At 33.2% G+C, this 61,584-nt stretch overlaps 5 protein-coding genes and 1 long non-coding RNA gene across 6 annotated transcripts; 4 read left to right on the top strand and 2 right to left on the bottom strand.

Moving 5' to 3' along the window:
• The first annotated feature begins 11,300 nt into the window (after positions 1-11,300).
• LOC111200646 (small polypeptide DEVIL 7-like) lies at positions 11,301-13,431 on the top strand. Its single transcript, XM_048738305.1, has one exon. It carries the CDS (start codon positions 13,027-13,029, stop codon positions 13,198-13,200), a length of 174 nt encoding a protein of 57 aa, XP_048594262.1. The 5' UTR covers positions 11,301-13,026; the 3' UTR covers positions 13,201-13,431.
• Positions 13,432-29,203: 15,772 nt separating this feature from the next.
• Positions 29,204-32,364, top strand: LOC125574876 (transcription factor TCP18-like). The gene is made up of 6 exons (XM_048738303.1): positions 29,204-29,894; positions 30,013-30,053; positions 30,156-30,885; positions 30,998-31,093; positions 31,410-31,843; positions 32,149-32,364. Exons 3-6 carry the CDS (start codon positions 30,192-30,194, stop codon positions 32,209-32,211), a joined length of 1,287 nt encoding a protein of 428 aa, XP_048594260.1. The 5' UTR covers positions 29,204-29,894; positions 30,013-30,053; positions 30,156-30,191; the 3' UTR covers positions 32,212-32,364.
• Positions 32,365-33,065: 701 nt separating this feature from the next.
• Positions 33,066-34,485, top strand: LOC111206540. The gene is made up of 2 exons (XR_002658819.2): positions 33,066-34,087; positions 34,212-34,485. It is a non-coding gene; the product is annotated as an uncharacterized LOC111206540 (long non-coding RNA).
• Positions 34,486-50,647: 16,162 nt separating this feature from the next.
• LOC106346984 lies at positions 50,648-51,525 on the top strand. Its single transcript, XM_013786469.3, has one exon. The coding sequence runs from the start codon at positions 50,735-50,737 to the stop codon at positions 51,317-51,319; it is 585 nt and encodes a 194-aa protein (XP_013641923.2). The 5' UTR covers positions 50,648-50,734; the 3' UTR covers positions 51,320-51,525.
• Positions 51,526-57,219: 5,694 nt separating this feature from the next.
• On the bottom strand, positions 57,220-59,653 carry LOC106366723 (oleosin). The gene has a single exon (XM_048738297.1). It carries the CDS (start codon positions 59,651-59,653, stop codon positions 59,021-59,023), a length of 633 nt encoding a protein of 210 aa, XP_048594254.1. The 3' UTR covers positions 57,220-59,020.
• Positions 59,654-59,687: 34 nt separating this feature from the next.
• LOC106379951 (single-stranded DNA-binding protein, mitochondrial) lies at positions 59,688-60,877 on the bottom strand. The gene is made up of 4 exons (XM_013819799.3): positions 60,531-60,877; positions 60,243-60,469; positions 60,000-60,100; positions 59,688-59,900 (listed from the first exon to the last, which is right to left on the bottom strand). The coding sequence occupies exons 1-4, from the start codon at positions 60,774-60,776 to the stop codon at positions 59,821-59,823; spliced, it is 654 nt and encodes a 217-aa protein (XP_013675253.1). The 5' UTR covers positions 60,777-60,877; the 3' UTR covers positions 59,688-59,820.
• Positions 60,878-61,584: the final 707 nt, after the last annotated feature.

The following is a 61,584-nucleotide window of genomic DNA, read 5'->3' as shown; positions in this document are numbered from 1 at the left end:
TAACTTTCTAAATATAATTTTATATTTATTATAATATTATGATTTTTGATATTTTTATAATTAATAAAATATAAATATTGTTAATTTATTATTTAATCAATGATGCATTTGGTAGTTAATCAGTTATAAGTATCTCACAAACGCACCAATTTCAAATCGTAGAATCAGTTTTATAAATCTTTGCTATAAATAGTAACTACCTCTGTAAACTCTCGTAACCGCAACTATAATCGCTGCGTTTGAACCGGTTAGCCTTTAGTTTCTTGCTGATTGCAACGAGCAGAAGAATGGAACTATTTCGGTATGGGCCTGATAATGGGCTATAGCAGCTTAAATAAATGGTTTTGTATGGGCCTAATATGGGCTACGGCCGAGATCTGCTATCCGAATCTTTTTTTTGTCAAGTATGTTTGATTATTAAACTGAGTCTGTTTAAAATTGGTTTTGTTGATAACGCAATTGGAAGCGTTCACTTGCCACTGGTTTCCGAAATTTTATTAGAACCGGATGGTTGAAGGCCTTTTAACCTAGCGTACTTTTAATCTATGTTACATGGAAACGGAAGCGGGTACGTGGAAGCGGAAGCGTAAAGAAGCGCAGAAGCGAGATTTTTTAAAATATTAGGAAGCGGGTACGTGTTGGAAGCGTATATATATATATAATTTTTTTTAAAAAATTAGGACTAAAATTATATTATTTAAATTTGAAATAAAACATTTATTCATTTATAATAATTTTGAAATGATTTTATATTAAAACTGTAAAAATACACATAATTTAGTTTACAAACAAATCTTATATTAATTATTTTTAATACTTCATAAAAAATTGACACAATATATTTCAATATGTGCTATATCTTTAATAAAAAATCCCAATGCATAAAGATAATTTATAGTATTATTTTTGATATTTGTATATTTATAACTTAATAATCATTACTATTAATTTTATTTTATTTTATATAGATTAAAAATATGGTTTTATATTTTATTGATATACATTGTATTTTTTTTTTAAAACGGAAGCGTGATTCCAAAACGGAATCGTAAGCTTCCAACAGGTTTTTAAAAAGAATATTTTAGAAACGTTTTGGAAGCGAGATTCCGCAAGCTTCCACAAGGTTCCGATTCCGATTCCGGTTCCGAAGCGGGAAGCGGACGTCCGATGAAGCTTCCGTGCAACGTAGCTTTTAATTACGGTTTACATTTATATACTAAAGCACAAGACCAACAAAATTTTGACACATAGCAAAGTTAAAAAAAAAAACAAAAAAAAAAATAAAACAGACAATTAACAAACAAAAGAAAACTTTTCATTCCACGTTCATTTGGTTCACGATTTCAAACTGTTTCTTTTAACCTTTTATAAATTTCTAATTACTAATTTATTCTCTCTTTGCTCTTTTTCACTCTCTCTTCATTGTCCTCCTTTTGTTTTTGTTACAATTTTGACTATACAAAAAAAAACTTACAGATTTATACTCTTTCTATTCCGTAAAGATCAATTTTTAGAAAAAAAATTGTTTCAAAAATATATATTTTCAATACATTAATTAATGAAAAATTGTACTTTTCAAAAAAAATACAATTGTGTTTAATAAAAGTTCATTGGTTAAAAGTTATTGGGAATAGTTAATTAAAAAACAATGTATTGAAAAATATAATTTTAAATGTTTTCTTAATAAGTGTGAAAAATACTATAACATGGATCTTTTAGGAACATATGAAGTAATTATTATTCTTTTTGTATCTTACAGATTGAAAATGACACTTGAATCAAAGCTTAATTCTTCAATATAAGAATGAGAAATAAGAACTTCATAAGCAACTAAGGTAACAAATTATGTTTTGAGAAAGATTAGGAGTTTAGTTATTTGGAAAGACAAAAAAATTATATAACCATAACTTCTTGCATTTAACCAAAAAAAAATACATGATTTCGTATTTCGTATGAAAAATACACATCAGCAAAGAAGGATTCATAATTCACGATCCCGTTCAGAAGGGCCCAACTTTCTATAAATTTGCGATTATTTTCTTCAATTCAGAAGCAAGATTATTAAATATTTACATATATGTTTTGTGGTTTATCTTTATGAAGTTACTTGTGTGACTTTGCATCAATTTTATTATTTCTAATCGAACATTCTTGATATTATATTGGATGCTCAAGATATTTGACAAAATTTATACCGTATTTTAACCTATAAAAGATTGAAAAGAACAAGTATTCACGTACCTGCCATAGACATGAAACCACAGCAACAATACTGGCATATCAAGTGTAACATTATTTAATTTTACATCAACTCAGTTTTATGACATGAATTTATTGATTTATAATGATTATATCAGATATAATTTTTATGTTTAAGTAGCTGACTACCCTAGAACATGTTATTTTCTTTTATTTGATAGGGGGGGGGGGGGGGGGGGGGTAATACTAGTATCCTTTATATATCAATTGAGAAACATTACAACATTATTTTGTAACCATGTATCACCATGAAAATGAAATTCAGAATTCTTAGAGAAATAAGTTGGTCCATCTTCTCAAACTTTCCTTAAATAGAAGCTACGGAATTACCAAATATGATTAATGTATATATGACAATTAATAATTATAAATAATAAATATTTGATAATAATTTTTGTATCTTAGCTTTGTTTAATTTTATATTATTAAAAGATATTAAATAACTACATTAACCATATAATAAAAAATTTAAAAACATTATATAGTATATTTTGAATTTTTCATGGTTTAATTTTTTTTGGTAATAACAAGATACAAATGATCATAATCGTATGAATACAAAGTCTCTTTACTAGACATTCATATTATATAATAATATAGTTTAAAATTAAACTGTATAACATAGAATAATACTTAAATATGATAATTTCTAAATTTGTATTAAAAAATATTGAAACTTTAATATTTTAATTTTGAAATTTGCATTAAATAAATCGCACATTAGAAATTTTGTGTATATCATATGAGTATGAATTCTCAATAATAAATATTTATATTAAAATATACTATATATCTATGTACATGTCATTGAAATTTAGTTATATACTATATAAAATAAATAAAATGATTATTTTGATTTATTTACCAAAAAGGTATCGTAAATAAACAAGATGTATTATTTTGATTTATGTATTTACTCTAATTTAATTATATACATAATACGTAAATGAATAAAAATAAATAATAATAGATAAAAATTAGTTTTACATATAACATTCATCTTAAGCTAGTTTGTCTATTAATTGTAAGAGCATTTCCAAACTCTATAATTTCTAATATAGAGTTTTTTGCTCTCTAATTTTTTTTTAAACTTCAAATTTAGAATTTCAGGGAGTGAAACTTCATATTTGAAGTTTCAATACTAAAAACTTCAAATTTGAAGTTTTATCTTTTAATTTTCATTTTGGTCTTTACAATTAATTACACGTCACATTTATGATTCTATAATATTTTTTCGTTTATCATTTTAATTCTTACAATTTATATATCTCATAAATATTTTCAAATTTATTTTTATAAACTCAAGATTGAAACATAAAAAAAAATTAAATAAGATTTATAATATTTTAAAAATAAAATTAGACAAAATGAATATTACAAAAAACTTTAAAAATTTTTTTTTTGAAAGATACATAAATATATAATTATTACACAAATTTAAATATTACAACAATAGTAATACTCTGGTAAATTTGTTCCGAAACTTCCAAAATCTCCAAAATATTTTCAACAATATTTTGTGTAATTAAAGATAGAGCATTACATAAATAATTTTATGAAATAATATGTTATATATCTTGTAGTTTAATATTTAATCATGTATTTTGATTTATAATTTTATATTTTACTGTAATAATTTATTAATTAATTTTACTGTAATATTTTTACATATGTGCTAGTTATTTTAAATTTTTTTATGGATTTACATTAATTATGAAAATGATAAGAACCATAGTGAAAAATATAATTAATTTTGAAATTAAGTTTCAAAATTATGATTTTGGAGAAAAATACCTTAAAACTTTAAATGTAGAATTTTGAAAACTTCAAAATAGAGAATCTTCTTGGATTTGGAGATGCTCTAAGAAGTACCGGCTCATGCTACGAAATGAAGCCGGCTCCTCGTCAATAACTGATTATAAAATAACCAGAATCATCTTTCATCTTCGTCGGTTATTATGATCCTGAATCAAAACCGAACCGGTTATGAGCTCGGTTTGAGACACCAAAAAAATGAAAATGCGATCTAAAGAGCTTCAAGATTGATAGCTGGGTGAAATATAATTCTAAGGAAGAAGAAGAAGAAAGCGAGGAAATGGCGTTGATCTCGCTGACATGGGGTTACACACGGACGATCTAAGAATTTAGGGTTTTTCGAGACATGTTCTTGGATCGATCAAGAGTTTCTTTTGATAGCTTCTTGAGACCAACTTCATGTTTTGATGAATTTAATCAAATCTAAACAAGGGATAAAAACAAAGCTCTTCTTATTATAAAATCAAACGTATCTAGTATCTCAGCCTTAGCTGCGTTTATATAGCTCTTCTATTAGACAAACCCTAATAGAAAAGGGAAACATAAGACTTACGTAAAAAGGAAGTTTATGAAAAAGGAAATAAAGCCAAAACCCAAAACATATAAGCTAAAGGAGTTATGATTCAAATGCCTCATGTTGGCGCTAATGATGATGATGATGCTGCATCAGGTCTCCCCGGGTGAGAAGGATTCGACCGCAAATCTGAACCAATGGTGTTGGAAAAAAAACGAGACAAATACTTGACATTAAACACATCAGAAGTGTTAATATCAGCAGGGAGGCGGAGACGGTAAGCATTGTCATTTATACGTTCCAGGACTTCGAGTGGACCTATCTTCTTGGCTTTGACCTTGTTGTAAGCATGAGCTGGCATCCTATCCTGTGTAAGATATGCCTAAACGAAATCTCCAACTTCAAATACAAGACGCCGTCGGTGCTTATCCACATGACGTTTGTAGTTTGCCGAAGAAGCTTCTAAATTCGTGATGGCTTGTTCATGGAGATGTGTGAATGAGTCGACAAACTTTTCTGCATCGCCATGAATGCGAGTATGATCCGGAAGAGTAGAAAGATCGACTGGAGCTCGAGGAACTGTTCCATATATCACCTGGAAAGGAGAGAAACCTAAACTCCGATTAAAAGCATGATTGTGGGCAAATTCTGTTTGAGGCAACTTCCCATCCCATGTTTTAATGCTATCACCAACTAAGCAACGCAAGAGATTCCCTAAAGATCGATTTGTCACTTCAGTGTGGCCATCGGTTTGTGGGTGATAGGCAGAGCTCATATCGAGAGAAGTTCTCAAAAGCTTCCAAAGAGAACGCCAAAAGTGCCCAAGAAAACGCGAATCTCTGTCGGAGACAATAGACATAGGTAATCCATGTAAACAGTATATCTCCCGAAAGAAAAAGTAGCTACCTGTGAAGCGTTGGTCGTCTTCTAACAAGGGATGAAGTGAACCATTTTTGTAAAACGGTCAATGACGACGAAGATGGAATTAAAACCTCGTTGAGTGCAAGGAAGGCCAACCACAAAGTCCATACTAATGTCCGTCTATGGTTGTGTCGGAACAGGTAGAGGCATATAAAGGCCAGCATTCGAAGAAGTTCCTTTAGATGTCTGGCACACGACACATCTCTCAATAAATCTTTCCACATCGCGGCAGAGAGAAGGCCAAAAGTAGGAAGTGGTGACGAGGTGTAAGGTTCGATCACGGCCAATATGACCTTCGCAATGGAGTTCCGTAATGAGCTGCAACCGGAGGCTACAGTCAGGAATGCAGAGTCGTGACCCGTAGAAAAGAAACCCTTCATGCAAGGTGTACTCCGCAAGTGGTGTGCCTGATGACAAAGTTGCAAAGATGTTACCAAAAATGGATCACTAGGATAAAGATCTGCAAATGTGGCGAAGCCGGGAACTAATGTGTGAAGAACCGTAAGAACAGAATGCATGCGACTTAAGGCGTCGGCAACTCTGTTTGAAGCCCCCGAAGTATGCTTGATGACGAATGTAAATTGCTGAAAGTATGCTATCCAATATGCGTGGCGCGACGAAACTTTCCCTTGGCTGCTTAGATGTTTCAATGCATCATGGTCGGTATAATTATCGAATTCTTTATGAAACAAATAGTGCCGCCAATGTTTGATGGCTTGGACGATTGCATAGAACTCGATGTCGTAGGTGCTGTAACGAAAACGTGAACCAGCTAATTTCTCGCTGTAGAAGGCAATGGGACGGCCTTTTTGACTCAAAACAGCGCCGATGCCGGTCTTTGAGGCATCGCAATGTAGCTCAAACACCAAGGAGAAGTCCGGGTGAGCAAGGACTGGGGCAGAGCAGAGTTTGTCTTTAATGACCAGAAAGGCTTCCGGAGTCCAGACAAGTGTCCATCGCGTATGCAGTCAGTAATAGGTGCCATATGACTACTAAACTGTGATACAAAGCGCCTATAGAAGGAGGTAAGACCGTGAAAGCTGCGAACCGCGGTGATCGTGGTCGGTGATGGCCATGACTGTATCGCAGAGATCTTAGCGGGATCAACAGCAAGTCCCTGGGCCGAAACAATATAGCCAAGGAAGTGTACTTTAGAGGAGCCAAACTCGCACTTCTTCAAGGTAGCATAGAGCTTGTCCCGACGTTATACTGTGAGAATGTCTAAAAGGTGGTGCACGTGTTCCTCCAGTGACGTGCTAAAGATCAAAATATCATCGAAGTAAACTACGACGAATTTCCCGATGAAAGGACGCAATGCTTGATTCATAACACGCATAAAACTACTGGGAGCATTAGAGAGGCCGAAAGGCATGACAAGCCATTCAAATAATCCTTCGCGAGTCTTGAACGTTGTTTTCCATTCATCACCAGGATTGATTCGTATCTGATGATATCCACTTTTCAAATCAAGCTTAGAGAATATAGTTGCTTTGTCGATCTGATCCAGTAGGTCGTCAAGACGTGGAATCGGAAATTGGTAACGGATTGTAATTTTGTTGATAGCTCTACTGTCAACACGCATTCTCCAAGAACCGTCCTTCTTAGGAATGAGCAAGGCAGGAACCGTACAGGGAGAGAGACTCACGAAGAAATTTTTTTGTCACGAGCTCCTCCACTTGCCTTCGCAGCTCTTCGTGTTTGCTTGGGCTCATACGGTAGTGGGAACGATTTGTAATGCTGCGTCCGGAAGAAGATCGATGCGATGCTGGATGTCCTGTAGTGGTGGAAGTCCTTCAGGTAGATCTTGTGGGAAAACATCGGCGAAGTCTAAGAGGACTGTTTTAAAGGCTTCCGGAACTTGCGGCAATTGCTGAGTGGCTACTGGTTTGGTAACAAGAACCAGAACCATGCATGTGTCATGCATGGCGTCGATAAATGGCTTTCTGCAGAGGAACATTACCGGCTTAAGTGAGGGGGAGGTAGTGGTTTCAGGTGTAGGTTTCAACACAAGTTTGTGGTTTGCAAAAGTAAAGGTGTATGTGTTGAGAAAGCCGTCATGAATAACGCGTCTGTCATATTCCCATGGTCGTCCGAGAAAGAGGTGACAAGCATCCATAGGCGCTATGTCACAGTAAACTTCATCTTGGTAAGTCGAGCCAACAGAGAATGATACGAGAACACGTAGAGTGATTATAAGGTCATGATCTTGTTGTAGCCAAGCAAGTTTATAAGGAGACGGGTGCGGTTCATATTTTAGGTCAAGCTTCTGAACAGCATCAGCAGCAATGACGTTCTCAGTACTCCCCGAGTCAATAACAAATGTGAAGACCTTACCATTAATCGTACATCAAGATTGGAACAACCTCTTGCGTTGTGGAAATTTCATGTCTGAGCGAGGTGCTAGACATGATCGTCGTAGAACAAGAAGCTGTCCATTATCAGGATAGACTTCTTCTTCTTCTTCAGTAGGTTCCTCATCGTAGATAGGAGCTGGATCATCATCTTCTTCTTCTTCAATGAGGAGACCGCGACGAGTTCGTGAAGGACAAGCATACTGACGATGGCCAAGTTCGCCACAAGAGAAGCAACATAGGCCGCCAGGGCGTTGTTGTTACGTGGTGGTTGCAGGCACAATCGCTGTTTCTGTTTTGTTGGAAGTGGTGTCCGGGGTAGGTGTGGTTGTTGAAGCTGCTGTTGTTCGGTTCTGTCGTGAAGTACCCCAAGGCTGAGAACCAGCACGAGACTGATTTTCTATAGTTATGGCATGTTGATGGGCTTCAGATATGGACTGTGGTCGGAATAGGTTCAGGGTAAACTGTATTTGTTGACGGAGTCCTCCAATAAAGCGCATGACATGTTGCTCTTCAGAATCTCGAACCTCCACCCTATTGATCATCTTGAAGAATTCTGTTGCGTATTCATCAACAGTGCGACTGCCATGTCGAAGATTCTGCAATTTCTGAAACATCAATTGATCATAGTTGTTGGGCAAAAATTTTTTTTGCATCTCGCGTTTAAGCTTGTCCCATGTGGAGATTTTTGGTTTGCCTAAGCGAGCGCGAGTTGTTTTGCTCTGTGTCCACCAGGCGGCTGCACGATCGCGAAAACATATTGCAAGTAGAGGGACACATTTGTCGAGCGGGACTTCCATGAACTCGAGGATTTCTTCGATGGTGACAAACCAGTCGAGTAATTCTTCTGCGTTTGTGGAGCCCTTAAACTCCGGAAACTCGATTTTAAAGCTATACTTCCATGATCTGTCGTCGTGTTCTTCATCGGAATCAGAGTTGTTATTGGTGTTGCGGTGACGACGAGCTTGTTGTAGCGGCGCAAAAGGATTGTCGTCCTCTTCCTCAGAGTCCGCATGGATACTGGTTCGGTTATTACGGCGAGGGCGAATCGCGGGGGTGGCGTTTTATGTTGTAAGGGCGGCTACAGCGTCCACGAGGGCCGTGACTTGAGCCTGAAGGTCGTTGACGGATTGTTGGGATGCGGGTAAATCGTCATCAGCGTATTGCTGAGAACAAGTTTTACGAACCATCGTAGTGGTTGAGAAAGTGTCGGAGCGTAGCAGAGCTCTAACACCAACCTGGCGCAGCGTACAAATGGGTGAACGGTCGATCTAAGAATTTAGGGTTCTTCGAAACCTATTCTTGGATCGATCAAGAGTTTCTTTCGATAGCTTATTGAAACCAACTTCCTGTCTTGATGAATTTAATCGAATCTAAACAAGGGATAAAAACAAAGCTCTTTTTATTATAAAATCAAACGTATCTAGTATCTCAGCTTTAGTTGCATTTATATAGCTCTTCTATTAGACAAACCCTAATAGAAAAGGGAAACATAAAAATTACGTAAAAAGGAAGTTTATGAAAAAGAAAATAAAGCCAAAACCCAAAACATATAAGCTAAAGGAGTTATGATTCAAATGCCTCATGTTGGCGCTAATGATGATGATGATGATGCTGCATCAAGAGGTTTCCTAAAGAATAAATTCATTAACTGAAGTGAATCGTATGATATATCTTCTGTGACTTTTTTCTGCTATTCTCCATGATGAATCCTCTAACAAGTCTGTCTTTTATAGCATTGCTACCGTTATTTTCGTATATAACATTTGCTAGCATGTGATGGATTAGACATTCTTTTTTTTTTGATTAGACATTTCACTTCCTATGCTTGATATATCGTGTTACCGTAAAAATACGAAAACGTGAAATAAATGGGTTTCTATAAGGCCAGTATGGCAAGAAAAAACAAATAGATAGGAAAAAGCCCCTCAGCCTCACAATTAAAGTTGTTTTTAATACTAATTTCAAATGAAAATAAAAATTTTGAGTGCAACAGCCAACACAACAGACAAGGTATGTCTTGTCTGCATGGACTTCACGTGCACGGTGCATCCCCTACACATTGCCCTTTCGTGTATTAATATAGGATCCTAAGCAAGTTTGTTTACTACATTCTCATTGATGATGAAAAAGATGTGATGGATTAGACATTCCACTTCCTACGTTTGGAAATATATAAAATTCTCCCATGTGATTTTCCACTTTTTCTGGAGAATGAAACCACTAATTTTGACTCTTTAGAAGTTTTTTAGTTGAACAAAACTTAGAAATCTGAATTCATAATCCCAATAGATGTAAAACTCGTTTTGGATTATTCTCTGTTAGATTAAAATTTTCATTATCCCCTATATATTAAAAGAGAAGCATTACGACATATTTTTGTAGCCACATGTCATCACCACAATCATTCTTAGAATCTTTAAAAAAATATGTTGGTCCATATAAATATATAATAAGATTTTTATTAAACTAAGCATAAATTAATCATAAATGTTCTTCGTTGTTTCCTTAAATAAAAATCACAAAATTACCTAATGTGACTAAAGTATATATGACAATTAATGATTTTGAATAATAAAGATTTGATAAAAATCAGTCGATTCTCTATCATTTTTAATTCATTTTAAAATAAATTAAACAACCACATTAACTATATAATAAAAATTTAGATTTTTTCGTATATGTTATTATTGAATTTTTAAAAATGAATATAAATGACTAAAGTTGTTAAAAATCTCACTGAATTTTTTGTGATCCATGGTTTAAAATTTATGTTATAACAAGATACAAATGATTACGAAATTACATAAGTAGGAAGTCTCATTTAATAAATATTATATATATGCATATTAATATATTTTTTAAAAATAAATTATATACCATATAAAATACATAAATATTTTAATTTTGAATTTGATTTGAATTTTTTTCATAAACATTTTGAACAATTATTGACAACTTAATATTTAGATTTTAAACTTTGCATTGAATGTTCTTAAAATTATAAATTACTAAAACTATTAAACATCCCATATTTTTTTTATTGTTATCAATGATTTAAAATTTTTGTTATAAAGAAATACAAACGATCAAAAATAATATGAGTATAAAATATTTTTTAACAGATGCCAATATTAAAAATGTACTATATATCTATGTTGATATCATTTAAACTTAATTTTATAACATATAAAATATAAAAATTGTTTGTCTGGATAAATAAAATTTATTTAAGTATATGTACCAATTTAATTATATACGTAATAGTTACTAAATTTTTAATTATTCAATATATATTTATTATTTCATAATATGTAAAAAATATATAATACTTAAAAATAATTTATATATAATATTCATCCCTCTTAACCTAGTTCAACATTAAAACCGAAACAATATTTTTTTTCACCGCGTGGCTATAGTGGTAGGCACAACACTTTTTTCAGGTCTAAATACTCTTGAAACAAAATCACAATCATATAGGAAATTTGAGCTTGTGTTTTAAATAACATTCCGATAACTGACAATTCGGCTATCTATTATCAATAATTAATCGGAAAGTTTTTTAAACTTGAGTGAATCAATGTGATAACTAATTTCTTCCAGTATTGATAAGATGATCATCTGATAGGACATATAAAAATATCAATGATTTAAGAAGTTTTTACTAATTTTTCAATTCAACTAAATTGAACATATACCAAAAGACAAAGAATAATATAACAAACAAGCTTACACATAAATATTTGGAATATATATTTAAATATGGTAATATGTTACGTACCAACGATTTGACTATCCGAATCTTCAAAGTAAGTTCTTGTTGTAGAAAAAAAAGAAATCTTTCGGTGGTGTTACTAGACACAAAATCATTTATTATAGGTATAACTCTCCCAAATTTGTGACAAGTTAAAGTACTAACAGGTAGATTACACAATCCGAAAACAGTATTTTGTGTGATCGTCCTCGTTTCTAATTTTAGAAAATCGTGAGGCTATGCAATTTTACAAGTCAATATACATATTCAACATTCTTTTCTGTTTTGTCGTCTTGTAAAAATTGATAAATCTTTTTCAAATCTCTCTCATTTCTCCTCTAGCTTCCATCAGTGGGTTCAGCTAAAACGTACGCGTTTAAAAAGAATCACCAACATCTTAATTTTAAAATACAAGATAGAATCACCAAATGCTTCATATGAAAAATAAAAGCACAATCATGATTACATAACATGTTTGTCTAGACTAAGCGGTATGGTAGTTGTAAACATTTTAGTCACTATACAATCATATAAACTAGTTGCCGTATATGAACATTTAACAAGTAGTTCGAGTTTCAGTCTAGTAGATTTGCACCGCCAAAATAGTAAGAAACGTGATTGGAAGCATTTTGATTAAGATCACACTTTCATCTGACCGTCGGCTATTCTCAAGTTAATATTCTTACGTACGCCACAAAAATTAATAACCCAATAACAATGTATACAATATACATAGTTTTGGCAAAAATATATAATATACATAGCCTATCCACATAGGTTATACGTACAATAATACTGCACGGCCAAAAAACTCGTGGAAAGAAAGTAGTCTCTACTGTATATATATATTCTACATTACTACTTTTCTATTAATTCTTTAGTGGCGTCTAGTACGATAGTTTAAAGATGAGAAGTATATGATTACGAGCAATTTGCTTTGAGAGGTCCCAGGTGATTGACTCAAAGTGAGCTGTCCACATTTGTAAGGAAGACTTACTTTACCTTAGTTCGCCGTGAATTAAATTATTAGATTACCTGCAGAGATTAAAAGCCAAGTTTCATAATAGCTGGAGTCAGCAGAGTGCGTACGTTTCTTTTGGAAATTATAGTATTCTTTCTTGATGAATCTTTGAACTAAAAGGAGACATGGAAACATTACATCAAGTATTTTCAACCACGATGGGAAGCTAGTCGGTCACACTCCACAAGTGGTCTTTGATTTTGGGGTGTTTCATTGAAGGGTCCCGAAGTAGTGGTGGGGAATAATACTTTCTCATCATCTCTTTCTCTAGCTCTCACTCCACTATAAATAACGAATCTTCACTTCCTTTTAAAATACCCATTAAACATCACACAAGCATCAATTATTTACACCATTAAACATATAATAACAAATTAAAACGTGTTATATGGAAACACAACAAAGAATGAGGGAGAAGTCGAAGGAGGAGGCAGTGAAGAAATGGGAGAAGAAGAAGGAGTGTTCTTCACCAAAAGGAGTTGGGAAGGTTCGGAACAAGAAGAAAGGAAAGTTCTACATTATTGGAAAATGTATTACTATGCTTCTTTGTTCACACGAGTGATATGATCGTTATCACCCACAGACCACAGTACGTAGTACATATATGTGTATCAGTGTATGCAGATAATGACAGAGGTATGAAAAGGAGAGAGAGCTCATATATTTACATCTTTACCTTTCTCTTCTTTGTAAAAGTTTGCATATTACCTCTTTCGGTGTTCTCTCATTTTATGGAGTTGTTGAGAGCCGGTTGTTCTATAGACAATTTCACAAAAAAATATATTTTATTTTTAACAATTAAAAATCTCTACGTACATTACTTATTAAATTTTTATTTTTAACAATTTAAAAGTCTATTTACATTACTTCTTAAATTTTTTTATAGGTAATAATATTTTACTTATCTATAGCTAGAAACCGGTCATGCGAGTGTGTCAATATTATTGTTGTTAATTATACAGATAAGAAACAAGATCCATCTAGAACCAAAGAAACATATAGAACAGCTACAAATCAATTAGAAATCCGTGTCAACGTTTCTCATATACCTATAAATATATTACATATACCTATCTAATTAGAGAGTATTATCAAAAACATGAGAAAGTGAGATTCAACGATTAATGATTATATAGAAACGAAAGATCAGCTACAAATCTGAATGATGTATCAGAAACATAAGCATCAAATCTTATCGATGCATGAAGAAACAAACAAACTAAGAAACTGGAAAAACCGTCTGCATTATTCTCCTAAGATTGACGTTACACTGTGGGCAAGAGCAATTACAAAAAGAAAGCTGCAGAAATGTTTTTGACTAAATCAAAGTTAAAAAAATGTTTTTGACCTTTTTTTCTTTCAAATTTTCAACTGCTAAATTTCTCACAAACCGAATGTGCATAAGCTAGTAATAGCGTCCATGAAAAATTGTTTCCGAAAGTGGTATTTGTAACAAACTGATGACAAATGGTGTCTAAACTGATAAAATTATCACCTCTCACATTTAATTAAAAAGAATTTTAATGATTTTTTTTAATGATTCACTTCTTCCGTAATTTTATAGTTTACCATTATTTCAAGTTCTACTTTTAATGAGGATAAACTTGCACATGGTAGTTCACTTTCTACTTATAATATGTTTTATGTTGATTTTGTATCACCTGTTTGCTTCTCTAGATTGGTGTCTGTTTCAAATCGGTTGAAAAAATGTAAAAGAATATGATTTAGCGGTAGTTGCCTCGTTATTCGGTAATGGATTTTGGGCCTTTCTTATTGGATCTTCATCGCTTAGTTTACTAAGTGAACAATAACTATTCAGCACAAATAATCTTAGATCACATTCGTCTTCGTCTCTCTCTTTTACTATGTTGCACCACTGTGGTAGCTCGTCATAGTCGTGAAGATTTTTCTTTACTTCTATTTATGCACAGTGAAGATTTTTTTCAGCTGGTTACTAGTTTCGGTGACTACTTAGGCCATCATTATCCCTAAACCATTTTTTTGGGTTTTTTTATTTATTTTTCTTTTATTTAAAATAAAAATTAAAAGGTATCTAACCGCGGGCCGCCACGTATCAGTGGGACCTGCAAACAGTACCAGAAACAGCAAAACTTCGATTCTTATTTGGCTACTTTTGTGACCGATTTTATCTTTTTGGTGGGGCCACCATCGTTACTTTTCTTAGAATCTTCATCCTAGAAACCGTGATGTTGATGCTCTTAGAGCATATATATCCCAAGATTATAAAAGGGGTTTTTGACAAAATGTGGGCCCCACTGACGCATGGGTCCCACAAAATTTTTTAAAACCATTCCCCAAAATCATCAAATAAGGATATGTTTTTGGGGAGTTTTTGCACTGTTTGCGGGCCTCACCGACACGTGGCGGCCCGCAATAAGTTTAATTTTTTTAAAAAAAAAATTTTTAAGAAAACAAAAAGAAATTTTTTTTAAGGATCCCATTTGGAGTTTTACCAATAATCATGGTCTTAGGTAACAATGGTTGTAGAAACCCTCGAGAACTCTTATGAAGGTTCAAAGTGAAAACATGGCAACAACACCTCGATGAGTTCAGCAATGGATACATAAACAATGCAGCTGGTGTTTCATCATCCGTAAGTCTTTAATGGATCTCCTCTCAATGTATTGTCCGCCATGGTGTTTTGGGGTTCAGTTCATGTGTTTGTCAATGAAGAAAAGAGTTAGGATTTCAAGAAGAGAGATGACGTTTTAAGATATTTACGGTGCATAGACATTGCTGAATGAAGAAGAAGACGAGGAGGATGATAGTGATTGGGAACATCTGCAGCAGAGGACGACGCCTATTGAGTTTGTGAAGTGGTGTTGTGTCAATTGCACTATGGCCAACCCTGGTGATATGCTCCATTGCTATGTACATTTTTTTTTACCTTTTCATGTTTCAGTACAATACGCATTAGCTATGAATCAGTAACTAAAGTTGATTCCTTTTTGCAGATATGTGGTGACCACAAGGAATCTGGCATCCTGAGGCATGGATGTTTTGCTTCTCCATTTTTCAAAGATACTGGTCTCACTGAAGTCCAAGAGAATTGTGGAGGTAGGGATAACTTGTTTTTAACATGCCTCAGTCACTGTAAGCATGCTCACTTTTTTTATTTTGATCTTAATCTTAGGAAGATCATCTGCAGCCAGGTCAACAGCTGTTGATTGTGGACTGGGTAAAACCGCTGATAAGCTTCTTAATGCATGTTCTCCGCATCATGTGTTTAGGCGAATTATGAATTGCTTCTCAACTGTTGCAGGATATCCATCATGAAAATGGAACTCAGGAGATATTCGAGCAAAACAAATCTTTAAGCTTGCCCAACTAGATGTATGTCTTCTCATGGAGTATAAGATTCAGTTCAGATTTTCAGGCTGCAACTTGTCTGAATGATTTGAATTGATTTTTTTATACACTAATTACTAGGAAACAATTGTATAGGTATTATACATTTCTTTGCACATACACGAAGGAGGAAACTTCTGCTGATGAGGTACCTTAGCATACTTAGTTGCCAAAATAAATCCATATATACTAGATTCTTGTCGATTTTGAATTACGTGGTGTTAGATTGTGCTTTTTATCTTTTCATCTATTGAGTTGAAAGTTTCTAATTTTTATTACGTTGCGCAGGTTGGGACAAATGGTGATGAGGGTTATTGTGTAAATGTTCCATGGAGTTGTGGTGGAGTTGGTGATAATGTATATATATATGCCTTTCAGCAGGTTGTTATTCCCATAGGTACATTACATAGTCGTGTTCTGTTTTTTCCTGACGAGTTTGTTTGAAATTTGAACTCTTGTTTTTTCAGATAGTTTGGTTTCCACAAACTAGTCTCTGGCGCAGTTGATGATTAATATGCTTAGGAAGTGAACCAATCTTCTGTATTTAGTCTAATGCTAACTGGAGCCGTTCCCTTGCAGCTTCTGCGTTCTCTCCTGATTTTATCATCGTATTAGTGGGATTTGATGCAGCTAGAGGAGACCCACTAGAATGCTGTGATGTAAGTTTTACACTGTTATTGACAACTTCTGGAGTCAGTATTGTCTTGTGCACTTCATCAGAGGATATTCTGTTCAATTTTGGTTTAAAGAAATCAAGTTTAGTCTTTACTTACAAGTAACTCCAGCTGGTTATTCTCGAATGACACAGATGCTAGGTGATCTGTGCGGCGGGAAGATGCTAGTTATTCTCGAGGGCGGGTACGTGTTCGTGCAGTTTTTGAATAATCTCTTGTTTTCAAGAGGCAGCTTTAAAAGCTTTTCCTTTGTCATTAATTCCAGTTACAATCTTTGATTAATATCTTCTTCTGCTATAGCAGTGATGAAGTTTAATCTGTTTTTTTAAATCTTCATATGTTTGAGGAGGAGATAAACGTTTATTTATGATCCCGCTTAATCTGTAAAAGTGCTTATGGATGATAATCCGGAGAACGAGTTGCCTATAGCGACTACGCCTTCAAGAGCTGGCCTGCAAACTGTTATTGATATAATGAATATCCAAATGAAGTTCTGTCCATTACTTGCTACCGCCTATTCTAAATTACTCTCAGAGTGGGAAACACATCTGATTAAAAACAAAAGTGAGTGATTCTTCCCAAGAAAAACAACTGCATCCTTCTTCGTTGCACTCTTCTCCTAATGGGATCTCACTGGTTTTACAGAAAATCAGGTGAAAAGGAAGCTTGTTCAGGTCCCTACATGGTGGAAATGGAGTCGAAAGAAGCTTTGTACAACGTTCTCTCTGCTCGTATGGATTCAAGATCAAATAGATGATATAAACACATCTTCCTAACCCCTCGTGGCAACTGTATTCTAATTCAAAATCTTTTGATACCACTAGAATACTACTTTGTCTCAGAACACTGATCTAGATATCTCGATTCTGTTCAGTATTTCTTTTGCGTGCTGACATAATAGTTTTCTATACCAACGGTGTTACATGTGAACTGAAGAGTTTGCTTGAGCCAAGGCAGTAAGTTCATGAAAGTGAGTAGCAAACAGAGTATGAGCTTTCTTCACTTGAACCAGATGCTCACATATTGCCCATTCTAGACCTGATATAGTCAACAAGATAATGTTAACAACATTATAAAGCATATTCACTAAAAATCAAATAAAGGAAGATAAACTGCAGTTAAACTACCAAAACCAACATAGGTTGATGTTCCACGCCCCCAGTTCGTCGATTATTATCAGTTTTCTATCAGTAGCTCCTTTCAGAATCTTGAGCTTTTATGCATGGATGTCTGCTTCCCTCTAGTACAATGTTTCCAACATTCTCTCAGTACAAGCTTTCATGCAACATCAGAAGTTCTTAATGATGATGTACCTGTGGTCGATACTGCCAATATCATTCAGCAAGAATAAAAAGGAAGCTTCCTATTCAGCAGCTACACATCAAAAGGAACTCATGGAGCAAGCAATCTGGTGTACAACAAGATATTGGAATGGACGAGTTGATTAATAAAAATAATGCTTCTGGTTCAGGGAATCAAATCAACAACGTTATGGTCATGACATTGCTTCTAAATCTGAAAGAACAGAGACTGGAAAAGTGTTGCCATGTGCACTATCTCATTCAAAAAAAAAAATGCTTTTCCACAGGTACTCTCTTTCCAAGTTGCTTCCGCAGAGTTCCAAGATAATTATGCGGTAACGTACATAACTCTATCTTCCTCTCATCTATCAGACTCTTTGGAAATATTTCCTCGTTAGTAGAGTTTGAGCCTAGTCCCAACCAAGTACACCTTATGGAATTTGTTCCATCACGCATTATCAAATACTGAGGACATACAGTCTTCAGCAGTTGATCTCTTAACCTATACATCACAAGCTAGTCTATTCGAAATTTATACTCGTTTCACCGTGCTAAATGATGTTGATGAAACGGGCAATGAGCCGATGATCTCTCTCAGTTTGACAAAGGGTGGAGAGCAGGGGTGAAGGTACATCGGCAAAGAGTGGGGCAGTTGCCCACCATGACTTTTAAAATTTCAATGTATTTAAAAAAAAATAAGTGAATGCCTCTTATGTATATACAATACTTTGTTAATAAATTTTGTGTCTAAATAATTTCTAGATTTTTCACTGGTGGAGAGTGACTAAACCTCTAATCAAATACCAGTGATTGGAATGGACAAAAGTTCAAGGGAGAAGAAAGCATGGTCGTCGTGGATGAAGTTGGTTCTTCTCACTAGCTACTCAGTCTACCATATCACAGCTTGGTTGTTTTAAAATGCTGCCTAGGTTCTATTGTAGGCTACAGGTAACAAAGATCATGAAAATGTTCATGCAAACTTTATTTCACATAAGGCTTTATGTCTTACCTTGTAAACTTATGCTTTTAAATTGAATGCATTTTTTAAAAGAAAGAAAAAACAACCCAAGGTTGTACTAACCGAAGAGGTGACTTCTGGCCTACAGTATGAGTAGGGAAACTTGTAGCCAAATCAACGCTTAACAAAACATCCATCTCAGAAGTCAGAAAGCAACCATGCATACATAAACTACGTCTAATTTGGCGGGAAACGGATTATGTGTGGATGTTGGTCCATTAAATAAAAGGCCCATAAACCAATATTGGGCTTTGGCTAAACAAACATTTATTATCATCACATATCCATAATTTTGAGTATATACGTTACGAGAAGAAGAGAAAAATATATTTTTTTTTTTTTTTTGGTAAAATGTTAAAATAAAAAGGTGTTTTCACCTCTTTGCCGGGAACCCAAGCATTGTAAATAGTCCCTCCCACCGTGAGTTGAACCCAAGTGGCGGAAGTTACAGCCGCAACCCCTTTACCACTAGGCCAACTCAACGTTGGTAAATATTTTATTTCTTTGTGGAAACATGATTAACGACAACATTGTTTGGATGAGGATAGATTTTCACAAAATCATTATCCAAATAATTTATGTGTTTAATATATATACGCATATAGAGATGATAAGTTATCTAGGAAAACTTTGGACAAAGGGAAGTGGAAGGTTTGTACTAGAAAGCACTATATTGGCTATCGAGGACGATGATGGCCCTTTGATGAGCCACAAAAGTCATATGAACTTATCTTTATGTCACTTATGATTCCAAATAGTCAGGTATATTCCCCGTTTTTATTGATTCCTTATTTATCTTCATCAGTTGCATTTTTCATTTTTGAAATATTCTGTTGATTATAATGATCTTTGATCCATATGTGATCTTCATGGATGTCTTTTTCTTTACTAAACACATACATTTTCTTTTCTTTTTTTCGGGGGGGGGGGGGGGGGGGAGAAACAAAGTTTGTTTATTGATGATACTGAAAAGCAAAAACTATAGTGGATAAGTGAGTATGTACACAAAAAAAGGGTCCAATTGTTTTCATTTTTACCATTTTCCAAAAATTTGAGTGCATCGTCTAATAATTTATGATTGTAGGTTTTTTTTTCTAAAAATGTCAATTCGATAAGAGTTTAGTACTGAAACACTACGAATGTTGACATTGTAATTACTGTTTGTCGCATCTTTATTCTCACATAGTCGAGACAAGAAAATGGATATCGGAAATTAACAGTAAATATTGTGTTATTTATTTTTATAAACTATAGAAATTGTTATTGACAGAACTACAGAAGATATTATCACAGAGTTTAAATGTCCCCAGTTTCTTGTCATGATGATATTTAAAAAAACTTTATAGAGTACAGCCAAGCCAATCTAACCAAGGCATGATATAACACACAAACACACATACACACACACACTTATCTATGAACATATAACTACATTTTTCACCCGCACATCCGTGCGGATAGATTTTCATTTTATAAATATATAACATATACTATCACAAAACTTTCAAAAATATAATTTACATTTAATATTAAATATTGTGTAAATCTATAATATTATTGGTTATGTTTCTTATCCGATATTATTAATGTATAATGATTTGTTTTATACATTTAAATTTATTATTAATTGTTATTATATATTAATATATTTTTGAGTTTGGTAAAATACATTCATAGTATGAAATAAACAAATTGAGAATCCTTTAATTTTTTTCAAATTTTTACAGACTGAATACAATACAATTTAAAATTTTATTTAGTTGTACTATAGAACTGATATTTTCTTAGCATAATTTATATTTCTATGTTATTTATTTTAGTATATTGTAGAATTTTATAATTAAATAGATTATAATAATACTATATTATTAATTATAAAATCAATTGCTGCATTAACTTAAAAATATTTTAAAATTTTATTAAAATTTTGTTAGATTTTTTCCAACATACTTTGTTATAAATAAAAATAAAATTTAAATTTACAGTTAAATTTTATTTATTAATATCTATATAATTTATAAGATTTTTTTAGAAATGTTATATATTAAATAGATTAACTTAAATAATCAAATAGACGTAATTGATGAAATAGACCTAATATGAATTTTTATGGTATTTCTTTTAATAAAGATAATATAGAATATAATTATAAAATTTGAAAAATAGCATACACTTTTATTTTATTTTGTTTTATAATAAAATCTTGTTTAAATTAATGTATAATAGTATATATTATTAATTACGAAATTAATTAATGGTATTAATTTAAATAAAATATTTTAAATTTTTAGAAACATTTTGTTATATTTTTTTCAATATTTTGTTATAACTAAAAATAAAATTTAAATTTACAGTTAAAATTGATTTATTATTAATATATTTATATATTTAATAGATTAATGTAAATAACTAAATAAATGTAATTAATGAAATGGACCTTATAAGGCTAATATGACTTTTTTTATGGTAAATAAAATTGGTATTTCTTTTTTAATAGAGAAGATAAATTTAATTTATAAATTTCTATAGTGTGTGTCAATTATAATCGAAAAAAACATATTTTGTTATGTCTTTTCCCACTTCGACATTGTGTGACATCAAACTTTAAGAACACTAAGGGCCTGACTGGTTTAAACGCAGCGGTTGCGGTTGCGGTTGTGGGAGTTTGTGGATGCGGGCGGTTGCGGTTTCTAGCGGTTTTAAGAGATTTGTACGACTGGTACTGCGGTTAAAAATTGGTGCGTTTGCGGGTGACTTATGACTGGTTAACTACCAAATGCGGTAACAGTCAAATAATAAATTAACAATATTTACATTTAATATAATTATAAAAATATCAAAAAACTCAGAAAATTATAATACATATAAAATTTATATTTAGAAAGTTATAATTTTAATTTTTAAAAATTTATTGAAATTGTTTTTATTATAAAATTTTATAATATTAATTAAAATATAATAGATATATTTTAATATTTTCATAATTTCAATTTTAAAATTTTTATTAAATATTTTTACTTTTGTATATATATTGTTTTAAAAAAAGAAAAAAATTTTACCCTCCCGCAACCGCCCGCAACCGCAAACGCTAGCTGGAGCCAGCTTTTGAATTTATGAGATTCGGAGCGGTTTGAAACGGTTTAGAGCGATTTGAGTGATTGTTGCAAACCGCCGACAACCGCTACCAACCGCAAAAGCTGCGTTTGCGGGTGGTAGCGGGAAAACCAATCGCCCCCTAAGTTCCAATTAGAACTCGTTTAAAAATTATCAAGCCCATCATCCAAAAGTAAAACCATCGATCCGTCATATTCAAGGGTTATGGAAAATTATCTAATTTCGATATTGTTATCTAAAATTATCTGTTTATAAAAAAATTTCAATAGTAAACTTTTATCATATGTATATACAAATTGATTCTTAGGTATAGATAAAACTACAACTAAATTTGGATATATTTGTAGAAGTAAGCTCTAGATTTGTGCGTCTTCGAGCAAGATCTAGTTTTATATGATCATGCATTCGATCTCTAACTTTACATCTATATTATTAAAACTGAAGTACTTTTTGGTATTGTTTGGAAATTTAGATAATAGATTAAATAAAAATTGTTTGGAAATAAGAATAGCAGATTAAATATTTTTTTTTATATATTTAATCACTGTATTTCTTTCTCATTTACAGATTATGTTGTTTGGAAATTTGGATAACAAATTAAATGCGAATTGTTTTGAAACACGGATAGCATATTAAATATTTTTTTTATTATACATTTAGCCATTGCATTTCTTTTTTATTTACAAATCAGCCACTTCACTTACAATAAAAATTTTAAATTAATTAATTACAATGAATTGTTATTTCTTTTTGCTGAAAATAAAAACACAAATTATAATATATAGTATATATTAATCTGCTACAATACAATTTTTAAGAATACCAAATATCATAAAATTAATAATAATTCATAAAAATCTATTGTAAAAAATTAAATCATTTTTAAATAAAAAAATCAATAGGTTAAGATATGAATATTATAATTACATCAAATTGCATCAAGTTATAAAATTATAAATATAATATTACATACAGATAAAAAATTATTATCAAACATCTATATTATAATATAATATATTCTATACTAAATATATTTTACAAAACATAATAATATAAATGGACATTTTATAAAATCAATGGTTTATAAATTTACATTGAACGCAAGTTAAATCCAACACCCACGCTCCCAAGACCTAGTATATATTAAGACATGACGTCTCATGATAATCCATACAAAATACATAAATAAGGATATATAAACAGGCTGTTACATCATAAACCAAATTTAGAGGTGAAGCATTGTGCAAAGATAAAGTAAGCAAACAAAAAAAGGATAAAGTAAGCAAATTGGATATTTGATTGTGGTTGAAGCCATTATAAAGGTTTGAAATGATTGAAATAAAAGGTCGGGTATCATGAGGTTACATCGCCAGGAGGAAATGAACAACAATTTCTTAAATTTAATAAGCCTGTTAATTTAAGATTAAAATGCAGACTCAATAATCTTCTTTTGGAATTAGACAAAAATAAATAAAGATAAACCACCATAAAATGAATTCGTTTGAGAATATACATATACTATATTCTACAAATAATGTAATTCAACATATACAGGATATGAGAAAGGCTAATTAGATTACATCACTGATATAAACACTAAACTCGAGATTTTTCTGTGGTTAAAATGTTGAACAAAACATAATTTGTTCTAAAAAGTATATACTCACACAATTTACCACATTAAACTTATAGTAAAAAAATATGCTTCTAATAACTATTAGGAATATTTTTAATGATCACATACGATATCTGATTATTATGGCATGCATCTTTAGATTGAAATTTTATACTCTCCATTCCTTGATTGAATTTTTAGAAAAAAAAACTGTTTTAGAAAGATGTATTTTCAATGAAAAATTGTAAACTTCAAGAAAATTAATTAACTTTATTGAATTACTATTAGCTAAAAGTTATTGAAAATTAAAAATTACAGAAAACAATATATTTATTATGTTAGTTTAATACTCCCTCCGTTTTTAATATAAGTCGTTTTACAGCTATGCACGTAGATTAAGAAAGCCATTAATTTCTTATATTTTCTAAACAAAAACATCATTAATTATTTACCTAACCACAATTCAACCAATAGAAAAATATAAGATATATTACCATTGGTCATACAACATTAATTATTAATAAATTTTACATAGAAAACTGAAAACGACATATAATTTAGAACAAAAAAATTTCTCTAAAACGACTTATAATAAAAAACGGAGGGAGTATGTTTTATTAATATGTGTGAAAATACTAAAAAAATGTATCTTTATGGAACATAGGGAGTATAATTTCTAAAAAGAACAATAATATGAAAATTTGGTGTTGTCAAATCCCCTGAACTTAAGCGTGAAAGTAGGAACATATTGTATAAGCCTATATATCTATCTTTTCGTCATCCCTAAACCTCGAAGAAGCACTACATCAACTTCTTACTCTCCCATTAAGTTTGTCACGATAATATGTTCTTTTCTCATTAAAACTCAAATACTTGAGATAATATCGTTTCTCTTTATTCATATGTAAACTAACATGACATAATCAACTTAGATAATCGTGATCTATATTTAAGAGGTGACTGTAATTAAAATACTATTATCTCTTCTTTTCTTTTGCAATTTTAATATTTATACTTGTTTAACAAACCAAAAATATTCTGAACCACATAGTGAGTTCAGACACTCTTCAGGAACCATTTTTTATAGCTAGTTCCTTTAAATTAATTGGATAGTTTTCCATTTAATTTATATGTTTTACTATTTTGTGTCTCAAAGTTCTATGAGTATTGATTCAAGAGTGACGGTTTAATTTAACTTTCTTATAGAACTTTATACATTTTTGTCATTGCAAGCAAGAAAATCTCTACAAATAAAAAGAAGTTTAAGAGTATGGAAGGAAGAAGTCAATACTGAGTTCTCCCATGAAGAAAAGTGGAGACAACCACACATTATTTCCAGAACATATTTCTTTCAAAGGAAACTGCGCAAAGGAACGATAATCAAAAAGAGCATTGACTCTCTTTGCTATAAATAGAAAATGATTCATTATCAATTCAAGAACCAAAACAACAAATATAGATGATATGTAAATAAAGTTGGAATTTGTACTTTTGATAGTGATAATGAGTGACTGAGATTTGTAACCAACAAAATTGGGAACAGAAGGTAGCTAATATAACACATAATGAAAGCACTCAGGGGAAAAGCAAAACCAATACCCACTTTGCCCAAAAAAAGTTTCAAAGATTAATCGAAGATTGAAACTTTAATTTGAGTTTCACTATAAATAAGTTAAACTGATTCACAAAGAAAAACTAAAATTGTGATATATGTTGATGTCTTCTTCATGGGCTATGAGAAAGAAAAATTGAAAGCAACCTTAGAAGAAGCCAGCGAGTCCTTCCATTATAGTCATGTGGTCCTCCTGATAATGGCAGGCCTAGGGAGATAAAGAGAGAAGAGAGAGAAAGAAGAGAAAGCATGGGATGCTTGATAATTAGGTACGAGAAGGCGGCATGTATAAATGGAAAGAGTGGATAACAATGGATGACTATAATAGGAGATTTTGTATTTTACAATGGCAGTGTTTTATCTTTGCACGTAACTCCATAATGTTCCAACAGTGTGTACGTATACGTGCATATATCATATATTGTATTTGCGTACGTACTTGTATAGGGCACTGGTGAGTAGCTTGTAACTATTGTGTTCGAAATTTAACATTTTACAAAAAAAAAAAAAAAAACTATTGTGTTCGGCATTTTACGAAAAAAAACTACTGTGTTCGGTTTTCACACATTAGCGAGGTTGGAATGACTCTTCTTTCGTTCTCTCAACTAATTCCTCAACATTTCTAAAAGTACTATTGTGTCATAATAACCTATTTAAAATGAATTATTTGTGAGTTATAGCCTTACAGATATACAATAAAAAGTTAACACATCACCAGCTACCATATATATACTCAGCTTTAAATGTTAGAATGATGTTCTTTTTAAAAAAAAAATGTTAGAAAAGATGTATCAAGTATATGTGTTTTCATATTTAAATGTGGAAAATAAGAGAAAATAGTGATGCAAAGCTTACAAGATAAGCACGAGAGAGAAAGAGGTTCTCTTTTTAGAGAAAGCGACATGTAATATATGTATGAGATATAATGTGTGTGAGATAGTCAAAAGAAAATAAAAGAGTGGTCGCTCGTGGCATACTGAACAGAGAACTAAAGCTTTTTATGTTCTCCTAATATTATTGCAGCTTCATTTTCTTAGGGTTTCACACTGCCACGTGCAGTCCTCCTATTTGAAAACGAAAACTTATAATTCTGTACCTCTTCTCCAATTTGACAAATTTTATTATTACTAGGCTACTAACTAATCATCTATAACTACAATTAACTTCATCCTCTTCATGAAAATTATTCTAAGCGCCTCGTTATCACGAATATTAAACAAACGCGTTATAGTAATTTTGTACTTTATTGGTTAGTCTCCCCAAAAAGTGTCAATGCTTTGGTCATTTTTCCAATTTGAACTCAATGGGATTTCAACAAGTCGACGTAAGCAAAAGGGGTTGCCCTTTTTCAAAAAACCACCTCATTTATCTTTTCTAGATTTAATTGCTAAAACTACCTGATGACCAAAAAAAAGATTTAATTGCTAACTTTTTTTTGCTAATTTTAATTGCTAAACTTTATAAAACAATATGTGTTTTTGAAAGATGTATAAAACAATATGTTGTTTAACCATTTGATTAGAATGATTCTAGAAATGCCAAACGAAAAAGATATTTACTTAATTAAGGTGTGTGTGTGTTAGATCTATCATTTGGATTTATTTTTTTAAAATTATTCATTCTATGAGATCATGATTTTTCTTCTAAGTTATCCCAGTATATAATATTATAAATATTTATTCAAATCCAAAATTATTGCACTGGTGATTCGAAGAAATACATGTAATTATGTAAGAAATCGTTTCGTAGTCAGCCGCTGTTAGAAATCCATTCTTTCTCTCTTCTTTAACTTCTCGCAAGGAGCTTCTCTACTCACATATAGTCATTTTCCGGTGCTGGTGGTTCATTTCTATCAAATGGCAGTTTTGCGGTTGTATTCTAGATTTTATTTTTCAACGCCTCAGTCTCTTTTCTTTGTTTCGTAGTGGTGTTGGTGGTCACCGTCGTTGGCGCTCGTGTGTGTTCGCTGGTATCGAATTCTATCCAAAGAGCGGCTGAGTTTTCGTCCAGGGTGTTGGACCTGTTTAATTAGATTGGTATATTTTTAGGCTTCTCTTTGCCAAGTCCATTAAGGATTTAATATTTTAGACCATAACTTTTTCTACTTTTGCTTTGTATTTTTCTTCTTCATGCATTTTGTTGTAGCAAAAAAACTTGTAAGCCTTTCAAAAAGAACATTTAATTAATTTAGTGCTATTGAAAACATTTTACATTACTGTTTTTATGATTGAAAGTTGTTTCAGAGAATTTTTAAATTTAATACTATAAGAAATTCTAAGTATAGTATATATTTTTTAAGTTGACAAAAAGTGTTTAAAAAATTATTTAAATAGAAAATTATCAAAATAATGATAAAAGTGAAAGTCACTTTAGTCTAGTGGTTTGACTAAATATTCATTAACAATTTTACACTATGAGGTAAAAGTTTTAAATTCTAGAAAAATCAGAATTATGCAAATTAATAGTGAAAAAACTTACAACATATATGCAGTATGGTACAAAGAGCACCATCAAAGGTGAAACCATATGACGAATCAGGTGATGCAGTCAAATAAAATTGTCAATAACATTTTTATATTTTATAATAATATAATCATCCAGCGTTAAAAATATAAATTGATCATATTTAATTATATACAGAATTCAAAATTTGTATTTGACGTGTATATAATATATATCATGTGTATATATATTCTGATGTTGGAATGCAAAAACTTTGTTCTTCCTTCCCTCTCATTTCCTTAAAACTAAATATTAAATTTCCTCATTTTCTTCTTAAATACTTAAAAGGCATATAACTTTATATACTAGATTCTAACCCACGCGGATGCGCAGATATTGTTATCATTTTATTACAAAATTTAAATTAATAGTAATGTAACTGATTTTATTATTATATATTATATAACTAAAATATATGTGAAATTTATTTTTTGTTACAATAATTTAAACCTCGATCATATTCTATTTTTTTTTTAAATCGTAATTTTTACTATTTTTACATTTTTATAACAATATTTTCTATTTCAAATAAAATACGGGATCCCAAAATATTATGTATATATATAGATGCGAAAATTTATGTAAAATGTTTTTTACAATAATTATATAATATATAGATATACCTACGATTATGTAAACCAAATACTCCTTCTGTTCCTACAAGATCCATGTTATATTTTTTCACATTTATTAAGAAAACATATAAAATTGTCATATAAAATTGTATTTTCCAATACATTGTTTTTATTAATTAACTATTTCCAATAACTTTTAACCAATGAGATTTTATTAAACATGATTGTATTTTTTGAAAAATACAATTTTTCATTAATTAATGTATTGAAAATGTAAAAAATGTATCTTTTTGAAACAATTTTTTTTCTCTAAAACATGGATCTTTTAGAGACGGAGGAAGTATATATTTGTCAAATAAATGTATTTACTATTTAAATATTTAAATATATAATATTTACCAAACTATTGTTAAGATCATGGTCACAAAAATCTACAATGTAGGAGAATAATATCCTTTCCATGTTTCTTTAAATATTAAGTAATATATATTGGATTTCTTGTGAATTGATCTAACCACATTTTACAGTAGATAAAAATAAGACTCTATTTTAATAGAGTAGATTCTCTGATTTGTGAATACTTTATTTTATTTATTTTGTATTCAAATTTTATAATTTTGATGATCTTCTTAATATGAAAATAAAACTTTATATCTAACTCTTTTTAATAGCTTTCATTTCCATTGAACTAAATTTCATTGCCTTCGTTTTGTCATTTTATTATAATTATCTTAATTAACTAAAATATGCTAAATGATATAATTAAGTTGATAGAGTTTATTTAACTAAACTCCATGGGTCACTTTTATTGGTACCAAAGATACTTTCAGTAAAACTGTAAGGTTAATATAATCATCAAATATATGATTTATCAACAAACACACATTTAACCCAAATTAGAAAAATATCCTATGAAGTTAATAGAAAATATTATTGTGATAGCTCAAAGATAAGTTTAGTAGATTAGATGATGTATATCTATATTTTGATTTCATATTAATTGTAAAGACATAAATATAGATATAAATCTCTAATTGTTTATTTTTGATAGATATCAAAGACTTATTTTTGAGTTCTTAGCTAATTTGTATTAATGAAATATCTCAAAGAAATCTAAGAAGATAAACAAAGATAGGGTCCTATCTATTCTCTTAAAACAATCCCCAGAACTAAATATAAAGGAGATTTATCATCATATTTCACAAAAACAAAACGAATATATACTTCTTTTCATGCCAATAAGAAGAAAATTAAGCAAAAGTAAAGAAAATAATTTCCTCTTCAAAAGCATACTCTCCTCTCAAATTGATGTTGTTCCTTCTCCATTATGATATCTCTCGGCCTCTCTCTCTATAGCTGTCTCTCTCTATAATTTATCTTTTTCTCTCTCTCCATTCTAGTTCATAGCACATAGACTTATTTAAGTACATTGCCTGTGTTGTCTTTCTCAACCATTAGTCCTTTACTTCGATAAAGGTACTCTCGTTCTCTCACTCCACACATTTAGACATAGATTCTCTTGAACAAAGACATATTGTACTATCTGCCTAATCACTATTACTGTTCCTTCTTTCATTTTTTCTTGATTTCGCAGGCTAAGGAAGAAAAGTTTTGATTGTCTTCGTCATTGGAACAGTAATCTTCTCTTTGATTTTATGCTTTCTCTCATTTTTTTCTCTTTTTGGTGCGTGTGAAGAAGGTTTTGGTACAAGTGTCATTCTCAAAATTTTGTTTTAGGTTTTAATTTTGTTGCTTCAAAACATCCAAAAGGACATGAACAACAACAAGACTTTCAGTACTACAAGCACCATCAATGAAGACTACATGTCATTCCCTTATAATGACAATTATTGCTCACAACCATTACTCCCTTTTAGCCCTTCCTCTTCCATTAACGACCTCTTGATTCACTCCAATTCCAACACATCAAACAATCATCTTGACCATCATCATCAATTCCTACAAGCAGCTTCTCCTTTTTCTCAATTCGAATTCGTCCAGGATTTTTCTCTCCTCCCCTCTTTCCTCCCACAAAACATTGCCCATAATGATAACCAAACCATAAGCATCAATGACCATCATCATCCATCCCTTCTTCCTTTGAACAACACCATTGATGAATCCCAACTCATTGAGCCGTCGGAGACCATAACCACACACAACGAAGACTCCCAGAGAATCTCAACTACTCAAGACCCGAAAATGAAAAATGCCAAGAAACCAAGCAGAACGGACCGGCACAGCAAGATCAAAACGGCTAAGGGGACAAGAGATCGTAGAATGAGACTCTCTCTAGATGTCGCCAAAGAATTGTTTGGCTTACAAGACATGCTTGGATTCGACAAAGCCAGCAAGACCGTTGAATGGTTGCTCACACAAGCCAAACCCGAGATCATAAAGATCGCCAACAGCCTTTCTAACCAGTTTAAACACGGCGGATTCAGCAGCGGAGATGACTCCCAAACCCGTACGTATACATTCTTTCTAGTTTTAAGTATACTAATGTTTTCATTTTCTTATGAAAAGATTTGATCTTCTTCATGCTTAATCTAAAACTCTGAGTTTCGAAATTAACCAAGGACCGGCGTTAGGATCAACGGAGACATCGTCTGATCTATGCGAATTTGCATCTGTGTGGACAGTCGAGGATAGAGGCAGCAATACTAGCATGACCGGTACGTACGTTAACCGTTGCCAACTTTTTATAGTTACAGTTTCAATTTTCTATCAAAGAGTTATAGTTTTATATATATTTTTCGAAAAAAGACAATTTGTATTGATATTAAAAATATTTTACTAGATACATAAACATGTTTTTACAATTATTGATACAAATAGAAGAAACTGAAACAATTTGATAAGGAAATGGAAATTGTAACAAATTTTCATGTCGAAACTCGTATAACATATGAAATATGAAATAAGCTAACATATAATATATGTTGTCTCTTCTTTGTGTTATTTTTCATATTTATATTCATCATTTCGTAGAAAATAAGGTGGATGGGAGAACAATGAGAGGGAAGAGAAAGATGTCGCAGCGAACGCCCATTTTGAAGGAGATGTCTAAAGATGCCAGAGCCAAAGCAAGAGAGAGAGCAAAGGATAGAACAATGGAGAAGATCATGAAGAGAAGACGACCACAAGTAAATGCCGTAGAAGAAGTAGAAGCTCATAATCAGCATGATGAGGTAGTAAAGAATAATAATTCTGGTGTTAATTGGACTACTTCTTTTGAGGTGACGCCCTGCGGAGAAAATATGGAAGAACTTTGCAAGAACAATCGTTTCGCAGTTTACAACGATTTTGTGGTGAATAAAAAAGATCACATTTCCGAAGAATCATATAATATGATCAGCCAATTGAATTCATCATTTCCAATGCTTACTCCCCATCGCAGCCAAGGTGCAGCTACTTCCATAGAGGTAACTTATTCTATATCTACAAGTCACATTTCATTACATATTTTTAAGAAATTTTTTTTTTGTTTGTTTCTATAGTAGATTCAATTTTTGTAGGCTACCTCAAATCCCTAAGTACCAAAAGTACTGATTAGTTAATACTATATAATGAGATTATCTGTTCATTTTATGTATTGTGGGTTGGTTATTTATAATTATCATCTAGTTCCATATAAAAAAATAATGGAAAGGCGCCGTTTTTCAGTTGATTATATTATCTCTTTGCAAAATTTCATCAATTTGTTTTTGTTTTGTTACGTTCCTTGCAGCAGCAGCAGCAGCAACAGGTTAGGGATGTTCATCACTTCTTGTACAACTATCATAATATGTAATAATGATATAAATTACCGTTAATTTCTCAAATTAATATATAATAATTTGTGTATATGTGAGTCTTATGAAGCTTTTTTACTTCACTTTCTTGTCATATATTAAATCGATGTAAAACAATCAATGCCTTTTATATAATATTTTGTTTAATTATAGTTCGTGTGGAACCTTATATGCATAGCATTAAACCCAATTTCGTTAATATATGTGCTTGTTCTTCATTCCAAAATAAAACTAAAGTAACAATATGTGTGTGTTTTACTTTGTGGGCAATCGTCTCTGTCTTCATGGATTCAGAAATTGTGTCAAGTGGTGAAGAAAGCTACTCTCTCCGTTTTCTTTAAGTAAATGAGATTTTAGACTTATTCACATAAATTAAAGAAAGCGTTTATTTATATTTTTATTAAGTATTCATCTATCCTCAAATTAATCAATAATAAAATAAATTTTATAATATAAATGGTCAAACAACATAAAACTAATATGTTTTATAAAACGTCATTTAATTTGAAGCAGTTTAAAAAATAATAATCAAGTATTAAAAATGGAGGGAATATTATTTATGGTTTAATTCGCTTTCACACTACTGATTCTCTTTATGAGACATCTACGTCAATTCTAGTATAGTCCATTAAACCCGAATCAAGAACTTCAAACCTTTCAAGGTTATTAACTTAGTTAAACAGAGCAACCTGTGATAACTATTATGTATAAGTGGGTTTAGGTTTACACACAAGTTCATATGTGTAAAAAAATCTAGATATATTATTCAGACACGTTATCACTTTCTAATTAGTTTTTATTTTAATGATGTGAAACTAGCTATTTACTTTGTCCTTTTACCAGTGATATATATACATACTAGGATCGGCCCGCCCTACGGGCGGGAAGTTATAATAAAAACTATTTTATTATGTTGAATAGTGTTTACTTTTTTGTTTAAAAACTAATTTTAAGTTAGCACTTAGTGATTTAGCCCAAAAATAGTACTTAGAGTTATGATATAACATAATTCTATTTGTAATAGTTTTCGAATGGTGTCGTCATTTTGTATTTAGTCATTTGATGATGTTGCGATTTGTTTAAAATGAGGAAGTTGTTATTAGAACAGTTGCAACACTTTTGAGAGTCACATATTTAATTACCATTAGGAAAACGCTCTTGGCTAACCAACTCGAGATTCGATTCCACAAATGAAAATAGTATGCAAAGATGAAATCGAATGAAAAGATATTAATGTCATAATTGAACAATTGTCATATTATCTATATGCAATATTATCCTTTCACGTGTATTGTTAAATTTTGGGATGGGCTTTGGATGCTTGGGCTGTTATCCACTCTCTGGACTTGTCCTCTTCGACTTTATAATCAATCAAACGAATGTTGACCCAAAAAAAAAGAAATAAAAAGTTTATATGTGTTTAATTGCATATACACGTGGAGTGCTTCTTTAGTTAGGTGAGACTGAATTCAAGAAGAAACAAAAGAGAAAGGACCAAACTGCAAATAGGTGTAACTTAAGTTGTTTATCAGATCTAGGGTCTTCCACATTTATATCTGCCGATCTCAAACTCTTCACGGGATGAGGCTCGTCGCCTGATGAAGGAAAAATCATGGCTTGAGGTCCTCTGCAGTTGGAGGTGAGAGCGATGATTTTGGGAGCTGAGATGGCCGTTGGTCGTGAGCTTAGAAGATCGCAGCGGTGAAAAAGATGAACGCCCTCACGCCACAGAGAAAGCTTAAACACGACAAAGGAGGGAGGTACTCACGGTTGGACCACCGGAGATCAATCGGAGCGGCAACAAAGATGACAGGAGAAGTCGCAGGAGAAGTCGCGGTGCCATGGCGAGGAGTCGAGGTTGCCGAGACAAATAAGGTAAGAGAAGCACTTTTGACTTTAGCCATTTCTCAGAGATTAAGTTTACTTTGCAAGTTAATCAGACTGATAAGTTGATTTTGAGAAGAGGATGTCTAACTTTTTTATAGTCGCATGTATACAGCTTCATATTAAATGATAAATCATGGTGAATGGAGTTATGAAGGGCTTTAAGGCGATGTATCTGTCAATGAAGAAGAAGATCAAACGACGTGAGAAAAATTTCTACCAACAGATTCATCCGCCGACTTTGTCGACTCAATCCCTAGAATTAGAATCACCGTGCTATCGGGATGGGTTTTAGCCTAAAGCCCACATAAAAACTGTAACCCATATCTCTTCAATTTTTTTGTAAATGAAACGCAGCGCATAAGCAAAAGTGGACAGGTGTTACGCTCTGGTTAAACGACTTAGTGACATGGAATCTGAGCTGGCAGCACAGGAGTGAAGCAAACATATTTATATATATATAGATATTATAAAAGGATTGCAGTTCAAAATCACAAAACGCATACTGAAGAGAGAAAGTAAGAAAGAGAAAGGGGATCTGTAATCGGGTCCGGTGACTGGCGGCGCGTGAGCGCGCGTGCCGTCACCGGAGCCCTCTAGCCACCAGCAAAGCTGTTGATTTCTGCTTCGGTCTTGTCTCCTTTCCCAACCGCCTTGCCCGAGCTCTGGAACAAGGCCATCCATGGCGGACCTGTCTCTGGCGTAAGGGCGCGGATGTGGTGAGGTAGGCGCGGTGAGGTTTTTCGTTCGGTTTCTTTGGTTTGTCTCCGGGAGGTGGAGGCTTCTTCAGCTCCGTCGACGCCGGTTCCTGTCCCCGCGAGGTGGAGGCTTCCGCAGCTCTGACGTCGTCGGTCTAGATCTCGGGGGGTGAAAGTGTTTCGTTGCTTTGCCTTGCCGTTTTTGGTCCCTAGGTTTCGTTTTAGGGTTTGTTTTCTCTCTTTTTAGTTTCACGGTTCTGGATTGGTTGGATGGGTGGAGATCTCGTAGGTGGGTGATCGAAGCTCGACCGCGGTTAAAGGTGTTGGGTCGCGCGAAGCTTCTATCTCGGTGATGGGGTTGAACGGTGTCGGATGAGATCTCGAATTTTCGATTGACGCTCTCCGAGTTTAGATTCACCTGAGTGGAAAGCGTTTGCGGCGGTGATGGTTCTGAGTGGGTGATTTCCGATTCCTAAGGGTGAATCGATGGTTGGTGTAACTGGTGGCGTTTCGAAGGGAGGCGTCGTCGGAGCCGCAGCGTTTGTCCGCGCGGCGGCGGAGCTCCTTCGGGATCATTGGGTCTCGCAGATGGGCCTTGGGCCATGCTTGTGATTTGTTTTCTTTGGGCCCGTTTCCTTGGGTTTTTTTGTAATATGTGTTATGGGCTTTTTGCCCTTTAATGGAAATTTCAATTGAGTAAAAAAAAAAAAGGATTGCAGTTTTAAAAGTTTCTGGATAACTACAGATAAAAACCTGATAAAAACATCCCAAAAGTACGATTATGAACCTGATGTTGAAACTGTTTTCTATTAACATAAGAAATTATATTTAGTTCAAAAAAAACATAAGAAATTATATATTCTGACAGAAACATATATATCCTACAATAAACTTGTTTCACTGAGAGCATCTACAGTGGTTGACTTCATTTTTATCTTCAAAAGTTCATTTTTTCCACACAAAAAAAATAAAGCAACATTCACTCCAACGGTTTGCTTCATTTTTTTCTTATAAAATGAATATTCCAAGTATATTCTATCTCCACTTTATCACTAATTATTAATAGACATCTTATACTTTTTTATATTTACTTATTAGACCTAACTATTTTGTTTTAACATTGATCCAACATAATTATTATTTCATATAAATTTAATATACTCATATTATTACATAACATGAGTAAACAAACATAAAACATCGTAATTTGTATGAAAAAACACCATATATATAAAAAAATTCTACAATTGATTAACAGACGTGTTTAGAGTAAGAAATGAGTTTGTTTATCTTTGATTCTTAAAAAGTTCTTAAAAACATATGAATTCGATATAAACATCTGACTAGATAAAAATAATAGTCAAAATTTTGAAATTAATTAGATTATATTACAGCATATAGTTAATTTTGCAAAAGATAAAAATAAATAAAAATTAAGGACCAATTTACAATGAAAAAGTTTATTTTCAAAAAAATGAAAATATGTACAATAGATCTTCAAATTTGAAACAATACTATTCATTGCTTTATTTTGAAGCAAAAAATGAAGTATAATTGGAGCAAAACTTACTTCAAAATAAAGCAAAAAGTGAAAATGAAGTGGAGTTGGAGATGGTCTAACCTCTCCTTGTTCCATTTGTATGCTAACAGAATATACTTTGTTTGATAGCCTCATGGAAAAGAAGTTTTTATCTGATTTGGTGCCACTTGCAGATGACCTATATATTGATTTTCTGTCAAACCTTTAGTGGTTGAGTTAGTTGTAGTCCAGCGTAGAAGTGTTTAATTATTCATAAAACATATAGGTCTGACCAGACCACACTCACCATATGCTTGCAATACATATTATTTTCATAGTTTGCTTTTCCTAGAGTAGCATGTGTTGTTGTGTACCTTGGTTCTCCATTTTTATCTGGTCTTCTGGTGGCTCCTAAAAAACACATCCACATGAAAAAAATATCTACTAGAATTCCATCTACAACCTCATAAATTTCCTAATTTATTCAGAAATAGAATAAATATTGAAAAAAATGTAAGCATCTGATACCCAGATAGTGACTACTGTAAATTTGTAATATATATATATATATATATCGATGTGCAAGCACAATACATAATTACATAGGAGTACTCTATGGCCATGTCGGAAAATTGAACCAATTTAGAATAATATCATAATTCAACTATCAATATTAGAGTCCGTTTAACATTTTGTAAATCTGTTATGATTCAAAATATGTCTGAAAATGTCTCGTAGTTGGTAATAACAAACACGCATGATACTTGCAGGCTAATGCCAACATAAAAGTTTGGAGAAGAGATTTATATTATGGGAATTAGGGAAACTACAATTACGAAAACTCAATATTTAATTAATTCGATTTGACCATTCATTTCTTTTTATGGAAGTGTAATCTTTATGTAACATTTTTTTTTGTAATATTTTATTGTTCTATATGGGTGTCTACATTACGACCAACGGGGTCACGTGCCATTGGCTAAAATTTGATTTTCTTTAAGCACTTGTCTTAAAACTAGTTCAACTTCTATGAAAAGAATGAATGGTCAAATCGGATTACATGAGTTACAATAATGTTACTTTAGACAACCATGTTTTCTTGCAGTGATAATTTTTTAATTTACATACATCAATTATAAGAAAATGAAAACATATATTTATATATTTGTAAAGTCATGTGAACCGCAATGCTAAACATATAAACAGACATAAATATTACATGAGTTACAATAATATCAAACATAACAGAGACGATATAGGGAAAAATATTATGTGTATTGTTTAAACGCAAAGCTTGTTTTATTGTAATTGGTTCCAGGTAATCAGTAAAATGGAAGAATAGGTCCTATAACAAAGAATTAGAAGAGGTCGTAGAAACGAAGTGTCGATCAATTCTTTAGAGAAAGGAATATGAAACATGTATTAGAAGTGATTAAAATGAAATTCTACGAAAGGAGAACATATGTTAAATGAGTAAACAGATAATTGAGAAAAGATAAAAACAAATAATTCTACAAAAAGTTATGCATATATTAAAAACATTTATAATCTTTTAAACATTTCATGACGCATCATCAATGTAAATATATATCTTACTTCTTACATCAACTAATCGACAATTATATATCAACTAGTCGACCAAAACATGTCCATTTCCTAATACTGTGAAGTGGAACGCAAGTGGAGTGCCAAACATGTAAACACAATGATAATGCAGTACTTGTGTAGACACCATTCCACATAAAAGAATTCAAAATATAATTTATCAAAAGAATTTTTGGGTTTGTTTTGAACAGACCTAGTGAGTATTAGAATATAGGACGATGTTTATGATTATGAATAAGCAAAGCACTAGTAAGTTTACGTTGTTCTTAGAGGAAAGGAGAAGGAAATTTAGAGGATTCTCTTAAACCACTAGGTTACATTATTCTCAGAGGAAAAAAGAAATACAAAATCGACTTATATGAGAAGAACAGCAAAAGTTGAAATATAATATAAAGTGGCCCCATTTGTCAAGATGTAATATCTCTCTGGAATTCAAAAGTTGACAAGAAAGAAAAATCTACGGAATCCGAAAATAATTAAAATAACAATACGTGGTGAAGACTACTGAAGAGTAATTAGAGAACTAACAGAACGTAACTGTTAATTAGTCATACTCTATAATTTATCTTGTTGACTGTGGAAACGTCAAAAAATCAATTTGAAAGAATTAAAGGGGATTAATCAATCTCCTTATCAAGAAAAAAACTCTGTTAAGAGGTAATTAAGCAGAACAAAACAAGAATTAAATGGATATGCAAGATTTTCTCTTCTCAATTCCACTCGGCAAAGCTGTAAAAAACCTATTGATAGAGAGAAAACTAGAAGATAATACGAGACTGATGAATGAAACCAAAAAAAAAACCTAAATCTGAGTTACCAAAAAAGCCCTAGATCTGGATAGCGAGAAACCAGAACTTTGACTGTCATCACCAAAAACAAAACAAAAACTAACGAATCCGACCTTCGATGTACTAGTTAGAGATACAGATCTAGAAGTATATATAAGAGAATGAGACCCAGAAACTGCAAATTAATTAACCTGACATTGTCTCTCTTTCTCTCTCTTATGCTTTCAAACCCTACTATAATTCAAAGCCCTAGTAAGAGAGAGTGTGTGGCTTTGAACAATAGATACCAACCCTACAAGTAGGAGTGGAGAAAAAAAATGTACGCATCCTGCATCAATGGCGGATTTTTAGGGGTTTCCGGCAAACATTCTTGATTTTTTCTGTTTTTTTTTTAAGTAAAGATTTTTGTTGTTGTTTGGTTCAAAATGGTGAAGCGAGTCATTCGTAGGTATTAGATGGGAAGTGGCTCATTTAATTTATCTTTTTTTTTCAGTTGCCAAACAGTCATCGCATTTCTCCTTGGTGAGTGGCTCATTAGGTTAATATATGTATAGTTCTTTTGAAAAAAAGAAGCGTAAGTATAGTTTTAAACTTAATATCAATCATATTAATGAACCCGCCTCACTTTGTTCACGGTGATATTTAGCATTAGCATTGTTTTCATGGCTTTTCTTTTCAACTTAAATTTGGTTCTTTCTAATAATTTAAGCCCATAATCTCTTCGGATTGGAGATCACAGAAGATTATAGTAGAATTTTTTCCGGTATCGGTGTTCGAGACTTTCCTTTTCTGATTCTCTATATAGTACATGTCATTATGGTTAAATACTCCTTTTCTTTTCGTCTCTGCACACAAATTTTGACTTTGAATCAAGTTAGTTTTTTTTTTCATTTTGTAATTTCCTTTGCTTACAATTTGAATACGATTGTCATGATGTTTTCTGCAGTTACATAACAAACACACACCCAATTATAACAACTGGACATGCATAAAGGAAAAATGGAAAAAATGATGGTAACATTATATAAAATAAAACAAAAACCGATGAAACAAATTAAAACTTCCTATTAACAAGGATAAATCGCACGTTTGATATTTTTGTTAAAATATGCACTAAAAGTCCTAACTGAGCTCAAGGACAGACGTTTGATATTGTATCTACTTTGTTAATTTTTCCTTTTGGATTGTATCTGCTTGGTTATATATTTTTGGGGCTTGATATAAATTTGATTTTCTGCATGTTTTTTGACTTTTTGGATTAACAAGTACCTTAATTTTGAAATAATCAAGTACTTAATAACTGATGAGCTGAAGCATAGACACGACTGATTACAAGTCCTCATTTCTTTGGCACATCATATCACACATCTTCCTAAAACCTAAAGTGGTTTTATGTTTAGCCATTTAGTTAAAAAAAAAACAGAACACGATATCCAGTGGCCACAATGGGTCAATATGGTAGGTATGGCAATTGAAATAAATAGGCCCAAAACGTTAATCAATTTTAGATGTATAGGACTGTTAACGTGACCCAAAGCCCACAGATTTGATCATCCTCTGCATGATGATATCTCAAATGAAACAATAATGCATAATAGTCTCGGCTCCTCAGTTTAATAATTTAATTATATTAGATGATTTTCCATATTCATGCATGGATATAAATATTTAAAAATAAATATATTATAACTTTCAATTTAAATAATTTAAATAATTTATATGTTTATTTTATATTAATAATATAATATTTTTTAAATTAGATATGTGATTTTGTATATGTAATATCTACTTATTTGAAATTCAACCATACTATTTTGTTTCTTTAAATATATTAATATTTTGATGATTTTTTAAATTTATATTTAGGTTAGTTGTTCAGAGTATATATATATATATTAGTGAGATTTGGTATAACATAATATATTTTTATTTTGAGAATCAAATAGAAAAAATAAACTAAAGTGTGGATTGATTAAAAATTAAATATAAAAATATAAAGATAATATTTTAAATATCATACAAATATATTTTACAAAAGAAATAAATTGTTAAAGTTATTTGAATTTTACCTTTACTTGAATATGTTTTGAGGTGTCCATAATTTATATCTATAAACTTAGTAAAATATTATTATAAAATAATATTTTTTTTATTTTATTATTTTAGTATCAAGATTATTTTTTGTTCTTTTCTACAACAAACACTTACGGACTCATGTTGACTATGTAAACCAAATTGGTAACTCTGCATCCATGTGAACGACGAAAAACGATTGTTTCCTAGCACTGTGTGCTAAGCTATCCGCCCGTAGGTTCTCTGTCTGGGGTACATGATGAACTATGTCTCAGTTGAGGAAACTTCTTTTTAAAAGCTTAATGTCTTCCAGGTAACTTTCAAATGTTGGTCATTCTTCTGGTTTTGAAACCATCTTCAACAATTGAGAACAATCCGTTGCAAACGTAATCTGAAACTGTCTTAAATTTTTCATACATTCCATTGCCCAAATTAATGCTTCCACCTCCGAATGTAGAGGTGAAAGATATGCCCTTACATTCCTTGCCCCTAATAAACCATCAAACCCCAGTAAAGTGCTATACCAGCCTTGCCATGAAAATAAGTCTTTATCTTTCCATGAACCATCTATGAAGCACCATCGTCCTGAAGTCGGTATTGTAGGTCTGTTATGTACTTGATGCTCCCTCGTTTGATCCTTTACTACATGTGCCTCAACCCAAAGTGTTGATTCCAATTTTGTTGTTTTCAGTGTGTTCCTTGGATCAATATCCAGATTACTAAACACTTTGTTATTCCGACCTTTCTATATATACCATAATATCCATGCAAATTGGTGATCATCCATCCTTGGATTGACTCTCCAAAATAGATGATCCATGTCGGTGAAAAAATAACTAATGGAAAAAAATATTAAGGTTCGATGGTATCTTATTTTTATTAACTTTCTTTTTTTAATGAAATCACGTTATATATAAATATTATTAAAAATCTGTTTTTATAAATTGTAATTTTTTTATTATATATATTATTGGAAAAAAATAAAAAGTAATTAAATTAAAATCTAATTAACAGAAAATACCAAATAAAAAAAGAAAATAAATTTAATAATGGTAATTTAATGGTAATATTTTAAATTTATTAAAAGTACATTTGTAATCAACCATCGTGAGAATTAATGCGAGCGTGAACATGACACGAAAGAAACTTACTTCTCAAATAATATTATAGAAATTCAACATACCTGATTATCTGGATAATATCTTTTATAGATGTGGTTGTGATTCTCTACTAGTTTATAGTATATATATACCATATAGTAATATTGGAATTAATATAAAACAAGTCTGAAAAAATTAGCAAATTAATAATACAACAAAATTACAAGAAAATTGTACTAATAAGAATATTCACATATTTGTGACAAAAAAAAAAGAAAAAAAAAGAAGATTCACATATTTGGTTCCTTTTTACATATTTAATAGAAAAATTGTATTAGTTTAATACTGATGACAAAATGAAGATAGCCCGAATAATCAAGCGCAAAGTAATATAATAGTATTATTACCTTTGTCCGGGGAATTATATTGTTTTGTTTGAAGTAAACATTTTTCTTTTGTAGGGGGAGGCTACCTAACACTCCTGATATCGTGCTTCCTAACTCCCGTTCAACAGCGATTCTTCTTCGTTAATTATATGTACCAAACTATTTGAATTTAATAGTTTAGCATTCATATTCCACCAATGTTGTTGAAAATGTTGTTATTTATGCATAAGCATATCGTGTTTTAGAGCTTTTGGTAATATGATAGGGGTACTACTCGTAATGACTTTGAGAAATAATAAAATAAACGGAAAATCAAACTTGATTAGTGGGTTAATAAAGAAATACAGGTCGTTCCGGTCAACTACATTTAGCGTCCCTTAATGTTCTAATTAATTAACCTTAATTAAAATGGCTAACCACCCACGTAAAGTGTTAGGTGTTTTTATATGTGAATGATACGTTATTTTTTATCGAGAATCAAGGGTGGACTATTGGACTAAAAGAGATTATTAATTAATGGATACGCCCATCTTAGGATAGATGGTTTACTATTCCGGTTTAATGTTAGTTTACTCTAGTTACCGGTTTACTTGTATGATCTCATTTGCTATATAAGTGAGATTATGTTATTATTGTAAAGTAAGTTTAATGTGAATAACAAACTTTTATCGTTAAGCTTCATCTAAACTCAGCTCCATCTTCTTCATCATCAAGCTTGATTCAGTTCTTAATATGGTATCAGAGCATTCACAGTGATCTTCCGCTTCATCTTCTCTTTCCGATGAGTGCTCCGATGATGCTAATTTCCCGATTTGCTTTCGTCTTGTTCACGGCAATCGTGGAGCTTTTTCATGGAGTTTTGAGCTGTTTCCTCTTCATTCTCTTTTCGCTTTCCTTTTGATTGACCTTTCTCGAACGATTCTCTCTTCTTTTGATCGTTTCGACTTGTCTCTTGATTTTGATTCTACTTTGCGCGATGGCGACTCATGAATCAGGATCGAATCTTCCTCCGGATGCTGAGAATCCGTCTCGTTTCAGGACTGATCAATATGAGAATCCCTACTATCTACATAACACTGATCATCCTGGCCTTGTCCTTGTTTCGGATCGATTAACGACGGCATCGGAGTTTCATTCTTGGAGGCGTTCTGTTCGTATGGCGCTCAACGTTCGCAACAAACTTGGATTCATTGATGGTACAATTCTTCGTCCTTCTCCTACGCATCGTGATTATGGTGTGTGGTCTAGATGCAATGACATTGTTGCGACTTGGTTGATGAACTCAGTTTCTAAAAAGATTGGTCAAAGTCTCTTGTTTATCTCTACTGCTGAGGGCATTTGGAATAATCTTGTATCTCGTTTTAAACAAGATGATGCTCCGAGAGTCTATGATCTTGAGCAGAAACTGAGTAAGATAGAGCAAGGTGCTATGGATGTCTCTGCTTACTATACTGAGTTGTTGACATTGTGGGAAGAGCATAAGAATTATGTGGAGCTGCCAGTGTGTACGTGTGGTCGTTGTGAGTGTGATGCAGCTAGTCTTTGGGAGAAATTGCAGCAGCGTAGTCGAGTCACGAAGTTCCTTATGGGTTTAAATGAGTCTTATGAGCAAACTCGTCGACATATCTTGATGTTGAAGCCTATACCGACGATTGAAGAAGCATTCAATATTGTGACTCAGGATGAACGTCAACGAGCTCTCAAGCCTTCTACCAAGATTGATAGTGTGGCGTTTCAAACTTTGACTCCTGCGGCAAGTTCATATCCTGATTCTTCTTTGGCGACTATTGAGAACAATGCCTATATTGCTGCTTATAATACTTTGAGGCAGAATCAGCGTCCTGTTTGTACACATTGTGGGAAGAGTGGCCACACTGTTCAAAAGTGTTTTAAGCTCATTGGCTTTCCCCCGGGTTATAAGAATGGTGGTTCTGGTTATGGTGCAAAGAATCAATCTTTTCAGAAGAATCAGCAACCGCAACAATCTCGTCCTGTACAACAACTGCAGCTTCCTACTGCTTCTCAACAGGCGAATGCGATTGCTAATGTTCATTCTGCTCCGGGTTCCTCTGCTTATATGTCTCCTTATACTGGTGGTCTTCCTCATGTCACAAGTGGTGGGAATAGTACTGTCCTTCAGGAGTTTACACCCCAACAGATCCAACACTTGATTTCCCAATTCAACTCTCAAGTTCGAGTTCCAGAGCCTCAAGTTTCTTCTTCCAGAGCTACTATTACCGAACATGGTGTCATGGCTACTACCTCTTCGTCTGGTAACTTTCCTTTTCCTTCTACTACCCTGAAATATAATCATTTGGACCTTACATTTCGAGATCATTGTCTCTCTTCAATGCATTCTTTTTTGCCTCGTGATGCTTGGATTATAGATAGTGGGGCCTCTAGTCATGTTTGCTCAGATTTAGCGATGTTTACAGAATTAACACCAGTTCATAATGTGACTGTTACATTGCCCAATGGTAGTAAAGTACCTATTACTCATACTGGCATGATTCATATCACTGATTCTTTGATCTTGCATAATGTTCTTCATGTTCCAGATTTTAAATTCAACTTGATTAGTGTAAGTCAGCTATTAAGCACGTTATTTTGTTCAGCACATTTCTTTGCTAATAGCTGCTTCATACAGGAACTTACACAGGGATTGATGATTGGGAGGGGTAATCTTTATCACAATCTATACATTCTTGAGTTGCCATCCCTCTCAACATCAACACCTGCAACGTTTTTCTGTGGCTCTCTCTTACATGACGCGCATTTGTGGCATCTTCGCTTAGGACATCCGTCTTCTGCAGTTTTTCAAAACATTGTTCCAGCTTTACCTACTTTCAAGTCTGTCTCGCCTTCAAAAGAGTCTCATTGTACTGTTTGTCCATTAGCTAAGCAAAAGAGGTTAGCTTTTGTTTCTCATAACAGCTTGTCTCCGCATCCTTTTGATTTAGTTCACATAGATGTTTGGGGACCTTTTAGTACAGAGTCTGTAGAAGGATTTTGTTATTTTTTTACCTTGGTGGATGATTGTACACGAATGACTTGGATCTATATGCTGAGAAATAAAAGTGATGTTTCAGAATGTTTTCCAGCTTTTCTTAAACTTGTTTCTACACAATTTAACACTAAAGTCAAAGCTATTCGATCTGATAATGCACCTGAGCTAGTTTTTCATGATCTTCTTAAAGAAAATGGCATTCTACACTTCTATTCTTGTGCTTATACTCCTCAACAGAATTCTGTTGTTCTTGTTACAATGAACATAATCATGCATCTTCATCTCATACTACGGTCTCATTGGATACTGGTGCTGGTTTTGTACCTATTGCTAGATCTAAGCGTATGACTAAGGCCCCTAGCTACTTATCTGAGTATCATTGTGCCTTACTTCCTTATCACTCTTTTTCCTTGGATCCCATCAAGCCTGACCAGAAAACACCATATCCCATTTCCTCTGTTCTTTCTTATGATCATCTTAGTCCCTCTTACCATGACTCTGTTATTGCCTATACCTTGGAAACTGAACCTAAGACTTTCAAGCAAGCCATGGCATCTGAGAAGTGGCGTGGTTCTGTGAAATTGGAGTTTGATGCTCTTGATCAAAACAGAACTTGGGATGTTGTTTCTCTTCCTCACGGAAAGAATGTTGTTGGATGTAAATGGGTACACACTATCAAGTATAATGCAGATGGAACTGAGGAAAGACCGAAATCTCGTTTGGTAGCTCAAGGTTTTACGCAGCAGGAGGGTCTTGACTACATGGACACGTTTTCTCCGGTTGCGAAGATGACGAGTGTCAAGTTATTGTTGAGTTTGGCTGCTGTGAAGGGTTGGTCTTTGAATCAAATGGATGTTTCCAATGCTTTCCTGCATGGTGACCTTGATGAGGAGATTTATATGAGCCTTCCTCAAGGCTATACTCCTCCACCAGGAACTACATTGCCGCCTAATCCTGTTTGTCATTTTCTCAAGTCTCTTTATGGTTTGAAGCAAGCGTCGAGGCAGTGGTATAAGAGATTCTCTTCGGTGCTTCTTGGTGATAATTTCATTCAATCTCCAGCTGACAATACTCTGTTTGTCAAAGCCACTTCGACCTCTTTTGTTGCTGTTCTTGTCTACGTGGATGATCTCTTGATCGCAAGCAACAATTCCGATGCCTTGTGTCAGCTTCAGACTCTACTTCATTCTGAGTTCAAGATAAAAGACTTGGGTAATGCTCATTTCTTTCTTGGCCTTGAGATAGCGCGATCATCAAAAGGCATTAACGTTTGTCAACGCAAATACACGTTGAATTTGCTTGAAGATTCTGGCTTGTTGGGTTGTAAACTGAGTACTATACCGATGGATCCTAGTCTTCATTTGTCTAAAGATTCTGGTACTCAACTTCCTAATCCAACAGTCTATAGAGAGCTCATTGGACGTCTTCTGTATCTTACCATTACTCGAGCTGATATTACCTTTGCAGTTCATCAGTTGAGTCAATTTCTATCAGCTCCTACTGATGTACACTTGCAGGCAGCTCATAAGGTTTTACGATATTTGAAGAATGATCCTGCTCTTGGTTTGTTCTATCCTGCTGATACAGAGCTTTGTCTTAATGCCTTTGCGGATGCTGATTGGGCTACTTGCAGAGATACAAGACGGTCTGTTACTTGTTTTTGTGTGTTCTTGGGTACTTCTTTAATCTCATGGAAGTCAAAGAAGCAGTCTGTGGTTAGTCGCAGCAGTACGGAAGCAGAGTATAGGAGTCTTGCTCTTGCTACTTGTGAACTCATTTGGCTGCAACAACTCCTCAAGGATCTTCATGTCGATGTTACCTCAGTGGCAAAGCTATTTTGTGATAACAAATCAGCTATCCACATTGCCATGAACCCGGTCTTCCACGAGAGAACAAAGCATATAGACATTGATTGTCATACGGTGCGTGATCAGCTTAAGGCGGGTCGTTTGTAGACGATACATGTTTCTACGGTCAACCAACTTGCAGATATACTAACGAAGGCGCTTCATCCCGGACCATTTCACTCTCTCCTTCGAAGATTTTCACTTTCAAGTCTTTACCTTCAACCAGACAAAGAAGCTAAAGACTTGAGGGGGGCATCTTAGGATAGATGGTTTACTATTCCGGTTTAATGTTGGTTTACTCTAGTTACCGGTTTACTTGTATGATCTCATTTGCTATATAAGTGAGATTATGTTATTATTGTAAAGTAAGTTTAATGTGAATAACAAACTTTTATCGTTAAGCTTCATCTAAACTCAGCTCCATCTTCTTCATCATCAAGCTTGATTCAGTTCTTAATAGCCCAATTAAAAAAATTGGTAAACTTCGATTGCTTTATAGATGAGAAAACAACAAGAAACAATTGCTCGTAGTAATTTTTTGCAGTCCCTTATGTAATTAATTAAGCGAACACAATAGGCTAATCAATACCCAAAATCATATCAACTTCTTCATACATAGCTATCGTAACAATAAGTATATAAAATGAACGACGAGAGAGACTGAGTCAGAGTTTCACAAACAAAATAAAAATCGAAAAACTCGATGGGCCCCTCCTTTTACCAGTCACCGTTCGTGTTGTGTTATTGTTTGGTTGACACATTAAAGATCAAGTTGATTAGAAGCCAATTGGCAACTTGGGTCCACTATCTCTAACCCAACCTGGTCGATTTCATCTGGTTCGTGAGTGTTAAGACTTAAACACGTGTTTCGCAACAAGTAGAGGATAAGCTACGTGGTGAATCGTAATAATGAACTGCACTTTACAATTGTGACGGACTAGGATATAGATCCAACACACATTACATTAGAACTTTACACATTTAACATAAGGACCGTATCTAACATATATTTATTTTACATCAATCTTGTTTAAAAAAACTACCAGTCAGGAGAGATCCGAGTATAACAAAATTCATAAATTCTGCTACGTATTTGGCGGTTTATTTGATGTAAGCTCTAGAAAATGAAATAGACCTCATCTAAATTTATATGTACTCCCGTAAAATTTTTTTTTTTTTTAAAAAACTAGCTATTGCGGTGATATATATACTCCTAATCAGGCTCACTTGCGGTTTAAATTTAGGTTTATTAATTAAAAGAGTTCTAATTGAAGATGCTGACGCATATTTGTTGTGATTTTGTGATAAACATGGAAGGGATAAGTTATTGCACACCGGCCAACACCTTTGAGTGGGGTTTTCACCTCCCTTTAATTGCGTGGCTGACATTTGCCCCACCAGTAGTGCTCGTGTTGATATACATGATCAGACGAACAAACACTTTCTTTTTTGGTCAAACGAACAAATACTTAAACAAAATAATACAATATGTAATTATATATTACGAACATATAAAACAAATCAAGTTTAAATACTTTCTTGTTATAGAGCTCACGAATTGTAAGACAAATATTATTTTTTCAAGGAATGAATCTTTGGATGACTTTGCTTCTTGGTCAGGTCTTCGCATGAATAACAACAAAACGGAGCTGTTTATCTCGGGGGTGGACCAAAGTGAAACCGCTGCTATAACTAGCTATGGTTTCCCTTATGGTACTCTCCCTATTAGATATCTTGGCTTCCCGTTGATGAGCCGCAAGCTAAAAATATCTGAGTATGCCCCTCTTATGGTCAAGCTTAACATGTCCTTTCAGTCTTGGTCGGCTAAACTTCTATCTTTCGCCGGTAGATTACAGTTGCTCAAGACCGTCATCTTTGGAACGGTTACTTTCTGGACATCGGCCTACATTTTGCCAAAAGGTTGTATACGCCAAATTGAGTCTCTCTGCTCCCGTTTCCTATGGTCCGGTAGTTTGGAGAAAAGAAGCATTGCAAAGGTTGACTGGAAAACTGTCTGCCTGCCTAAGGAGGAAGGGGGTTTAGGCCTGAGGAGTTATTTGATTTGGAATCAGGTCCTATGTTTAAAGTTTATTTGGCTGCTACTGTCAAACACACCCTCTCTATGGGTAGACTGGCACCAGAGTACGCACCTGACAGGGCAATCTTTTTGGACAATAAATGCGGCTCCAACAGACTCTTGGGCTTGGCGGAAACTGTTGGACCTTCGGCCTCTAGCGCTTCGATTCTGTAAAAGTCAGCTAGGGAACGGGAAGAACACTAGCTTTTGGCACGACGTCTGGACTCCGTTGGGCCAGCTAAGAAGCTTCATTGGCGACGCAGGTCCAAGATCCCTCCGAGTTAGAACAACCGCGATGGTAGCTGACACAGTCACGAGATCAAGATGGAATCTACCTCACCCCCGCTCGCAAAGGGAAGTTGACCTACATGCTTACCTCACTACTATTAATTTGCCACTACCTGTTGATGTTGAGGATGAGTTTGTTTGGGTTGCTGGTGACTCTACTTTTCATGATTTCAGGTCCTCAACAACGTGGGAGGTACTGAGGCCGAGACAAGCTTCACAAAGCTGGGTGGACGTCGTATGGTTCAAAGGAGCAATTCCCAAGCATAGTTTCAACATGTGGGTCGCAAACTACGATCGTTTACCAACACGTTCCAGGCTCGCAGCATGGGGGCTACCTATCACTTCATCCTGCCCCTTCTGCTCCAACTTCGACGAAACCAGAGACCATCTCCTACTCTCCTGTGAGTACAGCGTCACCATATGGAGGGAGATCTTCATCCGCTGCCATCCACCTGCTTCGCCTTTTGCAAACTGGTCCGAATTGCTTTCTTGGATCAGAGTTGCCACATCTTCAAAGCTAAAACTGCTAAGGAAGCTAGCGTCACAAACTATGGTCTACCACGTGTGGAAACAGAGGAACAACCTGATTCACAATCAAACATCAGTACCGGCTGCGACTGTGTTCCGAGGCATCGACAGAGAGCTAAGGAACATCATCTCAGCAAGGAGACATAGAAAGAGATTTGATCCTCTCATGGTTATGTGGCTGAGATAGCAAATCTCTGTAGGTTGTAGTAAGTTCCATCTTGTTTTTTATTCTTTTTTGCCAAGATGGATCAAAATCTAGTTATTGCTCTTGTAAGAACTTTTCTTCATTTATGATATTTACAATTTAGCAAAAAAAAAAAAAAAAGGAATGAATCCAAACACGTTAGTGTTTTACCTAGAGATCGTTGATGCATGTCTCTCGCATGCTCGTTAGGTTTCATACACAAAGCATATCTAATGCAATCATCGATCTCATATATTAAGAAGTCATTATCATTCATTCATTGATATCATTATACAATACGAGATCATTACAAGAAATCAAGAAAATGTCAATACAATAAAATATGTCAACGCAAAGGCTACCGGATCAGTCGGTAACCTAACACATTTTCACATTAATGGACCCTACACTTACGCGTGGGTTTATATAAATACACGTAACTCACCCATTTCAGACCAAAGAGAATCACATTAAAAGTATCCAATCGTTGAATTTAAACCCTTTTTCTCATCACCTGCCGGAGAAAACGAGGAAGAACATGGAGATTTCGAGAACGGAACATGTTTCCTCGACGCACAAGCGTCTAAACGTGAGTTTCATCGTCTCTCTTATGGTACTTTGTGCTAGACACGCAAGCCGAGTCTCCAAGAAGCTTAAACTCAAGCCAACTCGTAAGGCAACTCATCTCGAAGACCATCTCGAGAGCCCCAACTCCGGTGGAAACCACGGAGGAGGAGGAAGGTTTGGATGGAGTCCGGCGAGGGCTTTTTCGCCGATGAGAGGACGTCCGAAGGAGCTTTTGACGACTTTGAGCAACAAGGCTAAGACTATGGTTGGCCGGAAGAATAAAGCTTACGACGTTGGAGGTACACCGGCGAAGGAAAAGACGGCGGTGGAGATGGTGTTGGAGGAGGAAGAGGAGGAGTTTGGTATTTGGCAGAGAGAGATTTTGATGGGAGGAAAATGTGAGCCGTTGGATCATTCCGGCGTGATCTACTACGATTGCAGTGGACATCAGCTAAAGGAACTGCCTCCGAGGTCGCCACGTGCCAGTTTGGTGCCGGATCGTCCGCCCCGTTCGTATGTCGGGTCGGTGTTGAACCCGACGGGAAAGGAAATGTAAATTTAGTTTGAGAATATGATTGATTTTCTGTCTGGTGTGCTTATGAGGTGAGTGGTAATTAAATTCTCTAGAAGTTTCGTTCTTGGCTTGTTATTGGTAGATGATATCACGTGTTATGCATATTGTTGTGTAATCTAATTACGTTTGGAAAATTAAAAAGTTTAGTGAAAAATCCAATATAATAATTAAGGGGCAAGTTTTATTTATTAACCGTTCATTAACATCTAAAGGCATGCAAAAAATATGGTTGATGGTTTATATATTTAAAGTTTGAATCCATTATGCTAAAAAAAGGCTTCAACGATGGCATTACCAGCCGTATTAATGATTACAAAATACAATCGACAAGTATCTACTTAGATCAAATCAACGGGTAACGTCCGGCCAAATTTGGGTGTTGACTTGATTGGCGGAGGCTTTTCGTCTGCTGACCTTGACCTCAAATCATAACACAAAGAAGTCAACTCAAGAAAAATGTAGAGGTTAAACTGATTTCAACTATCTTAGATGATGCTAGTATTCTTTATATCCCTAATGTCACGCTCGAGCGTATGGTTCTCTTTGGCGTATGAATCTTCAATTAATGACTCATTGCTACAACATTCATGAATCAACAACCCACAATCTATGTGAAGTCCGAACGGCTTTTTTTTTTCTTAGCCACCAATATTATGAAGTGCATGCGTAAAATTTAGAATTAAGATATTTTTTATAAAAAATATTTTTTATAGAAGTCTTGGAATCTTTTCAACCTGTCAAGCTAATATCGGTGAACATAATTTTAGACTAATTCATCAATAAGCTTTTTGCCTCTCCAGTTTTTTACTCATCTATACTATATTAAAAGGGAAATACCCTCAAATTCTAGCTATGCCACGTAGGCAAAAAATTCGTAACCAATAATAGTGCCATGTCAGCAACAATGCCACTTTAAAAATCGTTGTTCGAACCAGGCTCTTTGTGGCCTTTGAAATTAATTGGTAACATGTCCTTTTTCTAAGCCTAACATTGGCCCATTCTCTGTTTGGAACCTAAAACATGTAAAACGACAATCCTCCATGGTCGTCCTCTCATCCTATCACTACTTCCATCTGTAGAGCTTCCCCTTCACCTCTTCAACGTATATATTCAACACATTAAACCTCATAAAACTCAATTATTAACCACAGAAATCCTAACGCCATGAATCAATTTCTATCTCACCACCTCCAAACTATATATATATATATCCCTCATCTATTCTTCCTATCCCTCTTCACCAGTCATGGAAATCAATCGATCAGATCTACTAATGGCAACCAGAGGACGAAATCAACCGGTGATGCCACCATGACTCTTTTCTTCAGTGACGTTGTTGCAGGCTTGGCTGGAGCTTCTTCTTATTGATGAACAAGTATGAACTCGCATTTACATGACGACTATTGTACTCCCTAAGATTCAATTTCGCTGATTGAAACTATTCTACTTGCAAACTCAATTAACAATTGACTTTCGTATTTATTCCCTTCTAAGTTTTAACAAACTTTCGATGAACTTTTGCAGTGGCCTTGTGCTGAATGAGTTTTATCGCAAATCCACTGATAGCCTACAAACTCCAACCGATCTGTTAGTCACAACAGTCAACACAAAACGTATAGGAGGTACGCAATACCATTGTACTCACTCTGTACCTCATTGTCGTCCCCCACGATTTCTCTATTATTAGTTAGATTTCACTTATGCATGCCAGTACTTAACTATCGTTGGTAATACCCATGTGTTAACCAAATTTCAATATACGCATGCAATGTTGCCCTCTGTTTATGTCCTTATTTAGAGGTTTTATTGACAACAACGTGCCTCCAACCATTGAGTATCTATCTTGGTATGTATTCATTACTCATTTCAATTGATAGTTGTGAACTAAAAAAAAATGGTTTAGGTTGGCTCACAACCAAGACGTTTCTGCTATGGTCAATGCATCTGAGGTGACAGGTAAAGATGCTAACCAGTCGTGAGCTCTTGCCTTCTTGAAACAGAAACCAGCTCAGGTAATAGGAATTAGTTTCTGTACAAAAACCCATACATACTAAGTACGTATAATGCTTACTCTTTCCTAATTGTAGGCAGCCTTTTTAATTGCATTACCATAATTGATAATGTTGGGCAGGACACAAAATGTTATAAAATTGCATGTAACTATGTAAGTGATTGCCAAACTAAAGTGAACAGAGGGCTGGCCTCATTGAGGTGTCCAAAATGTGGGAACGTGAATGCAACTGAAGTTGCGAGGTTAGCTTTTCTGATCCTCACATTTCTTCATCGTTTAACCTTTCATTCTAAGTCGCCTGCTCTTCAATACAGGTATCGTTCTGAAATTTTGGCTTACGACAAAGACGAGAAGGCCACTTTTGTACTACTTGGTGATGTTGGTCCTGAGCTCACGGTGGTCAGCGTTAATTACAAATATTTCGAAGGTAACTTTACTATTCTTAATGTTCTTTCCTCATGTTGTTTAGTGTCAGTTTAAAGATGTTAATGCCATGCAAATGGAGACATAGGTGCTCATAATGAAATACCAACACCACAATGTATGCTGGATATAATAGGGCAAACCCACAATTTCAGAGTGAAGGTTCAGACTACAAATTCACAGCAATGAGGCAGACCATTACTGTCACAAAGATTATCTCAATTGCTCTCCTGCGCCCTCTACCACAAGCCGTTGAGATACCAATAATGCAGGTGATGATGGTGACCAGTTTCCTGGGGCAAGTGTAGCATGTGAGTCTGCCTTAGGTACAAACTGCTCCAGTGGTCCTTCTTGTGCGGCAAGTGCCCCTAATAGTGGGAGTGGAGAGAAGAAGCGTGCAAAACGCAGTAACTAAACACCCGACAGTGGATATCTCTCAACTCCATGGATGCTTCATCACCATTGAACTGTCATTATATACCTCGCTTATGTTTTTGTCTTTCACTAAGATTTCCATTCGCTCTTATATTTTTTCTTAAAACTGGGGTTTTCATCGTAGGAAACAGTTCAGTTATTTTGATATGGCCTTATTTTCCTGAAACATATGTCGTCGACTGTTCGTTTTAGGACAGTATCCTGCATTCACATGTCCGTAAACTCAGTGTAATTTTTGTGCTCCCCTTAAACATATTTTTGAAACCAGCAAAACTGAAATCGTAGTTGGGTAATTACCTATTGGTAACTGGTATTCCTCCTACTACCTCTCCCTCTGTACAACACCGTCTTCAACTACAGAGCTACAACTCAGGAACTCATTCACTATCAGTGCAAAATATTCGTGAGAGTTACTTCACTGCACATTTGTTTGACCCGATAAAAGAAATGAACAAAACTCGCTTTGCAGTGTAACGTTGTGACCATTAATTCCATAAACGGACAAGGGAATCATCTTTTCACTTTTATCAACTTTTTTGGTCAAGCACCTTTATCAGCTCAAAAATATTTACTATATTTTATTTACTATACTTATTTGCTCATGATAGAAGTAGGTACTAGGTAGTGATGACATACGAAGGAAAGACATTGGCATAAGCGAACTACAAAAATATACTATCTGCAAATGGAAACAGGTTACTATATTTTCCGATGGAGTTATGCAATGTCGATAGTTGCACCTTTAATTGTTTTGCGGAATCAATTTCTCTAATTGCATACAACACTAAAGAAGTATAATTTACTGTCTTAAGTAAATATCCTCGGCATGATTTAACATATAGAAAAAGCGTAGAGTGTTGTATGTCAAAGTGGCCAAGTGTTCTAAAAGAATATTAAGTGGCCAGATGTTTTAAGCAATCAGGATATTTTTTGTTTTGTACACAAGACTCAATAAATTTTCTGTGATATTGCAATTGTCTTAGCTAAAAATATTCTTTATAGTATTATTAGTAACAAAAGTAAAGTAATACTCCCTCCGTTTTTTATTATAAGTCGTTTTAGAGAAACTTTTTTGTTCCAAATTATATGTCGTTTTCGGTTTTCTATGTAAAATTTATTAATAATTAATGTTGTATGACCAATAGTAATATATCTTCTATTTTTCTATTGGTTGAATTGTGGTTAGGTAAATAATTAATGATGTTTTTGTTTAGAAAATATAAGAAATTAATGGTTTTCTTAATCTACGTGCATAGCTGTAAAACGACTTATATTAAAAAACGGAGGGAGTATAAAGTTTATAGTTTGTTACTACATAGATATTCTAAGTTTCTAACTCATTTTACTAATACTATTCTCTCCTTTTTCGTTCTTATTGAAAAGAGGAGAAGTCTTATCTTTTATCAAATACATAAAAAGCTTTCTCATGAACCATAACTCTTACAAAAGGAAATAGTAGTATATGAGATCCACCTTCTATTATACTCCCTTTCTATACAAATAATTGATGTTGCAACTTTTTTTACTTGCATATAAAAGATTGATATTTTACTTTTAATTAATGCATTTCACTTAAAAACTAAAAGATAAATTAAAATCTAAAAATATGATTGGTAGAACTTTATTGAGAAGGAAATCAAAATTAACAAAAACTAATAAGTATGTGTTTACTTTTTATTAACATATATATATGCAAATCACAACACATCAATCTCTCAAAACTGGAGGAAATATATAATTAATAATTCCTCAGTTCCACAAAGATAGACTTTTTAGTATTTTCACATATATTATAAAACACATTAAACTACCATAATAAATGTATCATTTTCTGTGTTTTTCAAATTTTAATAACTTTTAACCAATAGTAATTCAATAAACTCAATTAATTTTCTTGAAGTTTACAATTTTTTCATAGAAAACACAAAAATACATTTTTCCGAAACAATTTTTTTTCTAAAAAATCTATCATTAAGGAACGGAAGGAGTATAATAAAATAATTTGTTTATATAGTATAGAAATAATCAGAATGAAAAAAAAACATAAATCAAAACTAAACGGTCATTACGAAGACCAATTTCACCCCATTTATTTATATCCAACAAAAATAACATATTACAGTATTCCAACCAACTAAACCATTATATTACTTTCTTCCACGTGTATTTAAAAACTAGATACAGGTCCATGCAGTGCACAAAGTTAATTTGATGTTTTAATTTCATCAAAACATAAAAATTAATTTTTTTTTCCACATTAGCTCTTGGATTTTTCAGTATATATTGGCATAGAGTTAATTTAGTAATAACAATCCATTTCTTTACATCAATTTTGATTAGTATTTCTATTTCAATATTTATGGTGTTTTAAAATAGTATATTATTTTTATATTTAGTTAACTTTAAAATATTTTTGAAATTATTATTAGTTAATTGAAACATATAGAATTGTAAACTCTCTCTAATTTTTATATTGCATAAGACAAATTAAAAACAACAATTCAAACTTTTAGTGTTACACGACACCAATCAATATGTATTATTGATAGTCAGCTAAATATCAAATATTTTGCAAGAAAAACATCAAATTTGTTTACTTGAGCATCAATGGTGTGATTATAAAATTATTTTTTATTATCTTAATATATATATATATATATATATATATATATATATATATATATTAATTTTAACACATATCACAATCTTAAATATATAATTTACATGTGTCACAATCATATTAATTAGTAATTTTGAAGAACCAAGCTTTATATAATTTTTTAAAATTATCTTTTCTTTTGGATTTTTAGAAATGAAAATTGGTATTAAATAAATTATCTTACAAATATTTTTAGGATATTTAAAAAAGGAAACTTTCTTTAAATAATACTATTATATAATTTTAAAATTTATTTTTACTATTAAATAATTTTTAAAATTACTTATTTCAAAATTAATTGAAATAATTAATTTTAAACATCTTAGTATATATATTTTAGTCATGAGGTATCTTAACACATGTCACAATATTAAAAGGAAATTATTATCATTTAATATTTTGCAATTATATTTTTTAGTGTTTTGAAAATTTAAAATTACAGTTAAATAATATTTATAATACCTTCTCAAAAAATTGTTTTTGTTATTATCTTAGTACATATTTTTAACTATTGGATATTGTTTTACACATATCACAATCTTAAATATATAATTGTCATGTGCCACAATCATGTTAATTAGCAACTTTAAAAACCCATATTTTATATAATAAAATATGAACTATTATATAATATATCTTATATAAGTGTTAGAGTTTTCCAAATTTACCGTATTTTACGAAGATTGTAACCTAAAGACAAAGGAATTGAATTTATAAAAAACGATTATCCAATGTTTCACCAACTAATTGAGAAATAATTATTTTAAAAAATATAATGATTTTATTATTTTGTTGTAGATATCAAAATTTATGAGGTTGACAACACAATTCCTCTTAAATTATTTTTGGTAAAAGAATTAAGTATTGTATGCAACACCAACATCTTCAATGATTTGTTAAGTATTATAATTTTCTACAAAATCTAATATTCAACATCTTTCTTACAAACTTTGCTAAACAATTTACATATATGTAGAATAATTAATAAGACACAATCCGCGCGTAGCGCGGACAAAAGATCTAGTATTGTTTAATCTGGGGATGTTATACAATTTAATTCAATCATAGCATATTTGCTTCCCACTGTATTTCTTTTCTTTTCTTTTTCTTTTTCTTTAGAATCAATCTAGCTATAATTTTTTTTAACCACAATCTAGCTATAATTTTTTGTTGGTCAGAGTTTCAACTTTCAATTCAACCTCAATTATAAATACAAAACAATTCAAAGATGGACAATTGTCATGTTCAGGAGACGTATAGTTAGGGTTGTAAATCATTCTTAGGAATATAATGTTCTAGTTAAATAGAAGTTTTTTTTCTAAAACTTTGACGAGACTGAATTTTATAATGTTTTTGAAACACTTATTTTTTTGAAACACGACTACATTTTATAATCATACAAATAACTTTCTTTATTAGAAAAGGACACAGCAAGGATCGATGGAAGATGAGAGAGATACTCCTATTAATCTGTCATACACTGCTTAGAAAACGCGATCTACTAAACTATACCAATGATAGTTATCATGTGGTTTATATTGTATACTCTCGTCATTCTTCAGAAAATATTACATAACTGAAATATTACATAACTAAAAAGGGTAAAATATTCGCAAAAATGTGGATTTCATTTCAAGTGACGACCACGCACACCCAAAATCTCATAGAGCTTGTACATAACCAGATATATTATTTTCTTAAACGAAAATAAAATAACAAAATGTAATATTAGTACCGTGCATGAATCTTTTTCATCCTACATAAACCGAACCGGCCAGTTTTCTTACCCAAAGTCGGGATTGTACACAGGGAAATGAAACATTTTAATAAGTCTCATCACTCTATGGACTTCCATTTTGAAAAACATTATTTATATATTGATATGATAAGGTAAGAATATAGTGTATAGAATAAAAACAGTTGATAAAATAAATAAAATTGTTTACAGAAAAATAAAAAATTAGGTGAATCTCATTTTATTATAATATAAGTATAAAAAAATTATATCATAAAATTAGTTTTAAAAATAAAAGTTCGTACAATTTTTGAAAAACTTAAAGATAATTTGTAAATAATTTTGTTTTGAATAGGGTCTTAGAAATCTCAGAACGGACTCTGATCTTACCCTCAACCAGACAATACATACTGGTTTAGGTTAAGCATCAGGGGCTGCATCTTTAGCCCTACCGTGGAAGTATCCACCGTACTTTCTAGCGTAATCTTTGACATGTGAGGCTGTGTCATAGATCCGACCACGTGCATAGTCCATTTGATCCGATCCAGCCGGGTGCATTTCCCGAAAATAACGGTACGTCCACGATACAATAGCCACCGTTCCAACAAGAAATCTCACGACTGTTAAGCACCTGCCAACAAGGACAAAACCCGGAAGCCAGATCGGACCCGAGATGATGATCAAGGGAAGAAACGCAATGAAGCCTAACGCGGTGGCGGTCAGGGATACACCTAGGAGGAAGGTGAGGAGGCATCCGGATATGAGGAGAGCGAGGAAACCAAAGAGATGTGAGGAGGTTGGTGAATGAGATCGGAGAAGGCGGAGAAGCGAGGGGTAAGGGCTGTTTCTTTCGGCGGTGTTGCTACCGTAGATGGGCCAATATCGAGACTCGCCGGTAGAAAGCGTTTCGGCCATTGTAGAGAGTGATTGTTGTTTTCGTGTGGGTGACAGAAAGAAAACAGGAAAGGGTAAAAACAAACTTATAACAAATTCAGCTTTGAGGTAGCGTTCATGCATGGGTTGCAAACACGTGGAGGTTGGTATTTGTTTCATGTTGTCTTAAATCGAGATATTGGTTTTGATTCGGTTAATCTCAAATGTATTGGTTCGGTTTATTTGCCACCAACTAAGCAAAACAATGTAAAAGGGCTACTGACAATTGAAGAGAAAAGCTACAATACCGAACTGTATATCTTGATGAGAACTTGTTTGTTAACAAATCAGTAATAGCCAACGCCTCTAAGCTCAGAAGAACTTGGCTGCTGCATATCACCAGCTTTTCCTAAGAACACAACTCGGCCTGCAGTAAGAAGAAACCGAGATCAAGATTTGCTTTGTTTCCAGTGAAGATATGTACAATGAACAAAATCAAATCACTTGGAGTTGATCCAATTCATACCGTTTCTACGAATAGCGACTTCTCTAATTCGTCGAACCAAACCAGTGACTGGATCAGTGAAAATCTTCGTCTCCAGATTACCCTCCAAGTAGACAATGGTGCTGTTGTATAAGAACACAAACATGAAAAAACAAGCTTAACATTTTGGTTTCTAGCAACCAAAACTCGCTTAAAGTTTCATCATTTTTCACCAATTCAGAACAGGATTCAGTTCTAATACGAATCACAGAAAAGAGAACTAACCCTGGTTCAACGTTCTTTAACACAAGATCAGCCAAACGTTCAGGGTAAACAGAGACACGGTGCCACTGCACAGCAGAACGGTTCGCATACTCTCTGGGGTCTTCGTTAATCAACGGTCTCCGGTTATTCCTAATCCCACCGGTTCCCACAGAGAAGAGAGTAACCGTTCTGCCACTCTTCAGCTTCTTCTGCAGAGGTAGCTGCCCCACTTGCCCCACCAAAATCGCCTGAAATAGATCAACAACATTCAAATTCAAGATACACCACCATTTCCACGAAGCTTGGTACCTTGAAAATGCCAGCGTCGAGGCCGTTCTCGAGAGGACCCTCCTCCATCACGCGATCTTCTCCGGAGAATCGATGGTTCGGATCTGAAGCGTTTGGTTCATGGGGTGATTCAGTGTCTGAGATGGAGGATGATAACTCGTCGACGTTGTTGTTGGTGCAGAGAGATCTGAGAGATTGAGAGAATCTGGGGTGGTATAGGAGAGATCGGTAGAGTCTTCTAGAAAGCGTAGCCATTGAATTCGCCATTTTGGGCTCCGATGTAAGGTTTCTGGGTTTAACGTCTTAAACCCTAAACGGATCAAAGTGGAGAAGGTAACCAGAACGTTTTGGTACAGAGGCTTATATTATTTGGAAATTTAGTAATATCCACGAAACTTTATGAAAAATGAAATTCAAACCCTGATTTTAAAATTCTTAGAAATGGCTAATGAGAAGGAAAGTTGTTTATGCAGTGACCAAAATATACAAGTCACACACTTATCTACAAGTTTTTTTTTAGATTTTCATATTGGTTCCACTACAATACGAAATTATATTTCAATTAATTTATGATAATCTAATTTCAACAAAAATGATTTTTCTTTTAGAAAATAACATTTGATATATATATATAAATATGTTTGCCTCTCTCCTAAACTATCTACGTGGAAAGTCACTCTCTGACAGGCCGACACGTGTTTCTGGGTTTTATTTCTTTGGCTGGACTTAGTTTAACTTTGGACTTATACTATGAACAATTGACAGAGTTTTTTATTCTTTAATATTATTGAATGTGTTAATTATTTCTTAATACATAGTAGATAAAACTAGGGGTGTTCATCCGGATATCGGTTCGGTTTAGGTTCGATTTTTTTTGGTTTTCGGTATTTCGGTTAGTAAAATATAACTACCATTCTAAATCCATATTTACATCGGTTCGGTTCGGTTTATATACCATCGGTTTTCGGTTTATTCGGTTTTATACCAAAAAACATAATTATTTAGTTTAAGATCATATTATATGAATTTTAGAGTCATATTGTCAACACAATCATTTATTAAAAATATATTACAT

The sequence above is a fragment of the Brassica napus genome, chromosome A1, assembly GCF_020379485.1.
Source record: "Brassica napus cultivar Da-Ae chromosome A1, Da-Ae, whole genome shotgun sequence".
In the NCBI taxonomy this organism is placed as follows: Eukaryota; Viridiplantae; Streptophyta; class Magnoliopsida; order Brassicales; family Brassicaceae; genus Brassica; species Brassica napus.
Note: the sequence above shows the minus strand (reverse complement) of the source record. Positions and strands in the feature narration are given on the sequence as shown.

Coding starts and splice junctions, on each gene's coding strand:
- LOC125574876 (XM_048738303.1), top strand. CDS start 30,192: ATGAACAACAACAAGACTTTCAGTACTACAAGCACCATCAATGAAGAC. Junction 30,886..30,997: donor CGGAGATGACTCCCAAACCC/GTACGTATACAT, acceptor AAATTAACCAAG/GACCGGCGTTAGGATCAACG. Junction 31,094..31,409: donor CAGCAATACTAGCATGACCG/GTACGTACGTTA, acceptor ATCATTTCGTAG/AAAATAAGGTGGATGGGAGA.
- LOC111200646 (XM_048738305.1), top strand. CDS start 13,027: ATGGAAACACAACAAAGAATGAGGGAGAAGTCGAAGGAGGAGGCAGTG.
- LOC106366723 (XM_048738297.1), bottom strand. CDS start 59,653: ATGAAACAAATACCAACCTCCACGTGTTTGCAACCCATGCATGAACGC.
- LOC106379951 (XM_013819799.3), bottom strand. CDS start 60,776: ATGGCGAATTCAATGGCTACGCTTTCTAGAAGACTCTACCGATCTCTC. Junction 60,470..60,530: donor TCGACGCTGGCATTTTCAAG/GTACCAAGCTTC, acceptor GATCTATTTCAG/GCGATTTTGGTGGGGCAAGT. Junction 59,901..59,999: donor AGTCGCTATTCGTAGAAACG/GTATGAATTGGA, acceptor TTCTTACTGCAG/GCCGAGTTGTGTTCTTAGGA.
- LOC106346984 (XM_013786469.3), top strand. CDS start 50,735: ATGGAGATTTCGAGAACGGAACATGTTTCCTCGACGCACAAGCGTCTA.